The following is a 72089-nucleotide window of genomic DNA, read 5'->3' on the forward strand; positions in this document are numbered from 1 at the left end:
ATAAAAATATTATTTCAATAAATATGTAAATATAAATAATATATCTATAGATATCTGTATAAAAACTAGATTGCTGCTAATATATGTATAAAATCAATATATATGTATAATATAATGAATGTATATCATATTAATGAAAAATTATGTGAACTTCCTATTCATTCATAATAAAACAAAATGAAATATATACATAAATATGTAAAAAACACATATGTCTAAAACCATTATTATAAATATAAGGTATATGCAATAAATGAATGATATGCTGATAAATGATAGATGAATAACACATTGGAGCGAGGTGTGTCTGTGTTGGAGAGCAGAGTACCTGTCACGGAATGCACATTGTGATGGAACATCTACTGGGAGGGGAACTTCAGCCTCGTGGGTGTAGGTCAGCAACTGCTCCATCAGAGAGTGTGCTATCCACACCTAGATGTGGCAGGCCATGAAGTCATGGTCTTGGGCATTACCATGAAGGGAGCATGTCCAGCAGACATCACTCACCTGCAGGTAGTAGCCCTGTATCTGATCTTGAGCATGGGGAAGCCAGTGCAACTCCTGGCAGAGCCAGTTCTCATGCTCAGGGGTGACAACGATGAACTGTCAACTTTACCATACATCACTCACATCTGTCTGACATGCAGACATTGTGAGCTAGCACTGAGCTTGACTATGTGCATGCAAACACTCACACACCAATGTTACATTAAAGGCACCTACAGACACATGCAACATTTCATGGCCCATCTTGCCTGCTTCACTTCCTTGCTCACACACACTCACACACCTTTTGTCAGTCTAAGCTTCCTGCACCCCCACACAACATCCTGTGCAAGGGATGATATGTACCATATCCCTGTTTTCTATCTTTTGGATTCAAGGATAATAAAGCTATGTGCCTGATGCACAGGGTGACTATTTACATAAATGTTGATTACATCTGCATGTGTGATGTTGAACTGATGGTTGCACCTGTCAGTTACATTGTATTTGGCCAGTTATACAGATGCTACCATTATAATTTCACTACTTTACAGTGGATGCTCTCGTAATGGTTGTGAAGTTAACAACTGAAATTTGTATCATACAATTTGACATTTTCCATGTAATTATTTTTATTACAGAGTTATGGTGCACATCAGAAGTCACAACATCAGATTCAGATATCAGCATTTTAAGTATGCGCTGTAGTCAACTCTCATCAAAACAGTAATACAGTATAACAGTATTTCTGGAATGTTCATCTCCATAACTTCATAGGTACATAGGATGTTACTAAGCTATTGACCTGATGGCTTTTAGAAGTCTATCCAGGAAATCACAATATAAAATTTGATGTCAGATATCATGTATGGGCAAGATTTGTCTAGCAAGGACTACCCATGTCCCGGTGAGAAGCAGGGTCAGCACAGGGCAGAGATTAACAGTTTAACATCAAGTCATACAGGCTATGAAGAAACAGGGTCATGGAGGTGCTCGACATTACATTGTTTTGGAGCCTATTCCAGAGGAGTGACAACCTATGGGAGATTTATCTGTCCCTCCAGCATGTCAAGTCTACATTGATGGCCCTTGAACAGCTGACTGTAGTCCCAAATGACATAGGTAGGGGCAGCATTTCCATCACAAATTAGTCAGAGATAGCACCATAAGGCATAAATAAGTCACCTCGAAGCAGTCTATATCATACTGAGTATAGTGACAGCTACATCAGTCTGTCCATATTAGACACGTTTGACACCCTGATTTGTATTACTTGTAAATCTCTGAAGTCTGTCATGTTTATGCAAGTGTCTGTTAAACTACATAGCAAAGGGAGCATTATATTCAGGACTAGGACTGAGGATGGATAACTATAGGGTATTTAGAACTGAATGTGATACTGTTGCAATGGCTTTGCAAATCTGATGCAATATTTAGAAAACCTTCCTCACCACAGTAGACACATTTTGCAGTTTACTTGTTTCCAGGTCTATCAATTCAGAACTGGTGATTAGAGTATTCAGGGTCATGTCATAATAAGCTGAAACATTGCCAATACCAGAGGAAGTGAAAATGTATTTATATGAAAGTCATTTAACAGCACAGAGTTATCATCAGTCATGAGTCTATGTAAACCCCTTTTGAACAGCACTCACATTGTTAGGGATACAGTGATATCACTTGGCTAGCCACAGAGACTCTATTTTGGTCTGAACCTCTGAGTAGTACATGGTGAACATGAATGGACACAGCAGTGGCACTTGTGGTAACCCATGGGTGATAGTTCTGCTGCTAGAAGTGAACTCTCACACTTTAAATGAGTGTTGTTTGTCTGTGAGCTAGTTTGCAGCCCACAGGACAACATAGCAGTTGATATTCACTTGGCTTCACTTCTCATTGATGCACAAATGTAGGATTGTGTTGAAGGTCTTGGCCAAGTCAAGACAGACAAAGTCAATACTGTGCACACACACACACACACACACACACACACACACACACACACACACACACACACACACACACACAGTTGACTGCAGTAAGATTAGAACCCCTATCTATCTCAGTATAGGAACTGCAGAACACAGTACTTCATGCATGCTCCACTGCATAAGTATGATTTATATAGGACTGCAGGTGAACTTATACTAGATGACATAATCAAACCATGTGTTGAACAATGGCTTGTGAGACATGCATAGTCATATAGCTTCTTAGTGTAATCTGATGCTAGTAACCTAGCAGACAAATACTATTTAGTAGCCTAGCTGTGCAACAACAATGCTCTTATTGAGCATATTTGTCTGTTTGTGTTGGATGAGCAAGCCTGTGAGCACCATCAATTGGTCCTGTCCACGAGTGAGCATACAATATTATATATTACATTATGTACAGTGGTTGATACATGTATGGAAATTCAAGGATGCCCAGGGTTGTTGTGATTGTTGGTGTTGTTGCTGGTGGGGGAACAAATGGATGGCTTGTCAATACATGTACATATACTTATACTGTGCCTTCAGTTTCTATGTTTCCACATGTAGTCTTAAGGGAGACATGGGGTCTGAGAATGATAGGGCACCATACCTCTGAAGTGCCCAGATTCCTTACTCACATTTTTGGTCTGTTTCTCACAAAATTGTGATTTTCTGGAAAATCAATGGCAAATCCTTAAGAAATTACATTAGAAAAGAATGGCAGACATCTGCATTTCAGACTTCATATCTTTCAGAAAAGTCACTTTTTAAGTTTGTAAGAGCAATATTTAAAAAGTGTTCCTATTTTTGTGCCTTTGTCCCCCCCATGCTTAGTGGCTTTGTTCAGATTTCTTGCTCTAAGAGTTTGAGAGGTAAGTAGGGTACTGAGGACACACCCATACACACACACACACACACACACACACACATATATATATATATATATATATATATATATATATATATATATAATACAATAGTGCAAGATGCATCAGATTTCTGCTATGGTTAACTTAGTATACATGCATGTGCATTTGCCTTTTCTTACTTCTTTGTATGTAGGTAAGCAGTGTGGAAATGCAAGGTGCATTGCTGACATCTGAGATTTACTACTATGTAATATATACATGCTACTACAGTCCACTCCTGTCTGTACTCTAGGGTGGGATTTCCAAATTACTAATGTCAGTAGTTGAATGCATCAGATGTCTGTGTTTGGCAGTGTGACATAAATCCTATTTCCTCTTTCACAGTTCCTGTAACACTGTGCTTTGTGCAAATCGGCTAAGCCTTATCAAAAAGATTTTATACATGTGTCACACCATGAAAATGTGGCATGAAAACACAATAAAGTTGATAACAGCATGGGACACAGAGTCATAGTCTGTAAAACACAGCCTATTGCTAGTACACCTCCAAAACTTCTACTTATATCAGGAGTAGAACCATTAACAGTAATACAGTGTCATCAAACAGGATGGCTGCCTTAGTCCTTTTGGCCACAGAAGCAGCTTGCCAGAACTAGGGTCATTCATCACACAACCATGTGCATAAGAATGTACATTGCTGTACATCAGGTACCTAACACATGCTATGTATGGCCAAATCTATATTATTGTCCTGAAAATATGGGGGATAATATCCGTGACAAACACCCATATACCATGGGTTTGGGGGTAGCATAGATGAGTTACTGTTATGGCAGTTGCAAGGGGACATTTCTGTTCTGGAGGGGACAAACCACATTTACTGTTAGGATACAAACAAGTCTGAAGTCAGACACTGCAATGTGTAGCCTCACTTTCTAACTTTCTCTTCAATAATGTACCACTAATCTGTTGCAGCAGGACTGTATGAATGCTTCATGCATGAGGCCTACTAATTAGAAATGGATGTCTAATGGTAAAATAATTGTCTGTTGTTACTCATTAATTTAATTTCTGTACAAATACACCATTATTTACTTGCATACTGTACCAAGTTCATAGATACAAGGATATGTCATAATACTCTTCAATAATACAGTGTAGGTTAAGCACCTACCCTGCAAATACAGCGGTTGACACAACTTTAGTTCAGGGCTGACTCTGTCTGATGCAAGAACTACACATCATGTACATGGATAGGTACAGGTTGTTTGAGTTGCCTGGCATCAATTTTAATATATGTATGTGAGTAGGAGAAAGGTATTAGTCCCAGGGTACCAATGTGGTCAGTGAATGTGCTATGCATTGTCTCTTAGCCAAAGCAAGGGCATACTGAGCATGCCTATGCCTGCTTACAGGGAAAGCAGCTTGGTTTTCCTCCTCTGAGTCCTCCTGTGACTGTGTCTTTGGTGACCTAAGCATTGGTGGGGGACTGTGTGTCCTGTCCCCTTGCTCATCCTGCTGCAGTTGTTTCCACATGATCAGATTGTGGAGTATAGCACATACTGTAAATATTTGTGTACCTGTGTGTGGAGTATACTGTAAGGCTCCATCAGATATATCTACACACCAGAACTGTGACTTCAGAAGCCCAAACACTTGATCTATGATGTTCCTAGCTTGTATGTGTGCCTCATTATGGGATTCATGGGTGTCATCATCCTCGGTGCCAGGGCATAGTCAGCATCCCCCAGTAAATGGCCCAGTGGGATGTCTCCCCAACAAATATCTGGTGCAGTTGTAATGTGTGCCAGATATCGGAGTCATCATAACTGCCAGGGTTGCCAGCACACACATTCAAGATAATCCCCTGTGAATTGCCATGACTTGGCAGTTGATGGAGTGGTATCCCTTGCAGTTAATGTAGATTCTACCCTGCTCATCAGTTGGTGCCTTGATGTGTACATGAGTGCAATCTATAGCACCCGGTATTTCAGGGTAGCTCACTACATAGTACAACTGTTGTATACTATGGAAATAAAGGAGAAAAGATATGTGCTCACTGGCATATAGGAGCATAGGCTCCAGGAACTGGTAAAGTATCCTGGATGCTGATGCATGTGACACCCCAATCATATCCCCTGTTGGTCTTTAGAAAGTACCTGTAGCTAACATCCTAAGGGCTACACACACCTTAGTTTCCACTGGGATGGGCTGCCCTTGGTTGGGTCTATCTCTATGTTGAGGGTGGCAGAGCTCACAGAGTTCTTCTAATGTGACCATGTCCACCCTGTAGTGCTCTACAATCTCCAGCTCATGTAGCACCGGGAAGGTTACCCTGGGCCTGGACACTCTTCTCCTTCTCTGTGTAGGCCTGTTGTCAGCAGCAGCAGCAGCATTGACTTCAGCCTCTAGCAGCTGCAGATGTAGAATAGCTGCAGCAGCCCCTAGCATTATATCAGTTAAAATTTCCAAGTCTCTAATCCAATGGTGTTGAAGTATCATGGGTAAATCAGAATGTAGGCTGTATGCACACTTTATGCATTTCTTGAGTAGGTCCACCATGTGGGACTGGCTAATTAAGATGCAATTCTCCTGCATAGGCTATAATTAACATGATTTAAAACTCCTGCTTCAGTGCACAGTAGCTCTCTGTGTGCACCAACATGCATCAGATGGCAACTGTGCATAACTAAGGTAAGCCATGTCAAAATTTTATATTTTCATCGTTGTCATGAAATGTACAGAAAATGCTATTTACTGCAAGTTACGGTTTATTTGTATAAGCTGCAATGTCACAACAGTATGACAAAAGTTTGCATACTCTGTATGAGAACCCAAGACCATCTGCCCTCCAGTCCGATACGTAAAACCTGTCACCACAGGAATACTTACATAATACCCCATAACTTGAGGGTATAAATAGAGTGCAGCACTTACTGGGTTTGCACAATGCCCAGTGGTGCTCATCAATATCAACTGAATGCAACTGGTTTCTATTTTTGGATGCATAGCTCATGTCTTATACGTGTGTGGTCTAGTCATGTAAACAAGGTATTCATCACCAAAACCATTTACAGCAAGTGGCACACTATGCAAACATGTGCAATACACAAAAAAATTAGAAATTGGCCTGACACACCCTCCTGATGTCCTTGACATCCGTTGGAAACATAAACACCGTGTAAGACTCTACACGAAGTGAACAACCCTACACCGTTCCTGCTATTTGTGATTAACAAATCCACTGATTTTTCAACTGATTTGCACAATACCCAAGCTAACAGCCTGGAATATACACTGTTAGTAACCATGTAAGCTGGTTAATAGCAGAGGAGCACAATTCTACAGACACGAGGCAGGGCATTACATTATCTATAGTTACAGTACATTATACTCCTCTTTTTACATGACTTGTTGGGTAATCATAGTTAAAACCTTTTGCAGCAAACAGCACACAGCCCAAACATGAGGGGGAAAAAAATAAAAATTATAGTAATCTGTCACCCCCCTGATGCTTTTGGACATCTACAGTGCATACATCACCCATTATATGTGCGCGGTCACCTTTTCATGGGGCTTCTGTCCATATTTCTGGACGTTTACATGCTCTTGCTTCCACGTAAACTCCAGTATGTGGAAAATTTCTGCATACACTACCAACCTGGACACGGAGTCTACACTTTTGTATTAAAGGTTGTTGGATCACTCCACCATGAATAAACAAGAAAGGAATAAACAAACTTATAAAACAAAAATACAAAAAGGGACCACTGCGTGAAGGTCTAATTTTATTGAAGAAATTAAGCACTTTCATCCACTGAGAAAATGGACTTCATCAGAATAACCTATCACACTACCATCCCAGTATAAAAACTAAAAGGAAGTCACATGACAGATCCAATAAAACAAATTAACACATATTAATTAATTGACTCAGGCTAGCCAGCTTACATTAAAAAACTAGTTTCCCATAAAAATGTAAAACACACAGCAGTATACACTGGGATTAAACCGTAAAATGGTTGTAAATTATAATAATAAAAAAATGTACAATATAAACATATGTATAAATGTAGACATCTGAATGTATGTCACGCAGGAGACACTCCAGGTGCAGTTAATCATTGACAAGACCCCTATTCAAATCATAGCAAGCTACCGGCCCCCAAATCTGACTCAAGATGCCCAATCCACCTATTTGGGCCTGTTCGAATCTATCCTGGGTGACTTTATCTTCCCAAACATAGACTGAAAGAACTTCTCATGCCAGAACACAAATGCCCAGAGATTCCTTGATTTTGTCAATGCAAATGCCGTGGAACAGCTAGATGATACCCCCACAAGATGTGATAATGTCTTGGACTTGGTATTAACCAACATGAGTAACCACTGCAGCATCCCTATAGTGTCACCCTCCCTGATAAGATCCAACCACAAAGTGGTCACTTTCAAAGTCACCATCTCCCCCACCCCTACCTCTAGCTAAGATCAGACATAAAAACTTCTCCAAAGCTGATTACAGCCTCCTGAGGGATGGTATAAACAGTTTCACAGCCACCTCCCCCTCTGTAGGAATTGTCATCAATATCCAAAACTACACCAAACACTATACAAGCATTTATACAGATGCATGGAATCAGGAAAAATCGACAAGACTAAATAGTTCTCTGCAAGGAAGAGTAAATCTGTCTGGTGGACATCTGCAATGAATAAATTCTATAACAAAAGGAAAAAATTGCTGTCCAAGACCAAGAAGGAGCAGGTACCCAATTGGAAACAATGTCTCCTTAGCCTGAACAAGCAAATAAGAGCTCTAGGGAAATCCTCCAAAGCAAACTTCGAGTCGAAATTGGCCACATCTACTAGAAACAGTCATAAGGCCTTCTTCACATATGTCCACAATCTCAAAGGAAGCACCCAGATCTGTTCAGAACTGGTGGTCAAGGACACCACATATACAAATGCTGCAGATAACGCATACTTGCTGGCTGACAGATTCAGTGAAAACTTTACCCATCTGTCCCCCCATCAGTAAATCAGGCCATTCCCAATACCTGCCCCCCTTCCTCTTATATCTAGGGAACAGGTCATCACTGCTCTCTCAAAGGCAAAAAATACAGCCTCCATGGGACCAGATAACACCCGAGGCTGCATTCTACATGACTCAGGCAGGAACATGCAGCATGATCAGGCACCCTATTCAACTAAAGCCTGAGTACTGGCTTCATCCCAACTGAGTGGACAACAGCCACTGTCATCCCTTTACACAAAGATTGAGCATCCACTGATCCGGGAAATTATAGACCGATCAGCCTAACTAGCCTGATGCAAGGCCATGGAATGGATTATTATGGACTTCATTAACAAGGACATTTGCTAAAATTGGTCAACTTCTTTTATTCAGTCACCAAAGCCCTGGATGAGGGGAAATCTGTGCACACCACCTACCTTGACCTGGCCAAAGCCTTTGACATTATTCCCAACTCGGGCATAATAGATAAACTGTCTCAACTAGGCATCAATCCATATATTATCAGATGGTAACCAACTGGCTCACTGATAGAACCCAATTATTCGAAATAGGGGAAGCCACCTCAAGCAGTAGACCAATAGCAAGCAGTTTACCCCAGGGTTTGGTCTTGGGGCCTCTGTTATTTGGGATATACATTTCTGAGGTGGAGGCTAAAACCAGTGAGCTACGGCTGACCAAGTCTGCAGATGACTGCAAGCTGGGTGCTGTCATCAATTCCCCTAGTGATGTGGACATCCTCCAAAAGGGTCTCACGCAGACAAATGACTGGTGCCAGAAACATGGCATCAAGCTGAATACCAAAAAAAAGCATCATCATCCCCTTTGGGGAGAGTGACATCCCCACAAATTATCTCATTAATGACAACATCCTAAGCACTCAATCAGTTGTGAGGGATTTGGGCACCTAGGTTGATAGCAACCTGACATTTGCCCACCATGTTGCTTCCATGGTATGGAAAGGCTTCTAAGTAGCCCACCTCATAAGTAAGGGTATATCATCCAGGAACAAGGGCCATAACATCAATGCATTCTTCCCTTATAAGGCCCATTACTGAGTACAATGCAACTTTCGGCATGTACCTCGTAAAGCACATGCAACAGCTGGAGAGACCACGGAGGTCCCTCATCCAGAAAGCCATATCCCTCAACTCAGTTTCATACAGACTCCTCAGAGGTGACCTCTGTCTGGCATACAAGGTGATCATGGACTCCACCTTGATGGAACTGCTGCATATGCAAGTCAAGATCCATTCGAATACCCCGCACGTGTGGGCTCAGCCTGGTCTGTGACATCAACAGGACTTGTTGGCAGGACAGATTTCTGTCCCAGAGACTCCCTCATCTATGGAATAGAATCTCTCTCCACATCAAGCCGAGTACCTCTTTACCCCTTTTTAAGCGCAACCTGGATAACTGGATGGGAAACACAAAATATATCCCTGGGATTTCACCCATGTCCCTGGACAGGGGCATTGGGTGCTGATTTGTCTAAACATAATCTAAACTCTTGGGTAGGCTTATAAGGGCCTTAGGGCCAACAGCAACCTGCTATGATCCTATATATATATATATATATATATATATATATATATATATATATATATATATATATATATATATATATATATATGTATATATATATATATATATATATATATATATATATATATATATATATATATATATATATACACATATATATATATATATATATATATATATATATATATATATAAATAACAACATAAAAGCTTATTCAGGACCTAATTGGGTCAGTGCCATCAACACAAATACCATAAAATTTATTGTGCCTTTGACTTTAAGACATAACTAATGGAAGTCATCTCATTAATCCCGGGGGGTGGCATTGACTCTCAGCTGCTACCTCAACATCTTATACTCAAGATTCAAATCATTAAGCCCACTCCTAGGTCTTAAATCAACTTAATCAATGGCAACAAACTTAAAATAATGAAGAGGGTTGTTGTTAATATATTTAGCTAAGGCATTCATTTCTTCCACTTGGTAAATATCATAAACATGTTGGTGTATCCTTTCCTTGAATGCCCTTTTAGTTTTAGCTATATAAAAACCTTCACCACATTGGCACTTTGCAACATAAACAATCCCCTTACTATGACAATAAAGCCTTTATGTTAGCTTGATGACCCCAAAATTTTGAATAAATACTTCTGTCATTTGCAAAACATATCTACATGGGGAACAGTGCCCACATTTATCCATGACACCTTTGGGGTTAACTAATAATGACCTTCCCCCAAGAGTTTTAAAGCAAACATCTTTTTATATACACTAATGGGTTTGGACCCTACTTTGCTAAGTAGCTCTTGTTCAACCCCAAAAATACTCTAGTTCTTATTAATGATGTCATGAATACCATGAAAATGTGCATATTATATGTCAACACTAAAGATTTTTGAAATTCCTTGTTATGATCAAGGGAGTTGGGCCTACTAATGTTTTGGGTAACAATAACCCTGCCATGAGGTCCCAGAAGGGGAGTAAAAATCTCCAACTTCTTTTTCTCTCAACCTCGTCAAATATACTGTTTAAAGAGTGTTCCGGCTTTCCCCTTCTGTCCACCATAACCCTTAGGGTGGAACGTTCTTGACAAGTATTATCATTACTAATCATCCTGGCCAGTCCCACACACTGTCCCTTCACCAAGGATTTCTTTTGGTGAAGGGGATGCCAACTATCAAAATGGATAAATGAATTGGAATAAGTTGCCTTTCTATACAGTGTGGATTCAAATTTTCTACCAATTCTGTATTTGATTAAAGACACATCAAGGTAGTTAACCCTTTCACCATAGATCTCCGTTATAAACTTCAAAAAGTCAGTATTGGAGCTCAAAATCTGAAAAAAAACTGATCCAGCCTGTCTCTCGTATCACATAAAAAATAATAATATCATCATGAAATTTTCCATAAAGGGACCAGCAATTAACAAATTCAGATGTAAAAACCTGAGCATCGTCCCATTGTGCCAATACAATACTGGCAAAAACAGGGGCACAGGCAGATCCCATAGCTACCCCTGTCTGTTTTTTTTTTCTGTCTAAAAATCTATATCTCAAAGATTAAAAATTTATTATCCAAACACAATTAGAGCCCTTAAAGTAAGAATCTTTGAATGGTCACACCCAGAATTACCACACAAAAAATCATAAAACAAGTCAGGACCTTCCTCTTGTAGAGTAACTGAAAATAAGTCCTGGACATCATTTGTAGCAAATAATAAATTATCCATGTATAAATAGTTAGTAACCTTGGCTAAAAAATCCCAGGAATCCCAGTAGAGGAATTTGCGTTCTAATAACTCCTCTTTTAAGTGAAAATCTATATATTTGGCTAAGGTAACTGTTTTAGATTCCTTAGCATCAACAATTGGTCTCAACGGTGGGTCTGAAATGTTTTTTTCTGAATTTTGGGTATACCAAAGATGGTAGGAATCCTGATGTGAGGAACTTTCAGGAAGTCTAAATCATCCAAATCAATCTGGCTGTTATAAACCAACTCTTCAAGCATTAAATCAATTCTTTGGTGCGCTATATTCATTTCACTAATAGAAATATCCTCCTAAATGTCAGTATAAAGTAAAACAAGCATTTTATTAATGTAATCATTCACTCCCATAGCCCTTACCCTTGTCGAATTTCATGACTCTAATTCTTGTATCTGAACTTATTTCTTTCAATATGTTCTGTTCTACTAAACTAAGGTTGGGGGAACAGGGGCTGATAGAAGACAGCAATTTACAGATGTCATATTCACACATTTTATCAAACAAACTAATAATGGCCTACAATGGTGGATTAAAAGTGCTGGGTCTTATGCAGGCAGTAGCACAATTGACATGTTGGTTACTTTCATTAAAAAAGAACCCAAAATTTTACTTTCTATTATACAATTTCAGTTGCACCAATACATCATCCATTTTAGTAGGTCTGGCACCAGTACAAAGGTAATGCCTTTCTCAAATAGATCTCCCCAGCAAGTAGTCACATTTAATTCACTAAAGTTCTAAACTTAAGGTAAGCCATATCAAAGTGTTATATTTTGTCCCTGTTCTCATGAAACATACAGTACATGCTCTTTACTGCAAGATACACTTCATTTGTATAAGCGGCAATGTCACAACTATATGAGAAAAATTTGCATACCCTGTACTAAAACCCAAGACCATTTACAGTCCAGTTCAATACTTAACTACTGTCACCACAGGAGTAGTTACACAATTCCCCATAACTTGAGGGTATTAGCAGAGCACAGCCCCACTTACTTGGTTAGCATGATGCCCAGCGGTGCTCATCAATATCAATTGAATGTATCTGGTATCTATTTTTGGATGCATTGTGCTCATGTCTGATACATGGGCGGTCTAGTCACGTAAACAAGGTATGCATCAACAAAACCATTTGCATCAAGTGGCACACTGTGTAAACATGTGCAATACACAAAAAAACAAAATAAACTGGCCTGACACACTCCCCCGATGTCCTTGACATCCATTGGAAACATAAACATCACGTTGGAGCCTACATGAAGTGAACATCCCTACACAGTTCCTGCTTTTTGTTTATTCAACAAATGCACTGATTTTTGCATTCATTTGCACAATAACCATGCTAACAGCCTGAAATCTACACTATTAGTGATCATATAAGCACAGTTTTACAGGCACAAGGCAGGGTATTACATTACCTATGGTTACAGTACATTATAGCCTTCTTTTACATTACTTTTTGGGTAATCATAGTTAAAACCTTTTGCAGCAAGCAGCACACCATGCAAACATGAGGGGAAAAAATTTAAAATTATAGTAATCTGACAGACCTTCTGATGCTTTTGGACATCCACAGTGGATACATCACCCACTATATGTCTGTTGTTACCTTTTCAGGGGAATTCTGTCCATATTTCTGGACTTTTACATGCCCTTGCTTCCATATAGACTCCTGTATGCAGAAAATGTCTGCGTACAGTAACAGCCCAGACATTGAGTCTACACGGTTGTATTAAATGTTGTTGGATCACTCCTCCATGTTGTTTTTGCTTCATTAGCATACATTTCAGCTACTTATGCTGGAATTTGCATTCCACAAAAGTTTCCATAATTGCGCGTGAGTGTGCATAATTGCTCACCTCTACGTGGAGCTTAGTGAAAAAGAAAAACTGTTCATGTCCATGTTTGCATCAAGTCGCAATAAGCATATGGGAAAAATGACTGTGTAAGCCGTTTTGTACTGAGAGAAATAAAAATGTAAAAGAAAAGTAGAAAGAACTCTGGCAAAGATGATGAATAGTGTAGCACAACTTGTACAAGAAATGTTTTAAAAAAAAAGGTAGTGAAAAAACATGGAAAGGAAAAAAGTTAACAGAAAAAGACAATAAAGAGCTGGAAAAGGGCATTGCTTTAAATGAGTTAGATAAAGTATTAGGACAAGTAACTCTACATTTGGCTGCCGGATCAAATGGACTAGGGTATGAAATTTATAAAATAATAAGGGATTGGTAAAAAAAATATATGTTTAAAGATTTTGAATGAATGGTTAAAGAAGGTTTTAATCATAAAGAATTATGTAGTAGAATATTTAAATTTGTATGGAAGAAGGAAGAGAGAAGACAATTGAAAAAGTAGAGACCAATAATTTTGAATACTAATGAGTGTTTTCTCTAAATGTGTATAGTATTAAGAATACAGTAAGAAAAATAAGGATTTAGGAGTGGTGCGATACATGTGATATAGATGTAATTAGATTAGAAGACACAAGATTTATAACAAGCGAAGAAAGATTACAAACAGAGAAACTATTTGGAGGAAAGGTAATCTGGAATTTGGGAAATGAGAGATGTTCTGGAATAGTAAAATAAAACACGTCCAGGGAGGCAAGGTAAAACAAAAATTGATACAAAAGTTGCATAAATCCATTTAAAAACTCCTAAACAGTCTTAATAAACCCTTTTATAAAAAACTTAAAGAAAATGAGAAAAAATAGAATATCCTGTTTTATTTACATTTAATCTACGCTTATTCAAAAAACATTTAATATTAATGGTCTCATTAAGTCCAGGGGGGGTATCTGACTTTAATTTTATTTGCCAGTAGGTTTCTCTTTGTAAAAGAAAATTCTTGTAATCCCCTTCTAAAAGGGTTTATTAAGACTGTTTAGGAGTTTTTAAATGGATTTATGCAACTTTTGTATCAATTTTTGTTTTAATTGTTTAATTAGTCACATGATTTTTATATGGTATTTTAGAGGTTAGCTGTTCTAATGTTATTATTCTGAAGAAGTTCTTGTACGAAAGCGGCTAATAAAATAGTATACGCTATTGTGTTTTCAGTAGTATTGTTTCCACAGCAGTTTTACCTTGCCTCCCTGGACGTGTTTTATTTTACTGGTTGGACTTTTCTTTTTGTTTTATTGGCTGTGTTCTTGTCTATGGCGGAGGCTAGTGAAGATCCCTTGCTAAATGTAAGCATTCATGCAACTCCATCGATGGAAGCTGGGAATTTCAACATGCTTTTGTTTGCGACTCTTGTTGGGATAAAGAACTCACTAAAGGTTTTGTCTTCACGAGCTCACGACCCGGAAGCTACCATTAGGGCTTCTAGTCCGGTAGGACTCCATTTCGAACCGGAGGTAGCAGTTCATTCGGAAGGAGTATTGTGTGATTCTAATTCAGCGGCTCCAGTTCGTCAACGCATTATTGGTCAGGCGACGTTTCAGGAGTTCATCGACCGTGCGGACAATCCATTCAAGGAGCTGGGCACAGTGGTAGAGACGCCAAATGTGTTTTTCAACGAGGACTATAATTCAAAACGGGAGCAGTTACTAAGACTTCTCAAAAGGTACGACGCCATTCATATTGAAAATTGTTACTTTGCCCGTTGTTTGGAGCTTCAAATAGTTCCGAAGGGACTAAGATTTTTTAAGTGCCCCAACGGGGTTCAAACCGGTGATGCATTCTTTGGTGCTCTTGTTTGTTTTTTTAATGATGCGGGACTTCGGTTCCTAAAGTTACTTTATGACAATAATTTGACAAAAAAAGAAGTCCTTAAGAAGGAAATTATGGAGCTTGAGTCCTTTTTTAAACAGACTCTAGGAAATGCTAAGTTTTGTGACTTTTTTGATTCCGTTTCTAAAGAAACGGAACAGTTTTCCATTGACAACATTAACAGAAAGCACTTGAAACTGCTGCGTGATGTGGATTATTACAAAAACAACTCCGCTTACGCCAATTTTGGCATTCCTAATAAAATAACTAAATCTGTTAACAACAAAGGACAAGGACATTATAAAGTTGATAATGGACTTTATTCTAAAGTTGTGGGTCAAATAGGTAGTGACCGCTGGTCAAATAATAATTTTTCAAGGAGGATTGAGTCCTCCGATCGCTTTAAAACTAATATGAGCGATCGGATAGCCTCTAAGACACCTTTCAGTAACAACATTCGCCTGGACGATGGTCAAGGTGAATGAAATCCGTTCACAGACAATGAGAACTTTCCACCATTGCCCTCTACGGACACTTTAAACAAGAATAATGTCGCTATTTCTACTGTAGCGACAGGAACAGTAAATTCTGTTCCTTTACCATCTTCTGGTACAGTGTCTAATCGGAAAAATCAAGTTGCAACCAAAACTGTTTCAACAAGAAGCAGAACTTTTTTGAGCTCCCAGTCGTCAGGGGACGAGACATAGTAGCTACTAATGAACATTTCAGTATTATAAATTTAACTGAACATGTTTTTTGTAAAGAGGAACTTGAAGTGTTAAAATTAGGTTTAAATTTTGTTCCAGATAGTAGGGCTAACTATGTGAGAACTGTTGTGGATATTAAAAAATATTCTAGGAAGTTAAATTTGCATTTTTTATTACATGAGCTCCCTTCCACCCAAAGTACTTTTGTTAAACCTTCTTTCTATTGCCCTAAGTTACATCACACCTTAAAGGTGTTTGAAGAAACTTGTATCCAGGATGTAGATAGTCTTTTGGGTAACTACTCTAATTTAAATGGTAACTTGTCAAGGGAAGAAAGGTTGGCTTTGAACAATTTACAACATATGACCGGTGAATTCCGTTTTATGAAAAGTGACAAAGGGAACAATATAGTTATTATGAAAAACGAGATGTATGAAAAGGGTATGTTGGACCTCTTGGGTAACAAGGACGAATATGAAATTATCCCACTTTTTGAAATTAAACGGCGTTACCGTTTAGTTCAGACTTTTTTATATGATGCCCTTATGAATGGGGAAATTTCTTTAGAACTATATGAATTCTGTGACATTGATCACCCTAGGATAGGGGTACTTTTTGGGATCCCCAAAGTACATAAGTCTGCTACAAAGCCACCTTTCAGACCAATAGTTTCAGCCCCCCATTCAGCCACCGAGGGAATTTCTTTGGTCCTTGACGCTATTCTCGGACCTGTGGTTGTAGGGCAATCTTCCTTCATTCAGGACTCTTGGCATTTTCTTAGGAGAATAAATCAATTTATTTGTATGCATGGGTTTAATCCTGAACCAAAGGTGGTAGGAATCCTGATGTGAGGAACTTTCAGGAAGTCTAAATCATCCAAATCAATATGGCTGTTATAAACCAACTCTTCAAGCATTAAATAAATTCTTTGGTATGCTATATTCATTTCACTAATAGAAACTTCCTCCTAAATGTCAGTATAAAGTAAAACAAACATTTTATTAATGTAATCATTCACTCCCATAATGACCAGCCCCTACCCTTGTCGAATTTCATGACTCTAATTCTTGTATCAACAAATGCACTGATTTTTGCATTCATTTGCACAATAACCATGCTAACAGCCTGAAATCTACACTATTAGTAATCATATAAGCACAATTTTACAGGCACAAGGCAGGGTATTACATTACCTATGGTTACAGTACATTATAGTCTTCTTTTACATTACTTTTTGGGTAATCATAGTTAAAACCTTTTGCAGCAAGCAGCACACCATGCAAACATGAGGGGAAAAAAAATTAAAATTATAGTAATCTGACAGACCTTCTGATGCTTTTGGACATCCGCAGTGGATACATCACCCACTATATGTCTGCTGTCACCTTTTCAGGGCAATTCTGTCCATATTTCTGGACTTTTACATGCCCTTGCTTCCATATAGACTCCTGTATGCAGAAAATGTCTGCGTACAGTAACAGCCCATTCATTGAGTCTACACGGTTGTATTAAATGTTCTTGGATCACTCCTCCATGTTGTTTTTGCTTCATTAGCATACATTTCGGCTACTTATGCTGGAATTTGCATTCCACAAAAGTTTCCATAATGGCGCGTGAGTCTGCATAATTGCTCACCTCTACGTGGAGCTTAGTGAAAAAAAAACTGGTCATGCCCATGTTTGCATCAAGTCGCAATAAGCATATGGGAAAAATTACTGTGTAAGCCGTTTTGTACTGAGAGAAATAAAAATGTAAAAGAAAAGTAGAAAGAACTCTGGCAAAGATGATGAATAGTGTAGCACAACATGTACAAGAAATGTTTAAAAAAAAAAGGTAGTGAAAAAACATGGAAAGGAAAAAAGTTAACAGAAAAAGACAATAAAGAGCTGGAAAAGGGCATTGCTTTAAATGAGTTAGATAAAGTATTAGGACAAGTAACTCTACATTTGGCTGCCGGATCAAATGGACTAGGGTATGACATTTATAAAATAATAAGGGATTGGTAAAAAAAATATATGTTTAAAGATTTTGAATGAATGGTTAAAGAAGGTTTTATGCATAAAGAATTATGTAGTGGAATATTTAAATTTGTATGGAAGAAGGAAGAGAGAAGACAATTGAAAAAGTAGAGACCAATAATTTTGAATACTAATGAATGTTTTCTCTAAATGTGTATACTATTAAGAATACAGTAAGAAAAATAAGGATTTAGGAGTGGTGCGATACATGTGATATAGATGTAATTAGATTAGAAGACACAAGATTTATAACAAGCGAAGAAAGATTACAAACAGAGAAACTATTTGGAGGAAAGGTAATCTGGAATTTGGGAAATGAGAGATGTTCTGGAATAGCCGTACTCCGTAGAAATACGGTAGAGATATTAGATGTAACTTTAGCAAAAATGGGAAGATTAACAATTCTTCTTCTTCTTCTTTTTCTTCTTCTTTCAGCTGCTCCCGTTAGGGGTTGCCACAGCAGATCAACTGTTTCCATTTCTTACTGTCCTCTGCATCTTGCTCTGTCACACCAACCACCTGCATGTCCTCTCTCACCACATCCATAAACCTTATCTTAGGCCTTCCTCTTTTCCTATTACCTGGGAGCTTCATCCTTAGCATCTTTTTCCCAATATACTCTGCATCCCTCCTCAGCACATGTCCAAACCAATGTAATCTTGCCTAACCATTATAGATTTAAAATGGAAAGAACAAGTTTGTAAAATTATAACATTATATGATTATAATACTTGTAAAGAAAGGGAAATTTCATTTAATCAGATTTTAGACTATATAATGATAAAATGAAAATTATAACAACATGAGACTTTAATTCATAGGTTTGTACTAAGCTAACTGCCCTTGCGAGCCATTTTAAGCCTAGCCAATTATTCCTTGTGAGATTCAAATCTTGCACCTTGTGCTTGCAAGGCAAACAACTTAACCATTAGGCCACCCTCCCAACCCCTATGACTTCAACCCCAACTAACATATGAACCTATGAAAAAGAATTATATAAAAGAAATACAGAAAAAAATCAAGAATTGATATATAAACAAAGATATTTTTATAAGGAAAAAAAAGAAGTCTCAAGTTACTTAACCAGATTAGGAAAGGAAGATAGTAATTTAATGAGAGAAATAAAAAGATGCAAAAGGAAAACTTGAAAGAACTCTGGGAAAAGATGATGAATAGTGTAGCACAATATGTACAAGAAATTTTTAAATAAAAATGAAGGTAGTGAAAAAACATGGAAAGTAAAAATGTTAACAAAAAAAAAGGCAATAATGAGTTGGAAAAGGAGATTTCTTTAAATGAGCTAAAGTATTAGGCCAAGTAAATCTAGATACAGCTGCTGGACCAAATGTGATAGGGTATGAAATGTATAAAAATGTAAAGTACTGGCAAAAAATATATACAAATCTTTAAAAAATTTGAATAAATGGTTGAATGAAAGTTTTATGTATGAAGAATTATGAAATGGAATATTTACATTTATATGGAAAAAGGAAGACAAAAGACAATTGAAAAACTGGAGACTGATAATATTAAATAAATACTTATCATGGAACTAATCAATCAGGACATAGGGAACCTCCAAACACTGGACCTGTCTCAGTTCATATTTATCAAGGGCAGGCTATGCTTACTCAATGTGGTTACAGTTATGTGAGTAATCTTACCGTAACAGTCGATGTCTGAATGATCACTGCTGAACTAGTCTAAGCTATATGTTATATCCTGCTAAGGTTATAATACATGACCAGGTTCCAGATTTTCAGGACAACTTCCATGCACACAAAAAGTTAGTCAGCTCAAACTGAGTTTACTAAAAAGGCAGGTTTGGATGGCAAGTCTTTCAGAGTTTTCTTGCCAACAGAGAGTGGGTGGCTAAAGCCCTCACAAGGATAATGCTTGGAAAATAAAAATAAAAGGTCTTCACTCTGGCAATAAAAACATACAAAAATATGGGGGTCAGAGAGCAGGGCGGAGGGAATGACTGCTTCAACAGTGGTCATTCAAACATCAATCACTGTGATAAGTTTGCTTACACAACTGTACTATGGTCATCATATGGACCACTGCTGCAGTAACCATAGCTATTTAGCTAAATTACTACATTTTCAACTGCCTGGGATGAGGAAGAACAAGGCTCCAGGAGCCCCTTGAGAATGCTCCTAGCAAAGCCTGTTGTACACGGAGAAAGAATCTAGCTAGTAGTGCATTGTAAAGGTACATACAAAGGACAGAGTCGCTCCTTCTAGAATACTTCTAAAATACATCCCTTTCCAAAAAGCCGCAGATATAGCCAAGGCCCTAATAGAGTGAGCATTGATCCTGCCTGGACTCATCTTACTGTGGTAGCTATAACAAAAAGTAATGGCATGAGGCAACCACTTGAAAATAATCGATTTTGACACAGGATGTCCTTTAGTCTTATCCTTCCAAGAAAGGAACAACTGATCAGAATTCCTAAAAGATTTTGTTTTCTCAAGATGGTACCTGAGCTGCCTGTGGGCATCCAAGGTATGGAGTATCCTTTCTTCCTCAATATTATGTACTATTAATGAAGACAGGAAGACAGATAACTGCACTTAAGGTAAATTAAGGCACTACTTAGGGCATAAATAAAGGAATAATTCTAAAGGAAACCCTATATTTGTGGAAATGAGATAAGGCTGACCCACCATAAGAACTTGTAAGTCAGACACTCTTCTTGCAGAGATCAGAGTTATTAGTAACACTGTTTCCTTGTTAAGAACCTCAAGTCAGCCTAATGATCTGGTTTAACTAGAGCAAGAATTTGTTTTTCATAAGAGAAAATTAAGATCCCAAGGAGGAGCCACCTGCTCCCTAGCAGACTTGTCAGGCAATACCCTTTTCAAAAAACAAGTAATCTCCGTGGTATCCCCGAAGTCTCAAAACAACCCATTAAAGTGTAGTGGGTCTAAAAACAAAACAGTGTAAGAAACTTCTCTGTGTGGAAGATTTTCAGTCCATATATTTCTAGTTAATCACTGTATATTAATCAGATCAGACAATAGTAGTAGAAGTAGCAAACGTAAACTCGTCAAGTCAAAAAGTAATGATAGAAAATATACATAATTCTATAGCATTACTAAGTATTCAAAAGTAATCCAAGCAAGGCAGGCAGTCTGTTTCCAGTCAAAAATCCTTTATTAAGTTATTTATTAAGTACACAGACTCACTTAATAAAGGATTTTCGACTGGAAACAGACTGCCTGCCTTGCTTGGATTACTTTCGAATACTTAGTAATGCCATAGAATTATGTATATTTTCTATTATTACTTTTTGACTTGACGAGTTTACGTTCGCTACTTCTACTACTATTGTCTGATCTGATTAATATACAGTGATTATCTAGAAATATATGGACTGAAAATCTTTCACACAGAGAAGTTTCTTACACTGTTTTGCAATACCCTTTTCAAAAACATTTTCACAAGAGACTGCATTGAAAGAGGGAGATCCATGGGCAGACACGCTGAAATGGCCAATAAATGAACCTTGATGGAAGAGTAAGAAAGGCCAAAGGATAGTAGCGAACACAAATAATGTAAAAGCAGAGAAATGCTAGCCCTGAATAGGGTCCTGGTTCTTTGTTTGGCACCAACTAGAACACCTTTTCCATTTACTAATATATGATTTGCTACTATCATGATTCTTGTCTCCTTTAATACCTGCTACACTTCATTGGAAAAAAAGGTCCCTAAAAGGTATAATGATTCTATCATCCAGGCAGTCAGTTGCAGTTGTTTGGTTTAGTATGTATCAATCATCCCTGTTCTTGTGTGAGTAGATCCATTGTGTGAAGAGGCTTGTGGTAATTACCAATGGCTATTCCCAAAAGAAGAGAAAACCACTATTGCCCAGGGCAGAAGGGAGTCACCACAGTAATCTTGGGGGATTCATTCCGAATCTTCAGAATGACCCTGGATATTAGTGGAAAGGGTGGAAAAGCGTACAGGAACACTCCTGTCAAAGCAAAATGAAAATAAAAAACACCTGTCTTCCAGATCATCTTGCATTGAGTCCTAGAGCAGAATTTTGTTAACTGACTATTGTGTGTGTTGAGGTGAAAAGATCTGTTTAAGGTTTTCTCCACAGCTGGATGAATTTTTGGAAGAACCCCTGAGTCAGTTTCCTTTTAGACAAGCCTATCCTGATCCTACTCAGCCTCTCTGCCACACATTTTTTCTCTGACATGTATGATACCTGCAGTTTGAGATTCTTCTGAAAAGCTATATCCCAGGCTACCATGGACAGTCTTTACAAAGGGTAAAATCTGGTCCTCCCTACTTGTCATGTAGCATATCACTGTGATGTTATCTGTAAACACTTATAGAGGTCCCAGGGATATAGATGATTGAGAGAGTTGACAGTTTTAATAAGTACCAACATCTCTTTTATGTTTATGTGTGTTCTGTTTTTCAATTTCTGAGGCCCTGAACTTTTATACCCAATGACAGAGCTCCTCAAACAAAGTTTGAAGTCCTCAAGCACGTATCATGACTGACTGTGTTGGAGCTGGGGGAGCCAGAACTGGAGACCAAATTCTGACAATTTCGTGTCTACACCAAAACAATCTTTCTTTCAAGAACCCTGGAACTGGAATCTAGAATGTCGGGATGCTAAAGATTTCAAGGATGATTGGATTTTTCTCATCTGGATTGTTGCAACAGGTAACATGAGAGTCATAGATGTTATGAGGCCCAGAATCCTAAGAAATGTTCTAGCTGAGATAGTAGACTTAGTTCAAAATTATGTCTAGACATGCATGTGCTTTTTTCTTGTGGAACAAAAGCTATTTGAACTGAGGTGCCCAGTAGACACCCCAGGAAAACAATCCTGTGAGAAGAAATAAAAAAAACATATTTGTATGCTGTCCTGGAGCCCCACTCTGTGTAGGAGATCCCTTACCCAGGTGAGAGATTCTTGACACCTTGAAAATGACTCTTCAAAGATAAGTAAGTCATCTAAATAAGGAAAAATGTGACTGTCTTACAGTCTTCAGTAGGCCATTACATGAACTAAACACTCTGTCAATATCCTTGGAAAAGTAGATAGACAAAAGGGTAAAGTAGAGAACTGATAATGTGGTTCAAACATTGAAAACCTTAAGAAACATCTGAAATCTGGATATATAGGAATGTTATGATATGCACATTTAAATATATAGTCACCAAAAAACTCCATTTGGGAATAAGGGGTAACAAGGTGTGAAAGTATAATATTTTGAACTTTGGCTGTATCACAAACATGTTCGGAAAGAATAGATCCAGATCTGGTCTCCATGAATTTTCCTTCTTTGACATCTGGAACATTCTTAAATAAATCTTTTTCTTACTGAGCAGTCCAAATGACAGGAGTGAAAAGCAGTGTTTTGTCTGGGGAGAGGGTCCCTCATAGGTTGTGCAAGGTAGCTTGCCCCCCCCTGAAAATAAGATGTTATTTTATTTTTTGTTAGTCACATGTGGTGAGGGTTTTACTTGCTCATGCATACTTGAGTGTTGGCATTTCTGTCGTTTGCAATTTTCAGCTGATGTTCTTGCTGCCAACGTTGTGGTATTTTGATTAACTGTAGCAATACCACTCACATAATGTCTCTGGAGACAAGACTCTCTTATAAAACCACAAAAATAACAATCAGGTTGCCTGTAACACACACACACTACAACCACCACACATAAGTGCACACATTGACCACCAGCCTCTGAAGTTCTTAAAAACAATCTTCCTAAACCTAAAGACCTCCTGGACATTTCAGCTGCAAACATTATCCTCAGCAACCCAAAAGCACTCTACAGGAGCAACACTAACAATACACATACAGACACACCCCATGGAACCTCAGCTAAAAGCCCATAAGGTAAGCCAACACACTAACCAATACTTTAGTTATAGTACATTCTATTTTCAGCCATACAGATGCCCCACTCACCAGGCTTACTGAGGAGAAAATCACCTTCTGTTGCATTTCAGGGACAAGGACCAACCATTTGCAACCCCCCTAGTGATATAGGGGTTGATGCCTAGTTTTGTGAGTTTATCAATAATTCCTGAGTGGGGAATGGTATCAAAGGCCTTGGCCAGTTTGAGGTAGGCTGTATGAACTGCCTTGCCCTAATCCACAGCTATGGTGACTGACTCAAAGAAGTCAACTAGATTGAGCAGGCATGATCTACCTTTCACAAAACCAAATCCCACTCAAGTTTGATTTTGTGAAAGGTAGATCATGCCTGCTCAATCTGCTTAAACACATGTCCTACATGGACAGAAACAAAAACCTCCAGCTATTCTCTGTTTCATATCATCTGCTAAGAGGCGATCTCTGCTTGACTTACAAAGCCAGGTCTGACCCAGCTCTGTTAGAAATGCTACATCTAAAGAAATCCCAATCCCTCCTCACCACACACTCCAGACACCTCAACCTCATTACCGCAATCAACAGAACATGCTGGAGGGACAGGCTCATAACCCAGAAATTGCCCATGCTCTGGAATAGACTTTCCATACATGTAAAGCAGAGCACCTCACTGGCCCTCTTCATGAGAAATCTTGATGAGTGGATGGGAAATAGAAAGTTCGCCCCGGGGATCACTCCAGTGCTCTACTTGCTAGAGGCACTGGGAACTAACATCAAGTGGCATGATGCCAGGGCACTTCTATGGGCTAGGCTTGTAAAGGTTCCAGGGCCATTAGCCTAGTACACACCTATGAACCTATGAATCTATGAACGTCATACATGCAATCAGGTCACTGAACCACAAATATCAGTATGACTCCCTCATAGGTTCAAACATCAGTACTAGGCTGCCTGCTCTTGTGAGCCATTTTAAGCCTAAACAATTTTCCTAAAAGTTGATAATCAAACCCTGTACATCTGTCTGGGAGGAAAACAACTCATAGTACATGTGAATATCTGAGACATACATTCCTAGACTATATGAAGAGAGACATTATGTAGCTCTCAGACTATGTGTCCCAGGCTTAGGGTGATGTCACAATGCAAACAAAAGATAATTAACTTTAATAATTGGTTTAGCTTTTGGTGTCATTCAAAGGGGGTACAATATTTGTCATCATGGAAGAATATGGTCAGCAGACCATGTTCCTTTGACAAGGATGATCTGCGCCTGTTCCAGATAGGCTTTCAAATATTGGCTAAACAATGTCCACCTTGTAGTGCCTTCTTTAGGCAATGCCTAACTGACAAAACTTTCAGCATAGCAAAATCATCCCAAGGGAATCTAAAAGTGTTACTGCTCAATGCCAGGTGCCTAAAGAAAGAATTCCACTCCCTCAAAGCTCTCCTCACCTTAGAGAATGCAAACATCAGTGTAGCTACCAAGATGTGGTTTAAAGCCATGGAGTATCCCAGCAATGCAGGGCTAAATGTCTTCTACACACAGGCAGGGATTAAAGGTGGAAGTGTATTGATCTAAATCAAAAGGAAGCATATCTCAAGGTTGGTCAAACATGATGATTTCCTGGAGCTTCTCCACGTCCACATTACCATAGGTTATGTCCCATGTCACTTCCATGAAAGCCATAGATCCCACTTTATGACCCAGAAAACCCATAACACATATTTAAGCTTCCCATTGACACACACGTTCCAACCCAACACCAGATTCAAGGGTGACTTTAATTACCCCATTATTAACTGAGAATCATATATAATACAAAACATGCAGGCATAGAGACGTCTGCACTTTGTAAATACAAACTCCCTGGACCAGATTGTCAATATGTCAACCAGGGGCAGAAATATACTTGATTTGTTCTTCGCTAATATGGGAGAGTGCTGCACACTCCCCTAGAGTTATGTCTTCTCTGGTAAGTTAGACCACAAAATGGTTTCCTTCGAAGTAAAAATAAAACCTAGAACCTCAGTTAACCCTGTAACATTTAGGAACTACTGTAAGGCTAACTTCCTACTATTAAGTGATAATCTGGCAAAACCTCAAGCCTCTCCTAACCCTGAAAACACTTCTGTTTATGCAAAACTGTTCACAGAATCTCTGTACAGGCTGTACCCACCAAGAATAGGTACAAAACTAACTCAAAAAACAAGGCATCCTGGTGGAATCACAACATTAATAGGCTGTATAAAAGCTAGAAGAAACTCATGGCAAAAATTAGACACTATCTCCTCACCTGTGCAGACGTATAGCATGCATGAGCATACTGCATGGGGTCCCTGACTACTGCTGCTGACTTAGACACTGTCTCTTTACCTGTGCAGATGTATACCATGCATGAGCCTGCTGCATGGGGTCCCTGACTACTGCTACTGATTTAGACACAGTTTCTTTACCTGTGCAGACATATACAATGCATGAGGCTGCTGCATTGGTCCCTGACTACTGCTGCTTACTTAGACACCATCTCTTTACCTGTGCAGACATATACCATGCATGAGCCTGCTGCATGGGGTCCCTGACTACTGCTACTAACTTAGACAGTCTCTTTACCTGTGCAGACGTATAGCATGCATAAGCCTGCTGCATTGGTCCCTGACAACTGCTGCTGACTTAGACACCATCTCTTTACCTGTGCAGATGTATACCATGCATGAGCCTATGACATGAAGTCCCTGACTACTGCTGGTGACTTAGACACTGTCCTTTTACATGTGCAGATGTATACCATGCATGAGCCTGTTGCATGGGGTCCCTGACTACTGCTGCTGACTTAGACACCATCTCTTTACCTGGCAGACATATACCATGCATGAGCCTGCTGCATTGGGTCACTGACTACTGATGCTGACTTAGACACCATCCCTTTACCTGTACAGATGTATACCATGCATGAGCGTGCGGCATGGGGTCCATGACTATTGCTGCTAGATGACCACAAACACTATTGCCAGTCAAGGAAGGACCTATACTGGGAGTTGCACTGCCATCATGGGGCAATTCACTATCAGGCCATCATGCAGTAGCAGGGTCATGATATATGGCACCCCCCAGACTGATCCAGGCAATGTTAGTGGGCTTTCAGCAGGCCAGAGACTCACTTGCCAACAATACATTTCTGGGACAGGACAGCATTGTACTCATCTTTGGTAGCTCCTTTATGATTTTGTATAGGCGTCATCAGCCATGGCTGTAGTACGTAACCTGCATTCCCTGGAAAATACAAGAGAAGAAAACAAAAGGGGGTGATACAACAAGGCATGGGTGGTTTAGTACTAAGTAATATAGTTTGTAAAGTAGCAAACTACATAATTATAGTAAAAATTTCAACTTACCAGGATAACCATAGAACATTCTAGTACGCAGGAAGAGGTGGGTAGAGTGAGCTTGTGTGCCAGATATGAGAACTGTGGACACTACCATGATGCCGGGCTGACACATTACTGATGTACCCCAATGTGTGAACCACAACATGGTAGGTGATTGAACATAAGCCTTTCATGTTTCAGTATCATCCCTCCTGTAGTCCTGATGGGGCCCTAATGCCAACACAGGTACAATCTATCGCACCAAGTACTTCACAGAAATGTGCCATCCTATAGAAGACATACATGGTTCTAGCTTGGTCCTGCTATTGCTCTATCCAATAAATATACCGAACAACTTATGCTAAAAGAATACTGAGGAACTGCTGAAGCACATCCAAGGCAGCAGCCTGAGAGATAGCCACTATGTGCAAGTCTGTTTGTGGAAGGTCTCTGTGGCAAGAATAGTGAGACATACATACCTTGACATCCACAGGTATAAGAAAACAACTCACCTCCCCAGGTCCCATTTGTGGGTCAGAAACTCACTAAAGTCCATACAGTATCCCTATCCACTCTAACTATATCAAGAAGTTTTGATTATCAAGCAGTTTTGACTCACCCAAAACAAGCAGCTTACTCCAAGAAAAAGCTAGGCTGACAGCAACAGCAAACATATTTGCCAAATGGTATAAAAAGTGTGATTTTGCCTTTTATAACAAATTACATCAAGAAACATTCATTAATGGCAAACTAGAGGAAGAGGGCTTATTGCCATATGAAGTTTTAAATCATTTGTTATTTGAATCTCATTACATCTTCATTTGCATTCATTAATTAAAAGCTGCTGTGCATAAGCACAACTGACATCTATGAATCACGCTTAGCCATGACCTATGCAGGTTGCCTTTATGCATAAAGTTGCTGTGCATCAGCACAGCTAACATCAATGAATCTTGCTTAGCCATGACCTGTGCAGGTTGCCTTTATGCATAAAGCTGCTGTACATAACCACAACTGACATCAATGATTCTCGCTTAGCCATGACCTGCGCAGATCACCTTTATGCATAAAGCTGCTGTGCATAAGCTCAACTGACATCAATGAATCGTGCTTAGCCATGACCTATGCAGGTTGCCTTTATGCATAAAGCTGCTGTGCATAAGCACAATTGACATCTATGAATCACTCTTAGCCATGACATGCGCAGGTCGCCTTTATGCATAAAGCTGCTGTTTACAAGCACAACTGACATCTATGAATCTTGCTTAGCCATGACCTGTGCAGGTCACCTCTATGCATAAAGTTGCTGTGCATAAGCACAACTGACATCAATGAATCGCACTTAGCCATGACCTGTGCAAGTCGCCTTTATGCATAAAGCTGCTGTGCATAAGCACAACTGACATCTATGAATCGTGTTTAGCCATGACCTGCGCAGGTCAACTTTATGCATAAAGCTGCTGTGCATAAGCACAACTGATGGTTTTGGCATCTTTTCAGGCTTGTTGGCTGTTGGTGAAGCACCCACTAAGAGGAGAAAACGCTGAGAGATGAAAGGAGCCACTTTTGAGATTTTAAGCATTTTTCCTCTGTTTATTTGATAAGTTGTTTCTGCATAGCTGCCTAGTTTGAGCATTTTCTGGCTTGTTAAACTTGATTTCTGCATTAGTAGCTGTATTTAGAGCACAACCAAAAGCTATTTACTGAATTTCCTGTTTGCACATAATTTTAAAATTGTTTTTTTCTCAAAACTTGCATATTTTCTGTCTTTGACCTAGCACTCTTGTGTGGGGTCATTTACTGCACTCCAAAAAAAAAAAAAAAAAGCTCAGCACTTGGCTTAAAGGCATCTTCTTTTCAGGTTTAGCACTTCTGTATTATACAAAGTCCCTCACTAGCGAAACCCCCCCCAGGAGTACCCACTTCCTTACTAAGTCCTCTCTTATTCAGTTACACCCCTAACTTCTTAATTTCTCTAGCATGTTGAAGGGCCAGATGCTGGCGTCCTCCCCTGTCCAGTTGGTGAATCTGGGAATATTGAGGCAATGTTACAATTGCCTCATGTACACAGACAACCCTCTCCTCCTCCCACATAACACAAATACTTGCAAGAGATGCAGCTATTTGGCCAAACTGGAGGCTGAGCTCTCTCAACTCAGGACTGGCAAGACCAGACAGGAGGAGAAGACAACTACACACACCACAAAACCAGTCTCACATAAAGCTATCACAACAATGAATCAAACACATAAACACACTAAGACATACTCGGAGGCTCTGAGCAAAATTTACCTAAACAGCAGAGGCCTCCAAAGCAGACACCCAAGCAACTGCCACCTCATGACACACCACAGGCAACACATAAACCACAAAATCAGTGTGCAAAGCAGTCACAGCCCTTAAGGCCAAATACAACACCAAACATACTTGTCATAGGTGACTCCATAGTCAGACACACTGACGTCCCACTCACCAGGCTGAATAAGGAGAGGGTCACAGTAAGCTGCCTATCGGGCGCTAGAATCTGCCACATAACACAAGCACTCGGGTCACTCCACAGCAAGTACAAATATGACACAGTCATTGTCCATGCTGGTGTGAACGACCTGAGACATACCCCCTGGACTACATGAAAAGAGACATAGAGGAGCTCTCTGATTATGTAGCCCAGGCAGGTATGACCCTGACCCTGAGCAGTATCCTTCCTTCACCAAGAATGATGCCACAACATAGAGACAAGATGATCAGCTTTAACAATTGGCTTAATTTCTGGTGTCATTCAAAGGGGATCCAGTGTCTGTCTGCCTGGGATGACATGCTTGACAAGCCACGCTGCTTCACAAGAGACGGCTTGCACCTGTCACCCATGGGGTTCCAGATATTGGCTAAGGCTCTTGCCACCCCATAGTGCCTTTTTAGGCAAGGCTCAAATTCTAAACCTACCACCCTAGAAAACAAAATGGGAAGAAACTAAGGGTAATGCTGCTCAATGCCAGAAGTCTAAATCTCAAAATGCACGCACTCGAGGCCCTTCTCAGTATGGAGAACATCGATGTCTGTGCTGTAACTGAAACCTGGTTCAAGGCTCCTGAGAGCACCCCGGCACTATCAGGTTTTACCTCATATCATGCGTTCCGGCCCCAAAACCTGGACCACACCACAAAAGGAGGGGGTATATCCATATTCATCAAGGATACCCACACCTCCAGGTTGGTGGCAACGCACGAAGCATTGGAAACCATCCAGGTGCAATTAACCATAGGCAAAACTGCTCTACAATTTGTAGCATGCTACAGGCCACCCTCTCAAACTCAGGAACCCCACACAGCCTTCCTGAAGACACTGGAGGGTATAAATGTATCTCCAAACACCATTATATTGGGTACCTTCAACTACCTGAATATAGACTGGGAACATTACTCAAGCCCCAACTTTTTAGCCCAAAGGTTCCTGGAGTTCATAAATTCAAATGCCATGGAACAACTAGTCACCGTTCCCACAAGAGGAGAAAATATACTAGGTCTCATCATCACAAACATGGGGACAAAATGCTCCACACGGAAGTATATCCCTCATTGGTGAGATCAGATCATAAACTAATCTCACTGGAAATTCACATCCGCCCCACCCCAAACAAAAAGACCACAGTGAAGAACTTCTCTAAAGCAAACTTCACACTACTCAAGACTGGTGTGGTATCCTTCAAGGCCCCCGAGCCAGTGGAAACCACAACCCAAGCTGCGGAAGCCCTTACAAATGCCTTCTACGAACACCTCCAGGACTGCATGGATCAGGCAATCCCTAATAAAACCAAGACTCTTTCCACCAAGGGCAAACGTCGAGTCTGGTGGACCCCAGCCATAAACAAACTTTACAATAAGAGGAGAAAGCTGTTACATGATAGAGCAAAATCCATAAAAGAGAAGACACCCTTGATCATTATTAGTAAAAAATCGAGCACTCATAAAATCATCCAAGGCCAACTTTGAGAGAAAAATTGCCATAGATTCAAAAGACAATCATAAGGCCTTCTTCAACTATGTTAGAAACCCGGGTGGAATCTCCCAGATATGCTCAGAATTAGTCCAAAATGATACAAAAATCACTGAACCCACAGACATTGCCAACATACTGGTGGACAGGTTCAGTGCAAACTTCACCCCCCTCTCCCCCCCAAAAGGAGAGATAACTATCCCAGCGGAGTGTAGCCTCCCAGACATCTCAAATGCGCAGGTAAAAGCTGCTCTCTCTAAAGCTAAAAACACAGCATCAATGGGACCGGATGGTGTCCCCGGCTGTGTGCTACATGAACTCAATGAGGAACTAAACCCGCACATAAGGCAGCTGTTTAATCTTAGCCTTACCACAGGATACATGCCCAAGGAGTGGCGTACGGCAACTGTGGTCCCACTCCACAAAGGCGGTGCCTCTATGGACCCTGGTAATTACCGCCCCATAAGCTTAACAAGCCTGGTCTGCAAAGCTATGGAGAGGATCATAATGGAACTCATAAACAAAGACATAGGGGACTTGCAGACATTGGACCCGACCCAGTTTGGCTTTGTCAAGGGCAGATCATGCCTTTTGAACTTGGTCGACTTCTTGAAACAGTCACCAAGGCCATTGATGAGGAAAGGCAGTCCATACAGCCTACCTTGACCTTGCAAAGCTTTCGACACAATACCCCACTCAGGTATTATAGAGAAACTTACCAGCTTAAATGTAAACCCATATGTCACAAGATGGGTTGCAAACTGGCTAAAGGGCAGAACCCACAGGGTCAGAGTTGCTGGCACCATGTCAGACTCCAAGCCGGTCACAAGTGGTGTCCCACAGGGCTCAGTCCTTGGCCCGCTGTTGTTCGGCATCTACTTCTCAGATGTACAGGCAAACATAGGAGGACTATGGCTGACAAAGTTTGCAGATGACTGCAAACTGGGCGCCATAGTGGAAAGTACATCGGACACAGATATCCTTCAGAGGGGTCTCACGGAAACTGATAGCTGGTGCCAGAGCCATGGCCTGAAGTTAAATGCCAAAAAATGTATAGTCATACCCTTCGGGAAAAACAAGGTAACCCCAAGCTACCATATAGGTGGCAATCCACTAAGCACAGAAGAGGTTATCAGGGACCTGGGGACCCAGGTTGACAGTGGCCTTTCTTTTGACACTCACATTGCTAAAGTGGTTAGAAAGACCTTCTACATTGCCCACCTGATCATGAAGGGATTCACATCCAGATCAAGTGAGGTCATTGTTCCCCTGTACTCTTCAATTATCAGACCAATGATTGAGTACAATGCCCCATTCGGGATGTATCTTACCCGACACCTGCAGCAATTGGAGAGACCCCAAAAGTTCCTAACCAAAAGGATAAAGGGATTCCAAAATCTGTCATATGCTGCCAGACCGAAGAAACTCCAGCTCTATTCAGTCGCATACCATCTGCTCAGAGGTGACCTGTGCCTGACATACAAGGCCATGTCCAACCCGGAATTAATGGACATGCTCCACCTCAAAAAATCCAAATCTACCAGATCCACTAGAGCAAGCGACTTAAACCTTAGCACGGATATAAATAAGACATGCTGGAGGGATAGATTTGTCACTCAGAGATTCCCTATGCTGTGGAATAAAATCCCAGTCCATGTGAGGCAGAGCACCTCACTGGCTCTGTTCAAGAGAAATCTTGACCGGTGGATGGGAGATCATAGGTTTACCCCGGGAATCATCTCTGTGTCACTGCTGGACAGAGGCAAAACAAACTAATGGGCACAATATTTTTTAACATAAGGGGTGGCGTAAGCCACAAAACTTTGGGCTAGGCTTATAAATGCCTTAGGGCAGATAGCCTAGTATAAACCTATGAACCTATGAACCTATGAATCGTGCTTAGCCATGACCTGCACAGGTAACCTTTATGCATAAAGCTTCTGTGCATAAGCACAACTGACATCTATGAATCGTTCTTAGCCATGACATGCGTAGGTTGCCTTTATGCATAAAGCTGCTGTGCATAAGCACAACTGACATCTATGAATTTTGCTTAGCCATGACCTGTGCAGGTCACCTCTATGCATAAATCTGCTGTGCATAAGCACAACTGACATCAATGAATCACACTTAGCCATGACCTGTGCAAGTCGCCTTTATGCATAAAGCTGCTGTGCGTAAGTACAACTGACATCTATGAATCGCGCTTAGCCATGACCTGCGCAGCTCACCTTTATGCATAAAGCTGCAGTGCATAAGCACAACTGATATCTATGAATCGTGCTTAGCCATGACATGCACAGGTCACATTTATGCATAAAGCTTCTGTGCATAAGCACAACTGACATCTATGAATCACGCTTAGTCATGACCTGCGCAGGTCACCTTTATGCATGCTGTGCATAAGTACAACTGACATCAATGAATCACGCTTAGCCATGACCTATGCAGGTTGTCTTTATGCATAAAGCTGCTGTGCATAAGCACAACTGACATCTATGAATCGCGCTTAGCCATAACCTGCGCAGGTCGCCATTATGCATAAAGCTGCTGTGCATAAGCACAACTGACATCTATGTATCTTGCTTTCTTGCTAAGAACACCATCCATGCTCTTAACCCTGATGATTAAAGTGGTTTCCCATGTACTTTCAGTGTATCTCTTGAACAGAAATGTTCAGTATTTTTAATACTGTCGGCAAAGATGATGGCTTCACACAAAACTGTATAATGCCACTTAATAATTAATAAGATGATGAATTATCAAATTCAAGTTGAAATGGTGTGTGTGTGTGTAAATATTAAAAAAATTTCCAGGGCTGAAACATGCACTGAAGTAAATGCACTGTAACACGTGGATCATTTTGTGGTTAATTTCAGTGAAAAATTAACAAATTGCAAAGAAGTACTTTGAAGCAGAATTCACCAAGAGCAGTACATCGCACAAGCTCACTGATTTGCAGGTTCTAAGTCACGTAACTGTTAGCTATAAAGATACTGAGTGGCATCACTGCATGTAAAGCAATGGCAAATGTCTGTTTTAAAAGAAAGAAATGTATAGAAAAGTAAAAAGGATGATGATGGTTTACTCTATTTAGAGAAAAATGGGGGCTGGAAGAATGTCACTACCGTGATACCATGTGGTCATGAGGTGAATGTGAAGCCTGTATACAGGAAAGTAAAATCGTCCAAATAACAGGCAGCTAAACCCACCTGGTAAGTATTTTTATATAAAGGAGTACAGTACCTAGGAATGATCCTTTAATGCACAGGGAAGAAAAAGCAGCCATACTGGTCCTGGTGTTCCTAATAATGTGGATTTTTTGAATAACAGCACTTAAACGTTAATTTCAGACCTGCTGTGCTGCACCATACTTCTTCCAGAAAGTCATTCAAAAATGTCATTTCAGTCTTGCCACACCATACTTTTATGACTTCTGACCTGATCCACAATACAGTGTATGTAAACACTATGCTCATGGCTACTGCAGCCATGATTTCAACACAGAAAACAGGCATTTTCTTTCCACATTCTTAAAATATATGCACAGTTTTTGCAAAAGCTGAAATCTGTAGTATCATATTAAATGGATGGCAAGTCTTGCATTTCTCAGTGTATTTCAAAGCAGCATCTCTGTAGAGCTCACAAGTCCTGCAAAATTTCTTGTTTACTGTTCCTGTTACCTGCAGTGTAGGGGTTGCAAAATACACTTACTTCTGGAAAACTGATTCTGCATTCAACCAGCTTTCTGCAAGGTTGCTGAAATCGTATGCTGACTCATTAATCTTCAAATTCCATGTGCTTCAGGGCACAAAAATGTAAAGTAATGCACCTAGTCCATGTGTTTTAGGGCACAAAGACGTAAAGTAATGCACCTAGTCCACATGCTTCAGGGCACAAAAATGTAAAGTAATGCACCTAGTCAGTGTGCTTCAGGGCACAAAGACGTAAAGTAATGCACCTAGTCCGCTTGCTTCAGGGCACAAAAATGTAAAGAAATGCACCTAGTCTGCATGCTTCAGGGCACAAAAATGGAAAGTAATGCACCTAGTCCGTGTGCTTCAGGTCACAAAAATGGAAAGTAATGCACCTAGTCCACGTGCTTCAGGACACAAAAATGGAAAGTAATGCACATAGTCTGTGGGAATTAGGGCAAAAAAATGGAAAGTAATTCACCTAGCATTTGTGCTTCAGGGCACAAAAATGGAAAGTAATGTTCCTAGTCAGTGTGTTTCAGGGCACAAAAATGTAAAGTAATGCACCTAGCCGTGTGCTTCAGGGCACAAAAATGGAAAGTAATGCACTTAGTCCATGTGCTTCAGGGCACAAAAATGTAAAGTAACGCACCTAGTCTGTGTGCTTCAGGGCACAAAAATGTAAAGTAACGCACCTAGTCCATGTGCTTCAGGGCACAAAAATGTAAAGTAACGCACCTTGTCTGTGTGCTTCAGGGCACAAAAATGTAAAGTAATGCACCTAGTCTTGTGCTTCAGGGCACAAAAATGTAAAGTAATGCACCTAGTCCATGTGCTTCAGGTCACAAAAATGTAAAGTAATGCACCTAGTCTGTGTACTTCAGGGCACAAAAATGTAAAGTAACGCACCTAGTCCATGTGCTTCAGGGCACAAAAATGTAAAGTAACGCACCTAGTCCATGTGCTTCAGGGCACAAAAATGTAAAGTAACGCACCTAGTCCATGTGCTTCAGGGCACAAAATGTAAAACGCACCTAGTCCATGTGCTTCAGGGCACAAAAATGTAAAGTAACACACCTAGTCCATGTGCTTCAGGGCACAAAAATGTAAAGTAACACACCTAGTCCGTGTGCTTCAGGGCACAAAAATGTAAAGTAATGCACCTAGTCCGTGTGCTTCAGGGCACAAAAATGTAAAGTAACCCACCTAGTCCGTGTGCTTCAGGGCACAAAAATGTAAAGTAATGCACCTAGTCTGTGTGCTTCAGGACACAAAAATGTAAAGTAATGCACCTAGTCCGTGTGCTTCAGTGCACAAAAATGTAAAGTAATGCACCTAGTCCGTGTGCTTCAGGGCACAAAAATGGAAAGTAATGCTCCTAGTCAGTGTGTTTCAGGGCACAAAAATGTAAAGTAATGCACCTAGCCGTGTGCTTCAGGGCACAAAAATGGAAAGTAATGCACTTAGTCCATGTGCTTCATGGCACAAAAATGTAAAGTAACGCACCTAGTCTGTGTGCTTCAGGGCACAAAAATGTAAAGTAACGCACCTAGTCCATGTGCTTCAGGGCACAAAAATGTAAAGTAACGCACCTTGTCTGTGTGCTTCAGGGCACAAAAATGTAAAGTAATGCACCTAGTCTGTGTGCTTCAGGTCACAAAAATGTAAAGTAATGCACCTAGTCCGTGTACTTCAGGGCACAAAAATGTAAAGTAACGCACCTAGTCCGTGTGCTTCAGGGCACAAAAATGTAAAGTAACGCACCTAGTCCGTGTGCTTCAGGGCACAAAAATGTAAAGTAACGCACCTAGTCCATGTGCTTCAGGGCACAAAAATGTAAAGTAACGCACCTAGTCCATGTGCTTCAGGGCACAAAAATGTAAAGTAACACACCTAGTCCATGTGCTTCAGGGCACAAAAATGTAAAGTAACGCACCTAGTCCGTGTGCTTCAGGGCACAAAAATGTAAAGTAATGCACCTAGTCCGTGTGCTTCAGGGCACAAAAATGTAAAGTAACCCACCTAGTCCGTGTGCTTCAGGGCACAAAAATGTAAAGTAATGCACCTAGTCTGTGTGCTTCAGGACACAAAAATGTAAAGTAATGCACCTAGTCCGTGTGCTTCAGTGCACAAAAATGTAAAGTAATGCACCTAGTCCGTGTGCTTCAGGGCACAAAAATGTAAAGTAATGCACCTAGTCTGTGTGCTTCAGGGCACAAAAATGTAAAGTAATGCACCTAGGCTCTATTAACCAATGTATCATTGGTTTAAAAAACGAGATCATATGCAGAGCAGTCATGGATGAAAGTAACCTGCATGCTACTAGTATTGAAGATTTCAATTTGTATTTTCATCAAAATTGCATGCTAAGGAAGAAAGGAGAAATTTTATATAAATAGTTATTTGGAGCATGAAGTATAGCATTTAAGTGGCAGTGTAGCATAACCTATTCCTTTTTAGCTGCATTTAGACAGTTGCATTTCTTAATTGGTTTCCCCTCATTTTACTTGGCAAGAGGCAAATAGAAAACATTAAAAGAAATATGTGCATAATGGTTTATGAGGCACATGCCATATGCTGACAGACTTGAGCTATTTAAGTTTAGATTTTTCGAAAAATTAAGTCTTTTGCCAATGATGTACACCTGCTGCTCAAATCCATAAAATTCTTATTATGTTTAAAACATTTCTGCATAAAATATTATGCAAGGACAAAAGAGACTGTAGTTTTCAACTTGTTATACAACTCCACAGAATATACTCACTTTGTGATGCAAAAAATGACCAGACAGAGCAATGCACTGCCATTCATCAAGGAGATAACCAGCATGTATATATATTTATGTACGTATCCAGCAACATTTGTCAAAACTGCTTAAGGCTGACATTAAAACAGTTGTCAAAAAAGGGTCTATACCAAATAGATCAACAGAATTAAGCACATCAAAAAATGTTTTTGTAGGGGGGGCAGGCCCCACTACACCACATATACCCCCTGCTAATTATATTTACACACTCTGAGATCACACAGTGGTGTAGACAAGACATATACCCCTCACTGGTGCAGTATGTAGTCTGTCGACATTATTTGTTTTAGATCTTACTTATTGACTATTTTCATGTCGACCTTAAGCAGTTTAGTCTAAATATATATATATATATATATATTTGTGATTTTCTGTGTCGCACTAAACAATAGAAACTATGTTGGGGCTCTTGTACTCTCTTATAGGTTATGGTAAACTCTAACTTTTTCCCAGTGCTGTAGAGAGCTAGGGATATAAAGAAAAACTCAGTAATAATTAATTCAGTACATGTTTACAAACCAAAGATGGATGTGCTCACTGTTGTACTTTAAGCCTGTTATTTGTCAACTACAGTTAAGCTAGTCATTCTTGCTTTCAACGTTTCAAATGCTTTCACTGTGTTGTTTCATTTATTTTCTTGTATGTAGCTCCTGGCTAAGTCTGAATTTTATCCTCAAGGATAAGTATCCTACTCTGATAAATAAAGCAAAATAAATAAATAAATACATATCTAGGAGAACTAAAGTGCCATAATGCAATATAAAAATAACACCAGGAAGGAAAGTTAAACTAAAATTTTATAGCATACCTCTCAACCTCCAGATAACCAGTGATACAAATGGGGCGCTCAATTAGCATAGCTTGTGCATATTCAGATCCCTACGTTAATGCATAAAGAGTTCAATTTCACAAAGACCAGGGCATCATTTACAGAGACTCTTTAATAAAAAGAGTTATAGATACACCAGTGCAAAGATATATGCACATAACATAGCAACTTATATATATATTTTTCTGCAATGCATACCTAGTACTAAATCTCAGACAAGTTATTTAATCAGACTCTGGGGTGTATTACTGCAAAAAGGACATGATTATGTTTGGTGTAGTTATATGGTTTTCGCAGAGTGTATTATGAGAACTGTAAAAATGGCACACCTATGTTAAACACATGATCAATAATGATGGTATACAACAACAACAACAAAATGGAAACATATTTAAAATACACATGACAGCATTATAATTTTCATAACACACTGTGTGAAGATTAGCATACAAGTGTCACATGTACACCGCATGTACCTGAAAGAAAAAAATGGATTACAAAAGAAGCGCATCACAACTATATGTAACTACACCAACCACAAACCAATAATAGCAGAGCATCTCAAATACACCTTACAACAAAAATTATATCAACAAATAACATTCAGCTCTGAAATAATGAGAACAGGCTAAAACAGATTGACTTCATTAACTCTTCTAGACTGGGGAATGACATACCTGCAGCAGCTTTCATGCACCCTCACATTCCAAATCAAGTTGAAAAGCATCTGCTAATCAAATAAACATCTTATGAACAGTGAATGCTATATAAAAAAGTGCAAACAGCAATATTAACAGTAAAACGATTTCCTTAAAATGATAATAGCCATCAACAGTCTTTAAATTAATACTGTAGTATAGTAATAGTATGGTATAATAGTAATAAATTGTAGTGTGGTATAATGTAATGGCAGAAGTATAATCTTATTCTCCGAAGTTTCATTATCAAATTTTCATATCTTGCAAACCAAGCAACCTACCAGTATTTCATCAGAACACTTGTTAGTCAGCTATGCCCTTTCACATGACAGCAACAAATTAATTTTTGATTGCTTATTTAAAATATTTACAGAAATATGAAAAATTATACGTATTTGTATAATTCACAGCACAATGCCAAATGTATCTCAGGATGTACAACTTATAGTGCAAAATCAGTGACAGTTTTCTTCAACATCATATAAGATTTCACTTGATGCCATGCAATATTTAAGTCAGTTAGTTTTGGAACAATACATATATTTATAGTTACTAGCAAACAGCTAGCAAGACCACAAATATAGTATTATAAATGGACAATGACAAAGTATTTTTCTGACTTCCATCATGACCATTTCTTCCGATGTGTCTCAATAGCATATAGCTGTCTTAGTTATGAACACATAATTAACAAGGATTAATATTTCTAGTGCAAAACATTCTACATTAATAATCTAAGTTCCATTACATTACTTTCATCTTGTCCTTTGTAAAGTAGACTGTGATATTATGAGGTATTGCCAGCTATGCCAGGAGAAGTAGGGCAGTGGATGTGTAACATATGCCAGCACAGCTAGCTGGAATTTTGTAAAGAATTATATGTTATTTGAATATCAAACTGATTTGTACAGATGTTTGTGCTGAAAATGGATTTGTAAAGTTGCTTGTGTTAGAAATGTTTGTACAGATAGTCTTGACAGTATTGTAATTAATGTAAATATATACATGTTAACAGAGAATACTGGAAGAGAGGAGATTAAGCTCACTCCAGTTAACTTTGGAAAATAGTAAGAAATTAAATTACTGGGCCTAGGCCAAAAAATGTTATTTCATAGTTTTGAATGAAGTCAGACCACAATATCTGTAAGAAGCATGGTTTGTAGTCTCTGCAGGAGGAGTAGAAGTTTGTAATTGTTTTATGACTCCAGAACCTGCAGAAGATCTGAGCAATGCTTTTGTGTGTGCATCATTGATATGTGGGTTCTAAATCCTGTCAATTTTTAGCAATGGGAGGTTGCATGGGAACCAGAAATCAGATGACCAGATGTATGTGATGTCATTCTGTACAAAAATAATGTTTTAATATTAGGTGAGACAGAAGTCTCAGGCCAGTCTTTGACACAGAAGGATCCCTCTCCTACATCATCTTGCCTTGCTCTATTAAATAAGTGGGAATAGTAATTCTCTAGATCAGTCAGGAAAACATAGTGAGAATAGTTAAGTATTGTTCTTCTGTAACTGTGTGAATCTTTCCAGCTGAGTTATTTTTAATATTTCCTGTGATTTAAATACTGGTGTTTACTATAAATAGATATTTCATATTTTCATGTTCTTTTATTGTTTATCAAATATATTTAAACTTTTCATTGTGGCTGGTCATTTAGAAAAGACTTTTACCTTTGACAGTACTTGTATCTATTGGTGACACTGGCCAGTCCTGAAGCCTGGCTGTTTAGTCAACATTACCATTTGTATTAATATTAATTTTACTCAGTATAATCGGGTACCCTTGCAAGAGCCTTAGGTAGCTGGCTTTGTAGTGTCTGGTAGCAGCGATAACTACCTTATAGTCTGGGCAAAAGGTGACACAGCAGATAAATCTATGCCAGCCTTTCCCAGGTGTGTGTGTGTGTGTGTGTGTGTGTGTGTGTGTGTGTGTGTGTGTGTGTGTGTGTGTGTGTGTGTGTGTGTGTGTATGTTTGTGTGAAAATCAAATCTCACAGTGTGTGTGTGTGTGCATGTTTGTGTGAAAATCAAATCTCACAGTGTGTGTGTGTGTGTGTGTGTGTGTGTGTGTGTGTGTGTGTGTGTGTGTGTGTGTGTGTGTGTGTGTGTGTGTGTGTGTGTGTGTGTGTGTGTGTATGTTTGTGTGAAAATCAAATCTCACAGTGTGTGTGTGTGTGTGTGTGTGTGTGTGTGTGTGTGTGTGTGTGTGTGTGTGTGTGTGTGTGTGTGAAAATCAAATCTCACAGTGTGTGTGTGTGTGTGTGTGTGTGTGTGTGTGTGTGTGTGTGTGTGTGTGTGTGTGTGTGCATGTTTGTGTGAAAATCAAATCTCACAGTGTGTGTGTGTGTGTGTGTGTGTGTGTGTGTGTGTGTGTGTGTGTGTGTGAAAATCAAATGTGTGTGTGTGTGTGTGTGTGTGTGTGTGTGTGTGTGTGTGTGTGTGTGAAAATCAAATCTCACAGTGTGTGTGTGTGTGTGTGTGTGTGTGTGTGTGTGTGTGTGGGTGCATTTGTGTGTGTGTGTGTGTGTGTGTGTGTGTGTGTGTGTGTGTGTGTGTGTGTGTGTGTGTGTGTGTGTGTATGTGTGTGTGTGTGTGTGTGTGTGTGTGTATGTGTGTGTGTGTGTGTGTGTGTGTGTGTGTGTGTGTGTGTGTGTGTGTGTGTGTGTGTGTGTGTGTGTGAGAGAGAGCTACTTGGAGCAGGGACAAGAAGCACTGGTTTCACAGAGAGGGTGCTGTAAAACTTGACTTGGACAGTCAGCTGAGGACTTAACCCTATAGCTGTGCTAGTGTGGAGTTTAACTGGGGCCCTGGAGGGAGACAGATATAAAGAAATCCAGACCCAGGGCTGACTGTGTTCCCTGTGTGCTCCCAGGGCTGACTGTGTTTCCTGTGTGCTCTTAAAGGAAATTGTGCTTGATGCAGAGAGGTCTGAATGTGGAAATAACTGAGTGTATCCATTTGTATTCCAACTGAATATCCATTTCCAGTGTCAGTGGTGATGATTCGGACTCCTTGATTACTGGCCCAGAGTGGGGACATCACACAGACTATGTTTAATTGATAATTCACTTAGTTAAGGAAGTCAGCCCCCAAATAATTTGTGACATCATGAAGAGCTATGTACTTAATTGCAAATCCTTTAAGAATTAGTTCATTAAAAATGAAATGGGGAAAATAAAGAGACATTCCTTGACTTAGTGTATAAAGTTATACAGCTCTTTGTGAACTGCATGCTAAGACATGGAACGTATTTTCAGTTTCTAGCCTTTGATATACATTTCTGACTTGTTCTCATTTATTACACATTGTAAGAAAACATTAATTACTTTACTTGTGCTGTTGGCTGGCTTTATGTAGTGTCTGCTGTAGATCAGACTCCTATTCCTTTACTGTACAGAAAACATCAACAGCTGGGGAAGGAAGGTGTTCTGACAATAAAACCCTCTAACGTGGTGCAGCAACCCTCCCAAATAAAAGTTAGAAAGCACCTCAGCTCTGCTGGGAATAGGTTCAGATACAGATGAGTTGTGTAAACAAAACGTTCTACCCAAACAATGGACGGCAAACTAACGATTCAGTCTCCGTCCAATTCTTCGCTCTTCTCCAGTACTAAAACATTTCTTCGGCTTAGCATCCTGATTATTTAGTTCTGCTTAACATGTGGAGCCACAATGCATTGTGCTACTGTCTTCTAGTAGGACCGCAGGGTCTGAAGGTCTGCAGGTTAAGCAGGCAGGAAGAGAGTATATAAATTAAAGGCAGTAAAGGACCACTCTGATTGGCCAAGCTGTCTACAGGAATTACAGAAGTCTTTACTGTCAGATTACCAGGACTGCAAGCAGCCGCATCAGGACATTGGGGATGCTGCAGTATTTTAAAACAAAAACAGGCACTCCTGGGCAACCTATAGAGTACCAGAGCCATAGAAACAATAAGTTAAAGTAGAAGTTCAGAAGTTCTCAAGCTAGGAGTGATAGAAGAGTAATGTAATACTGCTAGTTACTAAGCCTTACAGCAGTGTCAGATTCTGTAACATCTTTAGAGAAATGAACTGGCATCAGCAACATTTTTCTCATTTTGTCATTTTGTACATGAGGACAAGATATTAGATCAACAGTGAACAAATCACCCAGAGCCAATATTCATGCCACCAAGTGGCTGTTTCAAATGTGATGGCTATCCGATGCCCAGAACCGATGAGATGATAGAGAACCTAGGAAAGGTAAGATATATAACAGCCCTAGACTGAAAAAATATGTATTGGCAGATATTGTATACCTCCTGTATTAAAGCAAAAATAGTCTTTGTAGCACCCAGGGTTGGTAGGGTGGCCTAATGGTTAAAGTGTTTGCCTTACAAACACAAGGTGCAGGGTTTGAGTCTCACAAGGGATAATTGGCTAGGCTTAAAATGGCTCGCAAGGGCATTTAGCTTAGTACTAATCTATGAACTGTAATATCCTGTTCCAGTACACAGCATTACCATTACATCACATCATTACTATTTGGCTGATCTGGAGCACCAGCCTCCTCTCAGAGTCTGATGACCTTCTTCAGCTATTTCAGTAACCTTAAAGGTAATTCTCAGAAGTATACATAACTGGTGGTAAATGGCACAGCTTTCACTAACAACAGTGATATGGCAAATCTGATAAATTTAGTTGTGACTTCACACCCCCACTACGCCCTGTGAAATTCTTCTAGCATATCACCCCGAACTGTCAATAGGTAGCAGGTCTCAGAGGCACTCAGTAAATCCAAAAATAGCACTTCAATTGGCCCCAACAATATCCTCAGATGCCTCCTAAATAGCCTAAAACATAAGCTAGCAGGACCAGTTGAGGCACTTTTCAACTAAAGCCTCAAAACAGGTTAAATAGCAGGTGAATGGAGGGCCGCAATGGTCATCCCTCCTCTTAAGAGTGGACCATCAACTGACCCGGGGAATGACAGAGCCACCAGTCTAACAAGTCTAATATCAAAGCCATGGAACTACTGATGATAGAAATGATCAGCAAGAACATTGGCAAACTGCAGACATTGAACCCATCCCAGTTTGGCTTTGTTAAGGAAAGGTCCTGCCTACTTAACCTGCGAGACTTCTTCAAGAGGGTCACCATGACTATGGATAAGGGGAAAATAGTTCTTACTTCCTACCTTAACCTGGTCAAGGCATTCAATACAATATCTCACTTAGATATTGTCAACAAACTGTCGGAACTAGACATAAATCCTTGAATAACTCACTGGATTGCCAGCTGGCTCACAAATAGGACTCAAGAAGTCAGGATCAGTGAGACCACTTCCATCAAGAGAACCCATCACCAGCAAAGTGCCACAGTGCTCTGTGTTGGGACCACTTGTATTTGGCATCTACTTTTCAAAAGACAAGGCTAATGTCAAAGGCCTCTGGCTTACCAGGTTTGTAGATGAGTGTAAATTGGGAGCTATCATAAAGTCCCCCATGACAGCAACATCCTACAAGAGGGTCTAACATAAACAAATAACTGGTCTGAAAGTCACAGATTAAAACTCAATGCAAAGAAATGCATTATAGTGCCCTTTGGAAAATTGTCCACCTAAACCAATTACTTCATTGATAAAACACCCCTAAGAGTTGACCTGATAATTAGGGATCTGGAAACATATGTAGATAGTAATCTTTCATTCAACCAACAAGTGGCCAAGATAGCAAGAAAATCATTCTATGTCATCCAACGTATAAGCAAGAGTATGGCATCCAGGTCCAAAGAAATGATAGTACGACTCTACCCCACCCTTATCAGACCCATCATTAAGTACAATGCCCCCTGTGGCATGTACCTAACCAAGCACTTACAGCCATTGGAATGCTCTCAAAGATTCCTCACCAGGAGAATCCAGGGTATGAATACCCTGTCCTACTCATATTACCTTTAGGTCCTATCTGCACTTAGTCTCCTACAGGTTACAGAGTGGTGATCTATGCATGGCATATGAGGCATCCACAGATCCAGCTCTGATTGATCTCTTGCACAATAGCAAGACAATCAGTACCAGGAACTCTGCATCCAAAGATCTGATCTTTATCTGCGACACAGATAGAACCTGCTGGAGAGACTGATATATATCTCAAAGGATCCTCGAGGTATAGAATAAGTTCCCTATCTACAGTAAACTCTAAGTTAACCATCACCCATGGAGATTGAGCAAGTGTAGTTTCTAGTTGCTTGAAAATTACTATTAAAAACAGGCCTGACTAATACTGTACCCTATACTATTTGTTTGGTTTGACTTATTCTCAGATTGGGGAGAGAGGGAAGTTATTCTTAGCTTCCTTTTTAAAACTCTAAAACTCTAAAAACATAAGGTATGTTACTATGGGGGGGGCAGGAAGTGCAACACATGAAAATTGTACTGTATTTCTTCAATATTGTTTTGCCACTTGCTTGAGAGTGCTGGTTGCCTGAGTTCTGGTTAGCTGAGCGTTTACTATACATGAAGCAGAATTCATCCCTCACCCTATTCAAAAGAAACCTTGATCATTGTATGGGAAATTACAAATTCACCCCTGGTCTGGCCCAATGTCTCTGATGGACAGAGGTCAACAGTAAGTAAATTAATCCCCAACTAACATACCCCCTACATAAGCACTTACTGTAGCTACCTCTTTAATAACATACTCCACCATATAGGCATCCAAGAAACTCGGGGAGAAAACTGGGTTGGGTTGTACAGCTAGGCTTGTAAATACTCTGGTGGTCATTAATCTACTATGAATATATGTACCTATTAAAGCCCAACTCATTATATGCTGCCTGCCTGGATGACATGGCCATTCATTTAGAGACTTGGAAGTCTTACTTACCAACAGCACAAGACTGTGTTAGAAACCATAAAATGAGCAAGCTTAACTGTAAACACTAAACAAAGCACATTGGACAAAGTGGAACAAAAGTACTTGGGCTATCTTATGACAAGTGATGTAGAAAGACTACACATAGAAAAATAAGTGCCATAAAACTGTGCTGTGCCCTCCACTAAAAGTCAGGTGTAAGCTTTTTTGGACTATTTTGGTACTGCACAAAGTTCTTGCCTAACTTCATAACTATTCTCTATCCTTTGAAAAATCTCAAGAAAGAGAAAGCTAACCAAAAGGATAAAAAGTCATGCAGACAAACCATTCAGAAATAACTGCAAGACAAACCCAGCCAAGCTAAAGTCTTCCTGTGTGATACCTTAAACATCATGTAGTGGAGGTCCATAGAATACATGCAAATGACCCCTTAAGGGCATACAGTGTTTCAGCATGGCTTCTGAATGTCTATGACTTTTTACTTTTTAAGTCTTTATGGGAACATTCAGGCCAACAAAGCCAAACCCCACTAGCTGTGGACATGTATGATTTGGGCCATTTAATGATTTTATCAGTAAAGCATAAGTGGACTGTTTGGCTATACTTCAGAAACACAGAGCTTAAAGTCACGCTTGATGCTCATAAACATTAAGGTGCTTGCAAAATATTCCAAATAACATCCAGATCATATGATAAAAAGGTCACACAGACAAACCATTCAGTAAAAACTGTAAGGAAAATCCAGCTAAGCTGGAGTCTATCTCAAAATTATGTAACACTCTCATTATAGATCACCCTCATGCCTCTTAACTATACACATTTTCTCAGAATGTCCAGATTTTTGCCTCATATTTTTGGTCCATTTCTCATAAAATTATGATTTTCTGACAAATCATTGGCAATTTATTAAGGGTTGAACTCAGAATATAATAGACATTTTAGACATCACGCCCTTCAGAAAATTCATGCTAATAAAAAAACTGTTATTATATCAATTTTCTAATATTTGAAAAGTGTCCCTATTTGTGGGCCTTTTTCCCCCTATTATTGATGGCTTTATCCAGATTTCTTGGTCTAAGAGGTTGAGAGGTATTATCACCCTATTGTTTCCCAAATAACCACATATATTTTTAATGTTCCAAGATCAAGAGAAGATTTAACAGGCAATCAGAGCATGGAGAGACTTTTTACTTGAGGATCAAAAAGAAAGATCATATCAAGAATTCTGCCCTGGACTAATGCAAGAAAGGTAGGCTTTTTTCCATATCAAGTCAGTTATAAACATATTGTTACTTTCTTCTTTGTTTATCCAACTGTCATTTGCATAAAATGGCAAGGAGGCTGACATACATCTGAACTACCAGAAGAATCTTTAACATTTTGGAGAGATAATTTGAAAGACTTTCCTTGAAAAGCTGACTCATACTCTTCCATAGATTGCTGTGAGGGAAAGGTTAGTATGTTTTTGATTTCTTGTATTTTATATTGCTTAATTGCCATCTTTCACTTTATATATTGTGGCATATTTTCATTACACTTTTGTTTTACTTGTATTCTGCTTTTAAATGCATATTCAAACCAGGAGCGAGACCATAGCTGTGTCTCTTGTGAGTCACACAGAAGATGAATTTTCTCCCACCCTCCTACAATGATGCTGTTCTGTTTTTCAAACTCAATTGTCTTTCTAGTTACCTGCCTATTATGTTAATTTGGCCACATACCTCCTGCCCTGTCCTTTTTTACTGGCTATTGTGAGTAAGCACAAAATTATCATTTTGTGAAATTACTGCCCTTCATCTATTTAAATTTATTGGCCATCCCACTCTATTCCATACAGCCAGAATACAAAGTGCCCACCCGCTTCCAATTTATCTTGTTCTTTTAAAATTAGTGGAATTCCACTTAGATAGCTAAATCTTAAGTTACCCCCTTTCATATCTATCTGTTTAGTGCACTCTGTAGCTCTTAGGATATTAACCTAGTTTTTCCATCTTACCTTTAAAATCTGCAACATCTAGTTCAAGATCACCAATTATTGAAGTCCGTATTCTGCCTCTCAGTAATCATCTTGGGAAAAGTGCTTCTGTCTCACTCTTGATAACAGAAGGGGCAAAGGGACATTATTTCATTGAGACTGATAAGCACCAGAAAGCCAGATAACTGCTTCATAGGTGCCAGCGTGGAATTTGTGATTATATTTTGTGCCTGTTGAGAGAAGGAGCAGAGTGCATTGATTCTTGGTTGTTTCTGTTTGGGCAGTGAGTATTGGACCTTCCTGACTGATCTGGTTGCTGTTCAAGGCATCTACCAGGAAAAGGCTAAAATAAGCCTAGAGATCCCTGCATCATCTGGGACAAGATTGTTGATCACCAAAGAGCTTGTGACCCACTTCTCATCTTGAGACTGGTGCTACTATTATGCTTCCAGTGAGCAAAGAAGCAAAGGAGTATTTGGGATACAATAGCGTGATCTATTTTGAGAGTGTTAGGTAATTTTGAGAGAGACTCTAGCATGAAGCTAGGGTGAGACCAGGCAATACCCAATCATGCTATCCCCTCCTTTTATCATTCTTGGCAAACGTAATTCTTCCTTTTCAGTAAATACTACTTGATTAGCTGCCATCTAACCTAACTTCAGAACATCTCCCTAAATACTTTATCCATAAATCAAGGTCTACTGATTAGTTTCCCCTCAAGTGTTTGGCAGTGCCCTGTAAAGACATAGACACTCTGAGGTGACATTTTTCCTGTAAAAGCACTTTTGAAATTTTACCAATACCTAGTTGCACACAGGGCAGCTAGGTTGCAGTGACAAGCACAGCCCCTACAGATGCAAACCAGATACTCCTGACATTACTTTATATTCTCACTGCAACCATTTAAGTAATAACAAAGGGCCTGTTTGCATAGATATGAACTTTCCCACTGTCTCTGTTACCAGCTTGGTGAATATGGGCATCCTGAGGCAATCTTTACTGACAACCAGCTAATTCTCAAAAAAAAATGATATGGTATGTGACAGATGTATTTACACAATGTCACTGGAGGCAAAGCTTTCACATAAAAGCTCTCCTAATGCCAGTCAGTTTGTCAGTAATACACACGATACATCCATCACATATGGTTCAAATCAGACACATAGACCCACGTATGCTGACACATTTAAATGTGACCTTCTTAAACCCCAAAGACCTCCTAGATGAAGTACACATAATAATACCCTCAGCAGCCCCAAATGCACTCTTTCCAAACAACACCCACATCAACCCATACAAACACATCTCATAGAGCTTCTACTTCGAAGCCCATAAGGCAAACCACCAAACAATGCAATATTCTGATCATTGGAACCTTCATTGTGAGACACACTGATGGCCTTCTCACCAGGCTGAGTAAGGATAAATTCACAGTCGGTTGATTATCAGGGGGCAGGATCCACCACATAACTCATGCACTTGGGTCATTGCACCACATGTACCAGTCTGACTCAGTCATAATCCACATGGGTGTAAATGAACTCAGATGTACCTCCTTAGACTATATGAAGAGAGACATCATAAAGTTCTCGGAATATGTGTCCCATGCTTGCATAAGCCTAACATTGAGTTTACCTTTTCCAAGGATGATGCCACAATATGAACACAAAATGACTATCTTTAATAATTGGCTTAGTTTCTGGTGTCATTCCAAGGGGGTATAATGTTTATCATATAGAAAGAGATGGTCAACAGCCCTTGCTGTTTTGCCAGGGATGGTCTGCACCTCTTCCATCTAGGCTTTCTTATATTTGCTAAAACACTGTTTCCCCCAAAGTGCCTTTTTTAGACAACACCAAATTGAAAGTACGTCTGACATAGCAAATCAAAACCAAGAAAACCTAAAGGTATTGCTGCTCAATGCTAGGAGTCTAAACAAGAAGATCCACTCCATACAAGCTCTCCTAACTCTAAAGAATGTTAACATATGTGCGGTCACTGAGACATGGTTTAAAGCTGTGGAGAGCACAACTGCAGTGCAAGGCTATAATGCATTTCATACATTTAGACCAGCTACTACACAGATAGGGACTAAAAGTGGAGATGTCTCAATTTACGTTAAAAATAAATTTAGCTCAAGGCTGGTCAAACAGGACAATGCACTTGAGATTCTCCATGTTTAAATCACCACAGGAAGTCAAATACTGCTTCCTTGCAAGCTATAGGTCCCCTTCTATGACCAAGGAAACCCATATCATGTACCTAAACTCATTGGAAACACTCACCATCCAACCCAATACCATATTCATGGCTGACTTTAATTACCTCATAATTAACTAAAAATCATATACAACACCAAATGTGCAGGCACAGAGATTCTTGGATTTTGTAAACACAAACTCCCTAGACCAGATTATCAATATGGCAACCACTGATGCAAACATACTGGATCTGGTCTTCACTAATACGAGAGAGTGCTGCTCACCCCCTAGAATAATGTCTTCTCTGGTAAGGTCAGACCACAAAATGGTCTCCGTTCAAGTAAAAATAATCCCGGAACCCCAGCTAACCCTGGAATGCACAGGAGCTACTCTAAGGCTAATTTCCTACTATTAAGTGATAACCTGACAACATTTCAAGCTATAATATACCCTGAGAACACTGTTACCTACATGGACCTGTTCACAGAAACCCTATACAATCATGTTAATAGCTGCACAGAGGCAGCCTGTTGTAATCACAACAATAAGATGTACAACAAAAGGAAGAAAACCATAGCAAAAATTAGGAGGTTTAGCACCCTGCACAATAAAAGCACTCTCATCAAGTTAAGCAAACAATTCAGAGGGCATAGGTTCATAGGTTCATAGGTTGGTACTAGGCTATCGGCCCTAGGGCCAATACAAGCCTAGCCATAACAATTCCCTGGCTATTTCTTCCCACAGTATTTACTTCCCTGGATTCCTGTCTAGCAGGGTGACTGACGTGATCCCCAGGGTGAATTTCCTATCTCCCATCCAATCATCAAGGTTCCTTTTGAAGAGGGCCAAAGAGGCGCTCTGCTAGACATGTATGGGCAATCTATTCCAGAGTCTGGGGAGTCTCTGGGTCAGGAACCTATCCCTCCAGCATGTTTTGTTCATTGTGATGACAAGGTTTAGATCCCTGGAACATGGGGGATTAGGATTTCTTTAAGTGTAGCATGTCCAACAGCTCTGGGTTTGACATGGCCTTGCATGTTAAGCAGAGATCGCCTCTGAGTAGACGATATGCGACAGAGTATAGGTGGAGTTTTTTTAGACATTCAGCATAGGGCATCTGCTTTAGGCCTGTGATTCTTTTAGTGAGGTATTTCTGCAGCCTTTCCAGTTGCTGCAGATATCTTGAGAGCTACATACCAAATGGGGCATTATATTCTATAATGGGTCTAATGAGGGATGAGTACAGTGGGATAATGACCTCCTTTTTTCTGGATGAAAAGCCTTTAGTGATGAGTTGTGCCACATAGAAGGATTTTCTGACTGTTGTGGCAATGTGGTTATCGAAGGTAAGACCACTGTCCACCTGTGTCCCTAAGTCTCTTATCACACTTTCGATGTTTAGTGCTGCCACCTATGTGGTAATTCACGGGTTCATGTTTTTTCCCAAAGGGGATAACTATACATTTCTTGGCATTGAGCTTGAGCCCATGGCTCTGGCACCAAGCATCTGTTTCTGTAAGGCCATTTTGTAGAATATCCACACCATTTGGGGATTCAATAATGGCTCCCAGTTTACAGTCATCTACGAACTTTGTTAGCCAGAGTCCCTTAGTGTTGGACTGTACTTCAGAGAAGTAAATGCCAAACAAGAGTGGTCCCAGGACTGAACCCTGAGGTACTCCACTTGTCAATTGCCTGGAGCTGGATTAGGAGTTGGCTACTTTTACAGTGTGGGTTCTGTTTGTAAGCCAGTTGGCAACCCATCAAGTGACGTAGGGATTAATGCCCAGCTTAGTAAGTTTATCTATGATTCCAGAGTGAGGGATGGTGTTGAAGGCCTGAGAGAGGTCCAGATAGGCTGTGTAGACCACCTTACCCTTGTCCACAGCTCTGAAGACTGATTCAAAGAAGTCAATCAGGTTCAGAAGACAAGATTGGCCCTTCACGAACCCAAACTGCATGGGGCCCAGTGTTTGAAGGTTGCCAGTGTCTTTGTTTATAAGTTCCATGATAATACTTTCCATGGCCTTACAGATCAGGCTTGTCAGACTGATGGGGCGGTAGTTCCCAGGATCCAAGATGGATCCCCGCTTGTGGAGTGAGATAACTGTAGCTGTGTGCCACTCAGTGGGCACGAAGCCTGAGGTGAGGCTATGATTAAACATGACACTTAGGTGAGGTGCCAGTTCATTTCGTAGTTCATGTAGTACACATCCTGGGATGTCATCTGGTCCCATGGATGCTGTATATTTAGCTTTGGAGAGTGTGTTTTTTACCTGTGTGGCTGTTATTACCGGAATTTGGCAATCTTTTGGTACAAATTTGTGGTAAATTTAGCCTCCCAGGCCTAGGACAACCAAAAGGCATTCTTTAGCTATGTCTGCAACCTCAAAAGCAATACACAGTTGTGTACACAGCTCATAGTAAATGGAGACACCTATACTGATACAGAAGATATAGTAAATCTACTGGCTGACAAATTCAGCTCTAACTTTACCCCTTTCTCCCCCTCAACCTCCCTCTGGAAAAATCATCAAATATACCTACTAATACCACCTAATATTATCACTAGGGAGTAGGTCCTCAACACTCTCTCTAAGTCCAAGAACACAGCATCAATGGGCCCAGACTACATCCTAGGATGCCTTCTAATTATCATGAAACATGATCTCTATCAGGCCCTCTGGAATTACTATTTAACTGTATCCTCCAAACAAGCCTAATGAATGGAGAACAGCAACAGTCATCCCCCTGCACAAAGATGACCCATCTACAGATCTTGGAAACTACAGACCCATAAGTCTAACTAGTCTCATATGCAGAGCCATGGACCCAACCCAGTTTGGTTTCATCAAGGGCAGTCATGCCTACTTATCCTAGTGGACTTCTTTGAGAAGGTCAGCAAAGCAAAGAAGGCAGGCAAAATGGTTCACACTGCCTACCTTGACCTGGCCAAGGCATTTGACACAATACTCCACTCAGCCATTGTTGACAAACACAAGAAGTTATGTATCAACACTTTTGTCATCTGGTAGATAGCCAGCTGGCTCATAGACAAGACCCGGGAAGTTAGAACTGTTCCATCTCAACAACGAGACCAGTTACAATCAGAATCCTTCAGTGATCTGTACTGAGACTACTTCTTTTTGGCATTTACTTCACTGAAGTCAAATCCAATGTCAAGGGCCTCTGGCTGACTAAATTTGCAGATGATTGCAAATTAAGAGAAGTCTTAGGATCCCCCACTGACACAGGTGTTCTCCAGGAAGGGCTGACACAGACAAATAACTGATGTCAGAGCCATGGTCTAAAACCAAATATCAAGAACTGCATAATAGTATCCTTTGGAAAGTCATCCGCCCTTGGTAACTATCATATTGACAACACACTCTTAATAGTTGACCAAGTAGTTATGGATTTGGAGACACACATTGACAGAAATCTAGCATTTGGCCATCATGTGTTTACAGTGGTGAGTTAATCATTCTATGTTGTCCAACTTATAAACAAAGGTATGGCATCCAGGTCCAAGGAGGTCATTGCTCTACTGTATTTGGCATTCATCAAAGCTATCATTGAATACAATGCCCATTTGGTATGTACCTAACCAGCCACATCCAACAAATTGAACGTCCACAGAGGTTCTTCACTAAAAGAATACAGGACGTAAGTAAGATGTCCTATGCGACCACCTCAAGCCCCTATCCCTGTATTTTGTCTCCTACATTCTGTTAAATGGAGATCTATGCCTGGCATACAAGGCATTGTCCAAACCCACACCCTGATAGACCTGTATATCTGCAAAACAAACAGCACCATAATTACCCATTCTAAAGACTTAAACCTTGCCTGTGATATAAATTGTACCTGCTGGAGGGACAGGCATGTATCCCAGAGAATATGCCATTCTCTGGAACAGGCTTCCCATCCATGTTAAGCAGACTTTCTTCCTAACCCAGTTCAAAGATAACTTGGACAATTGGATGTCCTAGGTTTAGTACCTATGTCTCTATTGGACACAGGTAGCCTGTAAATGGGTCCTGACTCCTTCCCTCTCAGTTTATCAGAGCAACAACAAATCAATTTGTGAGTGATCTCCACAGTCAGTTATGCTCTCATATTTATGCTGGGAGGGAGACAAAGAAACTCCCAACACAAGATTGTAAATTTGCAGCAGATTCAGCAATTGTCATGGTGTCCTCCACGTATCTATCTCCTAACCCATCTAAACTACAAAATGTCTTTTTGAGTGGAAGAGACAACCCAGGCCAACCAGAGAGGAAAACTACAAGTCGGCATCTCTTTGAGGTAGCTGTCAATAATAGATATGAAGCTTTGGATTCCTAAGAAGAGGATATGCTGACACCAGTGAACTCTAGTAATATCAATGGTAGTGTTGACACTCTAACAACTAAGCGTAAGAAGTCAGAAGGTAAAGGATTACAAGCCTCTTCTTCTGGTTCTGGAACCAGTGCAAAAGACAAAACATTGGTATATAAATAACTCCAGATCAAGCAGCATTGCACGAAAACACAAACATACTTTTCTGACCTTTCATTTAAATAATGCACCCATGCAATTTTCCATAACTAATTAAGGTGGTTGTGACTTTAGTAGCAACTGCTGCAGAATTTAACTAAAAAGACTATAAACTTTAGATGGTCTACCATGGGAAGGTGGTATAATGGACTAGTATTGCAAGCTTTGGTTCTTTACTTGGCGTAATATAATAGTTAAAAATTGTTTTATTGTGTTTGTTATTATGCAAATTGAATGGTTGCAATGTCGCTGAAGGTAGTCACAATTAACGTTAAAGAATTAAATTCTAATGTTAAACAGCATGCTTTGACTAGATATGTCTAATCCTTTAAAACAGACATTTTATTTATTCAGTAGCACAAGATAGTTTACACCATATCAAATATCTAAATTTGTCAGATTATCAGATTTATCTTAGTTTAGCAACCTTATCAAAGTCTGGTGTGGCTATTTGCTTTGGGGAAAATTTTAAGTGGGTAAATTAGTGGAGGTCAGTACAGATTATAAACAGGCATTAGTTGATTTTAAAACTTTGCCTTCTTGCAGGTCATTTACTGTTATGAAATATTTATGGTTCAATATGGACTGCCCTACCTACCTCTTGAATATTTTTAAGGTTTTGGAAGAAATAGGCAATGTTAACATACCTGTAATGGGAGAGGGGATTAACTTAGTAATGGATCCATTTCTGAACAGGACACCCCCCACTTAGAAACCCATAAGAAGGCCCAAAAAGTAATCCAGGACAAAGCTACTGAACTCGATTTACTCGATATAGGTAGGCTATATATGTGTGATTATACTTACATCTCTCCAGGATGTCTGTCATGTAGCAGGATAGATTACTGGACAATATCCAAGGACTTAACTCCTAACATAAGATCCACTCATATCAGATGACTGAAATATTCAGACACTATGGTTTGCATGAGGTGCAATACTATGTGGGTATGAATCCTTTAGACAATATGTCTATTCCTCCATGGTTGAAATCTTTTAATCAGTTGGAATTGAGAGTCGTGTGCATTTCCGCCAAAAATAATGAGATACATGACTGAACAGCAAAAGTGCAAGGACGTAGGGATAAATGTAAAAGCTCTAGATTTAGGCACGGCACAGGAAAGCAAAAAATGGATCTAACACAAATACTGGGAGTAAAGGCTGACCTGTATTTATAATGAGCATCACTTCAAGTCTGGGTACAAGACTGTAAGTCTAGTAAGTTCCTGATCTTAAGAATTAAACAGTGTAACCATTAACGTAATACCCCTGCTCTTAAAGTGAGTTGGAAAATGATAACATTGTCTTTTGGAATTACTGACACTGTCAGACCTTATTATTCTCAAATTTACAGTGAGGGGGACAATACATTCAGTACCATTTCCATTCTATTTTCTTAGCTCCTTTCAGGTTTTACATTGACCCAACTAAATAGTCAAGAAACTAGGAAGATTGTCTCCTCTATTACTGAAAATGTGCTCAAAATATATCTCAAAACTACACCTAAAGGTAAAGCCCCTGGTACAGATGGCTTGATATTTAATCTGTATTATGTCTTGAGGGATGTCTTATACAAGCTGCTAACTAGTTAATTTAATAATGTGTTTATCACTGGGATAACCCAGTATCTTTGCAGTAATCTAGAGTAATAATGCTGCCCAAGCCAGGTAAAGACCCCCTAAAAGTAGAAAATTACCAGCCCATTTCTTTAATTAATACTAAAGCTAATTTTTAAGAAATTATTTTAGCTGGAAGACTTACTCCATTGTTATTGGAGGTGGTCCATGAATCTCAGACTTACTCCATTGTTACTGGAGGTGGTCCATGAATCTCAGGCTTACTCCATTGTTACTGGAGGCGGTCCATGAATCTCAGACTTACTCCATTGTTACTGGAGGTGGTCCATGAATCTCAGACTTACTCCATTGTTACTGGAGGTGGTCCATGAATCTCAGACTCACTCCATTGTTACTGGAGGTGGTCCATGAATCTCAGACTCACTCCATTGTTACTGGAGGTGGTCCATGAATCTCAGACTCACTCCATTGTTACTGGAGGTGGTCCATGAATCTCAGACTCACTCCATTGTTACTGGAGGTGGTCCATGAATCTCAGACTCACTCCATTGTTAGTGGAGGTGGTCCATGAATCTCAGACTTACTCCATTGTTACTGGAGGTGGTCCATGAATCTCAGACTTACTCCATTGTTACTGGAGGTGGTCCATGAATCTCAGACTTACTCCATTGTTACTGGAGGTGGTCCATGAATCTCAGACTTACTCCATTGTTACTGGAGGTGGTCCATGAAGGTCCATGAATCTCAGACTTACTCCATTGTTACTGGAGGTGGTCCATGAATCTCAGACTTACTCCATTGTTACTGGAAGTGGTCCATGAATCTCAGACTTACTCCATTGTTACTGGAGGTGGTCCATGAATCTGAAGCAGAGTTTGTAAAAGCAATTCTTGTTTGACTTACTGTTCTCTGTATGACTATTGCTGATCTCTGTCTGCATTTGATTTTGAATTATAGGTTCATAGATGTTTACTAGGCTAATGACCACAAGGGACTTATTTTAAGTCTAGCTATGCATCCCAAAATTCTGAGACCCTTGATAAGTGTAAGCATGGGCGTGGGAGATGAATCATTTACTGGTTACCTCTGTCTATTAGAGACATAGGTGCCAAATCAGGGATGAATTTCTGTTTTCCCATCCAATTGTCCAAGTTGCACTTGAATTAGGTGTGGGAAGAACTCTGCTTCACATGGATGGGGAGCTTGTTCACAGATGGGGTAGTCTCTGTGGGATACATACCTATCTCTCCAGCAGGTCCTATTTCACAGACAAGGTTTAAGTCATTAGAATGGGTAATTCTAGTACTGTTTGTTTGGTGGATATGCAGGAGATCCATCACATTGGGGTCTGGCAATGCCCTGTATCCCAGGCATAGTTTACTTATGCTTGTATTCTTTTAGTGAGGAACCTTTGTGGACATTCCAAATTTTGGATATGCCTGGTTAGGTACATACCAACGGGGGCATTGTACTCAGTGACAGGTCTGACGAATGCTGAATACAGTGAAACAATGACTTCCTTGGACTTAGATGCCATATCTTTGTTTATAGGTTGCACAACATAGAATAATTTCCTCACCACTGTAGACACATGATGGTCAAAAGCTAGATTACTATCTATGTGTGTCACTAAGTACCTGACTACTGGATCAACTCTAAGGGGTGTGTTGTCAATATGATAGTTACTAGGGTTGGATGACTTCCCAAAGGATACTGCTATGCATTTCTTGACATTTAGTTTTAGTCCATGGCTCTGATACCATTTGTTTGTCTGTGTCAGCCCCTCCTGGAGAACATTTGTGTCACTGTGAGATTCAATGAGAGCTCCTAATTTGCAATCATCTACAAATTTAGTCAGCTAGAGACCAATGACTTTTGCCTTGACTTTTGAGAAGTAAATGCCAAAAAGGAGTGGACTAAGGACTGATCCCTGAGGGGCTCCACTTGTGACTGGCCTTTTTGTAACTTCCTGAGTCCTGTCTGTGAGCCAGTTGGCTATCCACTGAGTGACATACTGGCTTCTACCTAACCTCTTGAGTTTGTCAACAATGCCCGACTGGGTTATTCTGTCAAATGCCTGGGCCACGTCAAGTTAAGCAGTGTGAACAATTTTGCCCTCATCCATTGCTTTGGTGAAGAAGTCCACCAGATTGAGGAGGCATGATCTGCCCTTGACAAAACCAAACTGGGTTGGGTTCAGAGTCTGGAGGTTTACTATATCTCTATTGATCATCTCCATGATAATTCTTTCTATGGATTTACAAATAAAACTAATGAGATTTATGGGTCTGTAGTTTCCAAGGTCTGTAGATGGTCCACCTTTGTTCAGAGGGATGACTGTTGTCTTTCTCCATTCATGAGGCACAAAGACTGTTTGAAGGCTATAGTTAAATAGCAATACTATAGTCCCTGATAGGTCATATTTCATGCTATTAGACGGCATCCTGGGATATTGTCTGGGCCCATTGATTCGGTGTTGTTGGTCTTAGACAGAGCATTAAGGACCTGTTCCCTAGTGATATTAGGGGAGTTATATTTGATGATATTTCCTGATGGAAGGTTGAGAGGGAGAGAGGACTAAAGTTGGAGCTGAAGTTATCAGCCAGGAGGTTTATTATATTGTCTGCCTCAGTATAGGTTGCTCCATTTACAATGAGTTCTGCACACAATTGTTTATTGCCTTTGAGTTTGAGCTAAAGAATGCTTTGTGGTTATCCTTGGCCTGGGAATCCAAACTTACCTCAAGTTTGGCTTTTGTAGACTTTGCCTGACTTGTTTGTTTAGTTTGATGAGAGTGCTTTTATCCTGCTGAGTGCTGCACCTCCTAATTTTTGCCATGATTTTCTTCCTTTTGATATACAGGCAATTGATTTTTGTGATTCCACCAGGGTGGCTTGTTGTTTGAGTTAGTTCTGTACTTCTTCCTGGTTGGTACAGCTGCCTCTATGCTCCAAGCTTGTACATGGTTCCTGCAAACAGTTCTGCATAGGCAGGCTTGAAATTTTGCCAGGTTCTCACTTAATAGCAGGAGGTTAACCTTAGAATATTTGCTGAATATTCAAAGTTTTGCTGGGGGCCCATTTTTCATTTTTTTTTTACTTCAAAGGAGACCATTTTGTAGTCTGACCTTACCAGAGAAGACATTACAGTAGGGGGTATACAGCAGTCTCCTATATTAGTGAAGACCAAATCCAGTATGGTTGCATTCCTGGTTGGTATATTGACTATCTGGTCCAGGGAGTTTGTGTTTGCAAAATCCAGGAATCTCTGTGCATGTACATTTGGTGTCGTATACGATTCCCAGTTAGTAGTGGGGTAATTAAAGCCACTCATGAATATGGTATTGAATTGAATGGTTAGTGTTTCTAATAAGTTTAAATACATGGTATGGGTTTCCTGGGTCATAGAGGGGGACGTATAGCTTGCAAGAAAGTGGTACTAGATTTTACCTATGGTGATTTGAACATGGAGCAGCTCAAGTACATTGTCTTGTTTGACCAGCCTTGAAGTATATCTATTTTTGATGTAAACAGAGACACCTCTGCCTTTAGTCCCTCCCTGTGAAGTAGATGGCCTAAATGTGTGGAAGGCATTATAACCTTGCACTGTTGGTGTGTTCTCTGTGGCTTTGAACCATGTCTCAGTGACTGCAAAGACATCAGCATTCTCTAGGGTAAAGAGAGTTTCTAAGGAGTGGAGTGTTTTGTTTAGATTCCTAGCACTGAGCAGAGACATCTTTAGATTTTTTTGGTTTTGATTTGCTATGTTGGAAGTACTTTCAGTTTGGCATTGCTTAAAAAAGGCACTATGGGGGAAGACAATGTTTTAGCTACTATTCAGAAGTCTAGAGGGAAGACCATTCCTGGAAAAGCAGCATGGTCTGTTGACCATCTCCTTCCATGCTGACAAATATTGCACCCCCCTTAGAATGACACCAGAAACTAAGCCAATTATTAAAGTCAATCATCTTTTGTTGATATTGTAGCATCATCCTTGGAGAAGGTAAAATGCTGCTCAATGCTAGGCTCATACCAGCCTGAGACACATATTCTGAGAGATCCACGATGTCTCTCTTCATATATTCTAGGGAAGTATGCCTCAGGTCATTTACTCCCACATGGACTATGAGTGAGTCATATTGGTAACTGAGGTCCAGTGACCTGAGTGAGTGTGTGCATAATGTGGCAGATCTTAGCCCCTGATAAGCAACTGACAGTAACTTTCTCCTTACTCAGCCTGGTGAGAGGGACATCAGTGTGTTTCATGATGGAGTCTCCAATGACTAGAATGTTGGATTGTGTGATGACTTATCTTATGGGCTTAGAAGTAGAGGCTCCATGAGATATAGCTCTATGTGTTGATGTGGATGTTGTTTTGAAATTGTGCATCTGGGGCTGCTGACAGTATTTGTTATGTGTACTTCATCTAGGAAGTCTTTGTGGTTTAGGAAGTTTACATGCAAGTGCCTCAGCATATATGGGTCAATATGGCTAACTTGAGTTGTTCGTGATGGGTGCAGCATGGGTACTACTGACAACCTTATTAACATTAGGAGTACTTTTATGTGAGAGCTTTGCCTCCAGTGACATTGTGTAAATACATCTCTCACATACCATATCAGTTGGTTTGAGAATTAACTGGTTGTCAGTAAACATTAGGCAATTTCTACATTGCCTCAGGATGCCCATATCCACCAAGCCAGTAACAGAGACAGTATGAAAGTTCATATCCATGGCAACAGACTCTTTTTTTATTGATTAGACAGTTGGAGTGAGAATATCAATCACTGACAGGAGTGTCTGGTTTGGAACTATGTGGACAGTGCTTGTCACTGCAAACTAGTTGTCCTGTGTGCAACTACATATTGGAGAAATTTCAAATGTGCTTTTACAGGAAAATGTCACTCAAACATTTCAGGGGAAACTGATACATAGACCCTGAAATTTTTAAGATGAAGTATTTGGGCAGGTATTCTGAAGTTAACAACAAATCAAGCAGTGTTTACTGAAAACAAAGAATTAGCTTGTCAAGAATGATGAAAAGAGGGGAGTCACATGAATGGCTACTGCCTGGTTGCTACTAATGCTTGTATCAGCAAAGCTTCACTCTGCTGGGATACAATGCTCCTTTGCTTCTTCTCTTACCAGAAGCAAAATATTAACACCAACCCCAAAGAAAAGATGACCACCGCCTGTTTGGTGATCCACAGTCATGTCCCAGATGATGCAAGGGTCTATAGGCTGGTAGCCTATTTCTGGTAGATGCCTTGAACAGCAACCAGACCAATCAGGAACATTAAGCACAGAAACTCACTGTCCAACCAGAAGCAGTCAAGAATCAATGCATCCTGCTCCTTCTATCATCAGAAACAGAAATAAGCAGATTCCAAGCTGTGACCTATAAAGCAGTTATTAGGCTTTCAGGTGATCAGCAGTCTCCAGGAAATTATGTCTCTGTACTCCTTCTCTCACCAGGAGAAAACAGAAGCACTAATCCTAAGATGACTACTGAGAGGCAGAATGTGGGCTCTCCAATAACTAGTAGTCTTGCAACAGATGTTTAAAGGTAAGATGAAAAAATGGTTTATCCTAAACACTTCAGTGTGCACTAAGCAGTTAGCTATCATACATAAAGTTTAACTGTCTAAGTGGAGAGCCACTATTTTTAAAAGACTAAGATAGATTGAAACGGGGCTGGCACTTTAGTATTCTGGTACTATGGAATACAGTGGGATGGCCAATAAGTTAAAATAGTTGAAGGGCAGTAATTTCACAAAATGATAATGTGCTTACTCACACCAGCTAGTGAAAGGAGGGAGGGAAGGAGATATATGGTCAAATTAACATAAGAGGCAGGCAACTAGAAAAACAGTGGTGTTTAAGAACACAACAGTAACAAGGTGAGAGGGTGGGAAAATTCTATCTGACTCACAAGAGACACAGCTGTGGTCTTTTTACAAGTTTTAATATGCAATTAAAAGCAGAATACAAATAAACACAGTGTAAAGAAAACAAATCACAGTATACAAAATAGAAAAAGGCAATAAAGTAATACAAAGTACAAGAAATCAAAAGCAAATTAACCTTTCCCTGACAGCAAGCTGTGGCAAAGTTTGGGTGAGCCTTTCCAGTAAAGTTCTGAAATGTTTTATTTTATCCCTTAAATAGAAGGTCTAGTTCCTAGCTCCACCCCCTCAGTTAACAGATGATTAACCTTAACTGACCTGCTCTAATTTCTGCATGACTCCCTTATTGATCTGTTCTAATTTCTGTTTGACTCACAAGAGACAGAGCTGTGGTCTCTTTTCAAGTTTTAATATGCAATTAAAAGCAGAGTTCAAGTAAAACACAGTATAAAGAATGCAAATCACAATATACAAAATAGAAAAAGGCAATAAAGTAATACAAAGTACAAAAAATCAAAAGCAAACTAACTTTTCCCTCACAGCAAGCTGCGGTGGAGTCATTTCAGGTTTGATTACTTCTATTTTTTTATATTTTTCTTATATTGCATTTTGTTTTGTTTTATTTGAGTTTTAAGAGATCTTGGCTTGGGTCAGTTAGAAAATAATTATTTTGCGTATAATGAATAACATGCAACTAATTAGTAGAAGGAGCTGAGAAATAGCATTCATCGTTTAACTGCAGCTATTTAGTGGTATCTCTGTTTAGCTGGAGTGCTTGGGTGACTCGATGTTCTCTGCCTGATTATTTATGATCTTTGCATCTGATTTTGGATTTAAGTTATTCATTTAATGTTTGGTTACTTCTATTTCTCTATCTTTTTTATATTGCATTTTGTTTCATTTTAATTGTTTTTAATTCTTTTTTGGAGTTTTAAGATGCTATGGTCAGTTAGACAAGAATTATTTTGCAGACAATGAATAACATACAGCTAATTAGTAGAGGGTCTGAGAAATAGCATTTATCATTTAACTACAAATATTTAGTGGCATCTAAATTTAGCTGTAGTGCTTATTTGTTTTTGTTGTTCTCCACCTTGTTATTGCTGATCTCTGTTTGCATTTGATTTTTACCAGCCAGCCAACTACTGTTATACTCTTAAACTTGGTGGCTTTTGAGTTGCCCACTCCTACTATAAATCTGATTGTGAACACCCCTAGTCCCATCTCATCTGCTCAGCTACTGAATACTGACAAATCACTTTCTGTCTTAAACTTGAAATGTCATCTCTTTCCTCCCATCCCACTTACTTAAAAAAATCCACTTTATTCAGCTACTTTTACTGTATCTGTGCTTCTTCCTACTTTATTACTTTATTTAGCTTTTTTCTGCATGTTCTTAAAGTGTTCAGTTGCATTTAATCTGCTGCATATTTTGCTCTTTGTTGGTAGCCTGATTACATTGTAACTGCTATTCTAAGCATCTTGTTTTGAATAAGCATTTGGGATTCAAACTAGTTATCATACATAAGGTAGGCTTGTGGTCTACACACATGATGCAGGAGAGGTAGTTTACACCTTTCTGAGTTGGGAATTGCTGGCTGAAGGCTTATTGTATCTGTTATTCTAAAAGTGTTTTAGCTCTCGTTTAAGCACTTGGGCTCAAGGCCCATTATTTTACATTTAGGAGGTTTGTGGTCTAAATGCTTGTGGGAGGGGAGGGTAGCCTACACCCTTCTGAGCAGGAAATTGCTAGTGAAGGCTCATTGTGCCTGTTATTTTAAGTGTATTTGTCCTGATTTAAGCACTTGGGATCCAAACCAGTTATTTTACATGATAAAGATTTGTGGTCTATACTCTTGTGGCAGGAGAGGATAGCCTACACCCTTATGAGCTGGGAATTGCTGCTTGAAGGCATATTGTGTCTGTTATTGTAAATGTGTCTTGGTTCTGGATTACGAGCTTGGGTTCCAGGCTGGAAGGAGAGGGAAGCCTCCATCCCTCTGAATCAGGGCTTATTGTGTTTGTTATTTTTAAGTGTGTTTGTTCTGGTCTAAACATTTGGGCTCCAAACCATTTTTACCAAATTATTTTACATAGGACGATTTGTGGTCTACACTGTTGTGGCATTAGTGTATAGACAGATTTTTTTAACTACTAGAGCATCTTGTTTGTGCATACCTGAGCATTGCTCATCAGGTTCCTTGTCTTATTGACCAATTCAATATTTAAATTTCCCTCATTCCTCTGAAGATCAGTAGCCATGAATATGTACTTCCTGGCTCTCTCTGTGACCAGTCTCATTGAGATGGGTATTCTGAGGCATTGTAGCAATTGTCCTATGTATACTGTCAACCCACCTATTCTTAATACAACAGATAAAGTATGCAAGAGGTGTAAATACATGTTAAAGCTGGAGGAAAAACTCTGTCATGCAACCAGAACTAATCCTATAAAGTTTGTCAGTGACACTTGCACCTCAACTACTGCACAGGGTAAAGACCCCACACATAAAACGACTTATGCTGAGGCACTTACAGGTAACCTTCCTAAAACAGTAAGACCTCCTACTCAGTATAATTAATTAAAGAGTCCTCAGCCATCATGCAAACACTCCATTAAAACCACCCACAGCTACACATAGTAACACTGTATCCAATATCTCTACTGATAAGCCCTTAAGGCAAACCAGAGCACAAACACATTTCCTGGTCATTGGTGATTCTATAGTGAGGCACATCGATGTCCCCCTCGCCAGACTGAGTTGGGAAAGAGTCACAGTTATCTGCCTGTCCAGGTCTAGGCTCTGTCAAGTCACACAGTCACTCAGGTCATTGGACCACAGGTGCCAGTATGACTCTGTCATAGTCCATATGAGTGTTATTGACCTGAAACACACCTCCCTTGACTATATGAAGCAAGACATGACTGTTCTCACTAATTATGTGTCTCAGGCAGGTATGAGCCTAGCACTGAGCAGCATACCACCTTCTCCAAGGATGATACCAAGTTACCAACAGAAAATGACTGATTTTAACAGTTGGCTTAGCTTCTGGTATTAACCCAAGGGGTACAGTATTTGATGGTCTGGGAGGACATGGACGACAGACCGCACTGTTTTGCCAGGGATAGTCTGCAGTTTTCCCATCTACACTTTTGGATGCTGGCAAACACCTTCTCCATTCCATTGTGCCTTTTTAAGACAATGCCAAACTGATAAACCTACCAACTTAACTGAACCTATGAAGGAACATCTGAAGGTGATACTGGTTAATGCTAGAAGCCTTAACAAGAAAGTCCACTCCCTGCAAGCCTTCCTCTCCCTGGAGAGTGTAGGCATCTGTGTAGTAAAGAAGACACGGTTTAAAGTCACATACAGTACCTCAGCTACTGCACAGGAGGGAACTAAATGTGGAGGGAGTCTCAGTCTATAATAAAACCAGCCTCACAACCAGACTAGTTAAAGTGCATGACCCACTGGAACTCATAGATGTGCAACTTACCATAAACATGGTTTCATACCATATCCTTGCAACCTATAAGTCCCTCTCCATGCCCCAGGATACTACTTATCTCAGTGTACTAGATTCCCTCACTGTTCAACCCAGTACATTATCCATGGGGGATCTCAACTACCCCTCTATAGATTGGGAATCCTACAGTGCTTCTAATGCACAAGCCCAGCAATTCCTAAATTTTGTTAATACCAGCATCCTGGAACAGTTGCTCCATTCTCCTACCAGAGGTACAAACATCCTTGACCTTGTACTCATGAACATGGGGGAGCAATTTTTCACACCCGATGTAATGTCTTCACCTGTCAGATCTAACCATAAGGCCTAGAATAGGAAGAACAATGCCATACATACTAAAAGTCCCCTGATCAATCTAAACAAGCACCTAAGAGGGTTAATTAATATTTCAAAGGCTAAATTTGAAGTAAAAAATAGCTTCTGAAGCAAAGGACAACTACAAAGCTTTCTACATCTATATCAGTAACCTCAGAGGAAATACACAACAATGCGCAGAACTTATTGTAAACGGCATCATCCATACTGAACCAGAGGCCATTGTCAACCCTTTGGCTAACAGATTCAGCTCAAATTTCTCTCTCCACTCCCAGTAGTCCAAAGGAAATGCTGCATATCACAATCCCCTAAACATTAGTAGGAAACAGGTCATCAATGCACTTTCCAAGGCCAAAAACACTGGATTGATGCCCTGATAACATTCTGGGATGTTTAATAAATAGCATGAAACATGACCTCTCTGGTCCACTTGAATCACTTTTCAACTGAAGCCTTCAGTCAGGTGGCCCAAGGAATTGAAAATGGCTGCAGTCATTTCCCTTCACAAATGAGGCCCAACCACTGATCAAAGTAATTAGAATCGGATAAGTCTTACCTGCCTTATATGTGAGGCCATGGAAAGAATCATCATGGACATGATAAATGAGGACATAGGTAACCTGCAAACACTGTATCCATCATGTTTCATCTTTGTTAAAGGAAGGTCATGCCTATTAAATCTGGTGGACCTTTTTGAAAGGGTCACCCAACAATTGAATTAAGTTAAGACTGTGCCCACAGCTTACCTTGATTTAGCCAAGGCTTTTGATACAATATCTCATTCAGTCATTATAGACAAGCTCACTAATTTAGGCATAAACCCTTTTATCATCAGCTAGATAGCCAACAGACTCACTGATAAGACCCAGAAGACAAAAATAGGTGAAGCTACAGCCACCAAGAGGTCAGTGACTAATGGAGTCCCCCAGGGATTGATACTGGCCCCACTCCTTTCTGACATCCATTTCTCTGAAATGGAATCAAATGCTAAAGGTTTATGGCTGACTAAGTTTGCAGATGATTGCAAACTGGGAGTTATCTTTGACTCCCCCGCAGACTCTAGCATTTTTCAAAAAGGTCTATCTCTGACTACCAAAAGGTGCCAAAGCCATGGTCTTAAACTCAATGCTAATACATGCATAATTGTGCCCTTTGAGAAGTCAACCATCTGGCTAAATATGATGTTGATAATATGCCCCTAAGAGATGATCCAGTGGTGTGGGATCTGGGTATGCGCATAACCAGTAGATTTACCTTTGACCACAACATAACCACAATAGTGAGGAAATCCTTTCATGTTGCACAACTTATAAGTAAGTGCATGGCACTAAGTGCAACAATGTCATTATCCCACAGTGCTCTACCCTTATCAGGCCAATCATAGAGTACAATGCTCCCTTTGGAATGTACCTGACCAATCACAGAGTACGATGCTCCCTTTGGTGTGGACCTGACTCAGCATATGCAGCAACTAGAGCAACCTCAGACATTCCTTACAAAAAGAACACAAGGCATAACAAACCTATGTTATGCAGAGTGCCTTAAACCCTTTCCCTCTACTCATTCTCCTGTAGATTATTGAGGGGTGATCGATGCATGGCTTAGAAGGCATCCACAGACCCCACACTTATGAATCTCCTACATATTTGTAAGTCAAAAGTACCAAAAATACAATGTCTAGGTACCAGAATTTTGTCTGTAACTTAACCAGAACATGTTAGAGGTACAGATATGTGTCCCAGAGACTGGTCCTCCTATAGAACAGGCTTCGTATCCATGTGAAGGTGAGTTTGTCTATTACCCAATTTAAGTACAACCTACACCAGAGGATGGGAAATAAGAAATTTACACTGGGCCAGGCACCCATGTCCCTTATGGACAGAGGTAGCTTACAAATGCCTGACCCTCAATGTCCTTTTTGGATACAGGACATCATTCTTCTTTCGGTAGAACTTGGCTAGGCTTAGAAAGGCCCTCTGGGTTTTTAGGCTAGTAACAATCTATGGATCTATGAAGGTCCAATACATACAATAACACAGCATTGATGTTCCTAATACAATATGAATGTAAACCCATAGTTCCCTCTACTGCCCCCTTTATAGATTTTGAAAAAGCATCTGATAAGGTATCAGGGGTGTACTTATGGAAGATTTTAGAAATTTATGGCATTTCCCCCCCCTTTTTTACAGTGTTCCAAGTACTTTATAAAAAGTCCCTTTGCTAGGATCCTTGCAGGCTGCTTAATGCCTACCTCTTTATCTCTAAAAATGTACACCCAGCAGAGACACCCATTATCATCTTACCTTTTCTTGTCTATTTACTCATCGGTGAGGAAAATAGATTTAATGTTACAACCCTCAGAATGGAAGTTTGAAATGAGGAAGTAAACGTTATAATGGACACAAATGATTGTCTATTTCTGTCTAGGAATCCTACACAGGATTTGTTTTTATTAAAGGATATATTTAACAAATTCTATGCTGTGACAGGGTTAAAAGTAAATGTGCCTATAACAGAGCTATATCGAATAAACTCAGCCGCAATTTCCTCTAAAAGACAAGATGGACCATCTCCAATACTGGTAATACTTCTTACCCCCAGAATGTTTGGGATTAACTCCGCGTACCTCACCAACATCTACAAATTTAGCATATTTTGTAAAAACTATGGTCTATATTATTTATTTCAGTTCATACTTAGAAAAATTACATCTTCCTATACTAGGCAGAGTTAATGCTATTAAGATGATACTCTTTCCCAGTATCTACTTTGCTTAGGAACATATCCATATCCCTCCTAATCACATTTGGATTACAAAAATACAGAGCATGATGTTTAAATGTATATGGGGATGAAAGCTTTTGTTTTTTTTCCTGTCTACATCTGATGGTGGGTTAGGCTTGCCAAACATTAATAAATACATACCATGTCATGTCCTTTGTCAGTCTTAAAATGTATCTCACCCAGTAAAGTCTAGGGTGGACAGGGAGATATTACATCCATATTCAATCAGGGACATTTTTATTTTTATTTTTATTTCACATTTGTTAACCAGGAAAGTCCACTGGACACAGGTCCATTTTCAGTAGATGACCAGGGATAAAAGATCCAGAAAATTAACAAACAAAACATGTAATATCTAGAATAAACCATAACATATCTAGAAAGTCACAGTAAAAATTCAGTTATACATAGTTCAGATAACATATAAGGTTGAAAATAGAGGCATAATAATACAAATTTGAAAGGGAAGTTACTTCATCCTTAACAGAGTCACTAAAGTTAGAAGATGACCACAACATTAGTTATGTCTCCTATCTAATAAAAACATCTACATAGGATTGATAAGACTAAGCCATATTCTACATAAAGATTATTAAAACTAAGCTAGAATCAACTATACATTTTTACTACATATTACTACATATTATAGATTCTTTGGTTTGGCAAGTCACTCCACAGGAAACTGCAAGAATGGCTTAACATAGAATGTACCTTTAGAGTGTTGAGTGTTGAGTATTACAGTACACAGTGTATTTCATATAATATATGCAAAAATCCTTGCATGGGATGGCAGACATGCCTATTAGGTTAAACCTTCAATTCATAATTGAAGAGAACCCTTTGTATTGGCCAGGTTGGCAAGCTAAGGGCATTACTTTGGTCAGGCATCTCATACAGCATGAACAAAAGAGGACTGCTTGGTCCTGCTTACATGGGATGGGCAGACACCTTCTTTTCAAAATTAGATTAAATCCTCTTTTCAAAAATTAGAAATCAGACTTTGTATTGGCCAGATTGATAGGGTAATGGTATTATGTTGCTTGGGCATCTCCTACAGCATAAGCAGCACTGCTTGGTGCACCTTGGCTGTCTATTTTTCTTTTCAATATTTTAGCAACAGAATCTACTTAATTAAATTATTTCTGTCTGTTTTCTTACCCCCCCCCCGCATCAGAATTGCCCTGTGATGTTCCATTTTAACATTACTGCCTCTTCAAGATGGCTGTTCCTGACATCTAACACTCCTTCTACAAAGTAATACTTCCCTGTTATGTTCCCATATTTAAACTTGTGATTTCAGATTCTGCCTTTCGATTCTCATGTAACACTTTTTGAAAGATAGTACTTATCTGGACTCTGTGAAATTTTCCAGGGTGCTTACCTTTTTCTATCATATATCAAAGTCCATATGTAAATTTTTTTCTTTAAGATTCTATCTATTAAGATATTCCAGATCCTTTTTTAGGGCTTCTATTGCAAAGGAGGTAGCATTTTTCTGCCATCCCATGGAAGGCCTATGTTCTTATAAGGATATCTCTAGGATTGCACAGTATATTCTAGATGATGTATGACCAACTACCTCTTATGGTACAAATGTGTCTTAGCTTCAAACAGTGATACTTTTCCCTTGGTATTCTAGTATTTACAAGTTTCCATCACTGTTCTATCACATGTTCCACTATATGTCTCTTCCTTCCCTATTCTCTCCTTTTCAGGAGATCTGGTCTCCATAGTTTTAGTTTTGATTGAACTGGCAGACAACTGTAAGAAAAGGCACAGGTAAAACTCCATTTTATCTGATCAGATGTCATGTATGTACCTGTTCATTTTATAGCAGGACCACATTTCTTTGTCATTAGAAAAACAAATAAATCTTCTCTGTTTGACTAAATTAATGTACTATAATAGACAAAGATGGAATGCTTGTATAGTTTGCAGTAATGAACTTTTGAATGGCTTGTTATTAACTTTTTTCTAGCCTTTACTTAGTAGCCCGACCCTGGTTATTCCTTCTTCTTGCAAGCAATACAGTTATGTCTAAAAACTAAGAAAAGCAAAAACTCTGTTGCTATTAAAAAGCTTACATTTATTTTTTTCATAAAATTGCAAGGAAGGCACTGTTATATTAGATAGTAAATGCTCTATGTATTTGTCAATATGATGCCACCCTAAAACAGTAACAGAGAAGGGAACGAATAATAAAATATTACATTTGTTTATGCTATGAAGCAGAAATTATGCGAGCAGGCTCTGTGCAATGCATATCTTTAATCAAATGTCAAAAATTAGCAATAATTAGGGACACATCTGCAAAAAGGAATAAAAGGAAGACATCATGATGACCCAGTAGACTGCAACAGTTCCCCCAAGGCTCTCTAATGATGTATATTTTTCACTATTCCCTTATAAAGGAAAATAACCTATAATTTGCATATAATCTGCTGCAGTCTGATACCAGAGATGTGAAGGAAGACATTTAGCATTGCACCTGACCTTTTCCTTTATGTAGTAATTAACCAGTAGTAGGTTAGTCAAAAAGAAAGTAAAGGCAAGCAACTCGTCTTCTTTGCAATGAACATGCAGGTATATTCTTAAGCTTGGCAATAGCTAAGAAAACTGAATTTGGTATTTTTTTTTTTTTAAATGGTAATCAGGTAAGAATAATAAATAATATTGTATGAACATTATTTATTAACTTATTCTGCAAGAAGGAAAACAACTCCTCTATTAAATCAGACATGCTTAAATTGGTGTAGCAGTGTGGCGCATATAGGGCTATGATCTTGTCTCTGATCTTAACCAACTTAATTTCTGTTTGAGACATGGATGCCATGAAATTCACCGTGAGAGTGAAGCTCGAAACATTAGTCTTGGAATCCATGTCAAGAACACGTTTAGGGTTATGGCTGGTGATAGTCATAATTCTTTGTAGTTCATGAGGATCTACTGCTCAACGCAGCAGTGGTTACAAAAAAAAAGTATAGGAGAACAAAGTGTTTTATCAGCTTTCAAAGCCTTTGAAAGTAGGTAAAACAGTTCAATACCATCAAACAGACAAC

Source organism: Protopterus annectens, chromosome 12.part0 (assembly GCF_019279795.1).
Source record: "Protopterus annectens isolate FY-2018-M chromosome 12.part0, PAN1.0, whole genome shotgun sequence".
In the NCBI taxonomy this organism is placed as follows: Eukaryota; Metazoa; Chordata; order Ceratodontiformes; family Protopteridae; genus Protopterus; species Protopterus annectens.